The sequence below is a fragment of the Anguilla rostrata genome, chromosome 7, assembly GCF_018555375.3.
Source record: "Anguilla rostrata isolate EN2019 chromosome 7, ASM1855537v3, whole genome shotgun sequence".
In the NCBI taxonomy this organism is placed as follows: domain Eukaryota; kingdom Metazoa; phylum Chordata; class Actinopteri; order Anguilliformes; family Anguillidae; genus Anguilla; species Anguilla rostrata.
In genome coordinates, this window is record NC_057939.1 from 28,466,167 (window position 1) to 28,538,255 (window position 72,089).

The following is a 72,089-nucleotide window of genomic DNA, read 5'->3' on the forward strand; positions in this document are numbered from 1 at the left end:
CCTTAAGATAAACAGTGCAGAGTATGAAGCATGCAATATGCTGTACATGCAAATATAGTTACCGGTCTTAAGGAAACAAAAAAATATATTCCAGTGAACAGTAAATGGCATGTTGACATTGCATACATTCCATGTTGCCCACAACTGACTGTTTTTTTAATTATGTAAAAAATTTCTGTTTAATTTTTCTGTCTCTCTCTCGGGACTGCTTCCCTCCGGTACGGATGAGCATTTAGTCTTTCCCTGTATTTTTTCATCCCTGTCTCTGCACTCATTATTGTGTCTGTCCAAATTTTAAATGGACAAAACAAGAAATGTATTATCGTGTTCATCATTCTTATCAAAAATCATGTGATTAGTGGATAATTATCGTAAAATTTCCATGTCGATGCCTATAGCAAATATTGTCTATAAAAACAGTAAAACAATGTAATAACAAGAACAAAAGCTATACATCACAAAAAACTATTCAAATAATACTATTTTAGTGTGACTAATTCAGATAACCACTTAAATCAGTTTTTTAAGACTATATCCTCTGGAATGATAGCTTTGTCCTCTGGTGTGACATAAAAATCATGTCACACCAAAGGATATTGCTGTCACACCAGAGGAAGACTTAATGGTAATGATTTAGGCTTTAACTGCTAAACCTTTCCTCGGGCCTCATTTGGGAATATTCACTTGATTTTATGTAATATTGTATTTTATAAGATATAACTTTTTATATGTATACATTTTTGGGTGTCACCCCAAAGGATTTAGGACTAAGAATGAAAGGCAGCAGGAGTTAGCTAGCTAGCTAGCCGGGATAACAAGCATGCCGTGAGACCATTCTGACCTAAAACCAAGAATTTTAATATTGGCTAGATGACAAGTGACGGCGAACCTGTCATAAAGCTAGCTGGCATTCAAAACCCGTTTCAGACGGTCTTAGAAAGACGTTATGTCTACACTGCGCTACCACACCATTTAAAAAGCAAGACAGTGTTAGGGAGATTAATTTTCATGCAGTTTTATTAAATAATGTAATGACAAAAATGACCAAAATTGGTGCTAACTGTATGGTATAAAATGAGAAGGAACTATTTTTTCTTGATAGAATCATTGTTTTCATAGAATTGATGACCAGAGGTTTTTGCTTAACAACGGTGCAAATAGAACTACCAACCAGAGTTTTGTTGACAACGGTAAAATAATATGCCCAAACGCCTGCGGAAGAATATTTCACTTGATTAAATTAAAAAAAATCAATAAATATAAAAGTTACCATACCATTGTTGGTAACCCACTGTATAAGTGGAATAAACCCCTCCTGGCTGTCCCGTTATTGGAAAATAATGTAGCCTACTTCGGGGCTGGTTAAGCGACCCTACATTATTTTCCAATAACGAGACGGCCCGTCATGGTTTATTCCTTACATATCATATTACAACACAAAGGATGAATATAAAAAAGTGGCCAGGTGAACGAGAGGGAAAGACACATCTAATCACTGCGGCCTCTGGATGGGAATGAACCTTGTGTGTGCGTAATGTGTCACTAAAATTACCATTTTTGATCATGGTTATCTGTGGAGCTGGTCGTCCAGCAGTCTTGATCCTCACCTGCTGCGTAACCCAATCTGTGGAATGGCTGTGACAACAAGTAATCCACAAGATATTCTTCCCCATCCCACTCTCTGCGTCTGCGTCCATGACTCTCTGTGACCCCCTCACTCACGCTGCCATTAATCGCCTCGTTAGCAATAGCAGCACCACTCCCCTCAAAATTCATTCTCGCCGTTAGCTCAGTCCCTCAGGGCTGCTACAACAAGCTAACTGTTGCGTTGGCTAACGCAAGTAGCTAGCTACTGCTCGATATAAAAAGGAAACATAAATCTGAAAAAAGGAAATTTGGACAACCTTCTCTGCCTCTATGGACCAGCCTCCTCTGGTTGAAAAGGCTTAAATAAAATGTCATTTTTTAGTGATGTGTTTTAAAAGTAGTTCACAATTTGTACATTATAATAACATACAGTGGTAGAGAAGTGAAGATGAAATTTGGAAATTATCATTGGACCAACGCAATGTCAATATTGTATTCTGGTTGTTGATTGGTTAGGGAGGACGTCCTCCCTTCGAGCATCATTTTACGTGTTTTGGCCAATAACAGATTAGCATGAAAAAAAACTAAGTACATTAAATTGATATAAGATATGCTGCCCTAAGGAGGACAGCAGGAGCCCGTCCTCCTCTGCCCCCCACCACAACTTCACACAGACTGCCCTTTCCCCTCTTGCCTGCCCTGTAGGTGTCGCTGTTGAAGCATTTTAATCAGAATTTCAATAATGGATTTTTTCCAAAGAGAGAAAAAATATTTTATAAATGATACTGAGATTTGGTAATGGTTTATTTCAACTAATTACTCTTTTTTATATTTTGATCTCCCTCTTGCCTCTCAAAAATAGAGGCTCCCTCTCCCTCTTGCCTCTCAAAATCTGCCTCTATGGACCAGCCTCCTCTGGTGATGACTCATAACAAATAAATAAAAACTTAGTAGATAATAAAGCTAGGCACATGTGGCATGTGTGCTGATTCCACAATATTATTTAGACTACATTCTCATTTTGATATTTCTACTGATAGCCTAATATCATTAAAATGCTATTAGTAGTATTTTTGTCTTTGCATGATGATGGTAAATAATAAATAATTAGAATAGCAATATTTAATTTGCTCTTAAATTATCTTTCAAATGATGCTGGTTAAGATGAAGTGGTGATGAAGATGATAAACATGTTATTTACAATATTGTCGTTGCCCATATTGTACTTTTTCCTGTAAACAATAAAAATGAGCCAATATTGTAGTAGGTGACAAGCTCTTATTGTATTACTACACATTATTAATATACATATAAATATTAATATACATATAATATACACATTGCCTGTTTCCATTTGAATAAAAAATAAAACTTAATATTGAGTAAATCTTTTGCTTTCTCTCATGCGCCTAACAGGCATTCAAGTCAAAGCAACCAGATAAATCAAGTGAATTATATTAGCTAGCTGTTCCAGTCTGCAATCACTTTTCAAAACTGTGCATTATGCTTGAGATCAAGGTCATGCTGGCTAGGAATAGCTACAAACCGCAGGGAGGTCATTTACGGAATTAAAAAGCTAAGACTACAATCAAATCAACGATCTCCTTTAATTTAAACAACAGTAGCTAGGAAGTAGCTAGCTCCCATAACACAGAATGGCTGAGTGCACACTTTTTGACTGCAGAATTGAAACCAGTCAGAAGTTTTGGCTAGCCTGCTAGCTAGATATAATTACTTGTAACAGTCGACTGCCACTAAATGTTTGTGTCGTTTGGAAACATTAGCCATCTACAGCTTTTCTACTGTCTAGCTAACTGGCTGTGGCTAGTCAGTAAGACACCTCGACAGCTAGCTTGTGAAACCTAATATTTATTTAGCTAGCTAGTTAACCACTTCTCACTGCATTTCAGTCTTGCTAGCTCGGCATAGCTTTTTCATAAGTAGACAACGTATTGTAACGTGGCGAGGATCCATGATGAAGCTGACACGTAAAGTCATTCAAACTCAATCAAACTTTATTGAGTGACCAGAAATACGGTCAGACATTCGTTCAGTTCAACTCTCAATGGCAAACAGGGGAGAAGCCCCTCAAACTCGTCCTCTGTCTCGCTCACGGTGACACAAAACAAACACAACCAAAGACAGTAAAACACAAATCGTACAACACAGACACATTTATACAAGATAATAACTACGCTATTTACAAATCAGCAGTCCTGCAGGAACTCGATAAAATGTCCCGTGCGCGGTGCATGCTGGGAGTTGCCAGCCAATCCTTCTGGAACAGCCCCCGGACACTACATTGCCCCCACCTGAGGGGCCTGTCATCCCCGACGGCCCTTGAGTCCAAGACACAGTCCTCCAGGCACCGCGGCAACCACCGCCACCGTCTTAGGCGTACGGGAGAGCTGGTCATGGGGGTGAGTCAGGGGGTACCCCGGGGCCCGTGGCCAAGGGAGTGGGCGCCTCCGCCCCCATGGTCGCTGTCTCCACCAACGGCCGGTAGGGGGCCAGCCGGTCGCGATGAAGCACCATGGTCCAGCCACGATCCTTCGTCCGCACCTGGTAGACCACGTTGGATACCTTGTCCAGGACCTGGCACAGCCCCTCTCAGTGGCTGGTGAGCTTCGGTGACACTCCCTTCTTGAGTCCCGTCCCCGACAGCGGGTGTTGCTGTACTCCGGAGTTGGCCTGGGCCCGGCGGGTGTAGTCCTGGACCCCCTGTAGGCAATCCCTCAGCCTACAAAGTAGTCCAGTTCTTTTCCCCCGTCAATCTCAGGCTCGGGCAGGGCCCGGAACACCAAGTCCACCGCTATCCAGAGTTCCCGCCCAAACATGAGGGCAGCAGGCGTGCACTGGCTGGACTCCTGCACAGCACTCCGGTAGGACCACAGGACCAGGGGCAGGTGGCGTTCCCAGTCCCGCTGGTGTTAGCTGGTGAGGATGGCGAGCTGGGTGACCAGGGTGCGGTTGAACCAATCCACCAGCCCGTCGCTTTGAGGGTGGAGCGGTGTCGTCCTCGTCTTGTTTACCCCCAGCCACCGGCAGACCTCATTGAAGACCTGGGACTTGAAGTTCCTGCCCTAGTCACTGTGGAGCTCGGCGGGGACCCCGAAGCAGGCAAACATCACCTTCACCAGCCTCTCCGCTGTCGTGGTGGCGCTCTGATCCGGCACCGCGTACGCCTCAGGGCACTTTGTGACGTAGTCCATAGCCACGAGGACGTAGCGGTTGCCGGAGTCGGTGACGGGGAAAGGCCCAAGGATGTCCACCCCTACACGCTCCATTGGGGCCCCCACCAAGTACTGCTGCAGTGGTGTATGGGAACACTTCTCGTGTAGTGCAGGAGGCGCAGCAGTGCACATATAGCTCCGCGTCTCGTTGACAGCCAGGCCAGTAGAACCGCCCCCTGAGGCGGTGAAGGGTCTTGGTGTTCCCGTAGTGCCCCGCCCCAAACGAGCCGTGGACGATCTGGAGAACCTGGGGCCAGAGCACACGGGGCACCAATAGCTGCAGGAGGACCGGGAGCCTGCGACCTCCGGTAGGCAAACCCGTCGTGGAGCTCGAGGTTGCCCCATTGAGAGTGGTAGGCCTTTACCTCGGGCCCCAGTGCTGATACCTCTGTCCACTCGGGATGCCGCATCTTCTCCAGCCAGTCCCTCACCAGCACCAGGATCACGTCTGCCTCCTGCTGCTGCCTCATTTTCTGTGTGGTCAACGGGAGCCACCCCTCCTCATTGCTGGTGGTCTGGACGGCTGCCACCGTTGGTGTCACCTGGCCCCGTTCCTCTTGCCGCTGGCAGTAGCAATACTCCAGTGCCGCACAGGGGTGCCAGGAGAGCGCGCTGGCGTTGCCATGGTGTCGCCCCGCCTGATGCTGGATCTCAAAGTCATACCCTTGAAGGGCCTCCAGCCATCGGGCCACCTGGCCCTCAGGTTGCTTAAAGTTCAGGAGCCAGGTAAGTGAGGCGTATTCAGTGCGGATGAGGAAGTGGCTGCCGTGCAAATACGGCCGGAAGTGTCGTAATGCCAGGACCACTGCCAGCAGCTCGCGTTGGGTGACGCAGTAGTTCTTTTCCACCGACTCAGACTGAAGTAGGCCACGGCACGCTCCCCATCTCTGCCTCGCTGGGAGAGGACAGCCCCGATCCCCACGTTGCTGGCATCGGTGTCCACAATGAAGGGCTGTTGGGCATCGGGGTAGGCAAAGACTGGGGCTCCAGTGAGTGTCGACTTGAGTTGGGTGAAGGCTGTAGCACAGGTGTCGTCCCAGTCGAATGGTTCACCCTTGTCGATCAGGCGGTGGAGTGGGCTGGCAATGGTGGCGAAGTCCCTGACGAAGCGGCGGTAGTATGACGCCAGGCCCAGGAAACTTTGCAGCTCGCTGATGTTAGCAGGGGTGGGCCAGTCTCGGGTGGCAGCCGCCTTAGCTGGGTCGGTGGCTACGCCACGAGCACCTACCACGTGGCCCAGGAACTTTGTCTCCCTCATCAGCAGGCGACACTTTCAGGGTTCAGCCGCAGCCCGGCCCGACGGATGGCAGTTAGGATCTCACGCAGGTTGGACAGGGCTCTGTCAAAGTCATTGGCGTGTACCAGCAGGTCGTTGGGACCCTGCAGCTCATCCAGAATGCTGCAGCACGTCTGGTCTACAACCTCCCCAGACATTCCCATGTCACCCCCCTGCTCACTGACCTCCACTGGCTGCCTGTTATGGCTCGCATCAAATTTAAGACCTTGGTGCTTGCATACCAGGCAGCTAAGGGGTCAGCACCAGGGTACATCCAGAGGATCATCAGACCCTACACACCAGCCAGACCTCTCCGTTCTGCCACCTCTGGACGCTTGGCACCTCCCCCTCTTCGCGTCTGTACTTCCCGCTCCCGTCTGCTGTCTGTCCTGGCCCCTCGCTGGTGAAATGACCTCCCCGTGGCGGTCAGAACAGCAGAGAATCTTACCACCTTCAAGCGCAGACTGAAGACTCATCTCTTCAGGCTGCACCTCTCCCCACCCCTCCCTAGCCTATAGTTTAGCTCACTGTACCTAGTTAGGATAATATGATTACGTTAGTGTATTTGGCAGGATTGTTGTTTTTGTCTGATTAGGCAAAAGTGCTAGTTTGTACTTGGTAGGATTCTTGTTTGCTGAACAGCGTACTCTACAGGGTTGGAGTCCTGATCGATGTGGTCACTTCTGGCACTACGATCCTTACTTCACTCTAGTGTTTCTTTTGCACCTCTACATCGTGAACCAATGCACTTGTTGTACATCGCTCTGGATAAGAGCGTCTGCTAAATGCCTGTAATGTAATTCCCTCAAATGCCTGCACTATTGTTTTTGTCACTGGTGTTACTTGTACCCTACGCAACATTAAAGGCTTTTCAGAATTTAATTTCTCAGTTCAATCTGCAGACATGCAAAACAGTGTAGGTAGAATTCACTTAATTGCATAATGGAGATTTGGGTCTTTGCTTCGAACTGCCAAACCATTTCCCATTCATTCCATTATAAATATATTACATATTTGCATAAACCATTAGTGCATAGTTCAGATATTTTCATGGAATTATGTTGAATTCCTTCACATAATTATCTATATTTATGAGTTAAAAGTCAGTAGATGAGGCGTAAGTAAACTGACAATTGCCCTATAAAGATTTAAGAAGGTAGGTGGTTTCTGTTGAAAATCACATTGGTAGCAGAGGCCTGAGTGGCAAGTGTGGAATTTTTAAGAGTTCAATTTATTCCGCCGTACTTTTGTAAGTAGAAAAATAAATGCAGGCACGTCTTCGTTTCAAAATAGGTTGTTTAATGTAGCAAAGGAACTAGTGGGTCTGTTACCCAAGTACAGATAAACACAGAACCAACAAATGACGGAGACAGTGAATACTTATACCCTGTTCCTTCAAGGAAACAAAGGGCCAAATGGTTATCTTAAACACATCACGGGGAAAGGGGGGGGGGGAGGTAATCAGACATTGGGGGGGAAGAAACAAGGTGTGGGGGAGTTGGACTGAAGTAGGGGGTAGAGGATATCACACAATGGTACTGCATATCAAAGTGAGACAATTTGACTGGGCAAGGGGGTAGAGGATGTAGCACAAAGGGTGTGATTAAAAGGTTAATTTAACTGAGTATGGTGGTAAACAATCAATGTTATCTGTAACTGGCCCACTACAATGTGAGACACCTCAGAAGGGTAAACTGTGGCTCTCATGTTTTCCAACAGCAAGTGCGATCGAAGACAAGCTGTTTCATTCTTTTATGTAATTAAGCAGATTCTACTGTAGTTAATTTAGCGTGTCTAAGGTTGCATATAAACTTGAAAGCAGTCAAAACTTAAACAAGACCAGGTCCAAACCTAGTATATGGCTGGACCAAACACGCGTGATCCGGCCAACCAATGGTATAACTTCATAACTCGGCCGACCAATGGTGTAACTTCATCATCGTTTTTCATTGTTTTTGTTTTTGTGCGATTGGATTAGGCAGCTTGAAAAAACATTTAGGCGGCCCTCCTAAGACATTTTAATGCAGGAAAAACCCTGCACCCTCAGATTTTGCACACTTGTGGTCAAGGAGTTTATGATCCAGGAAATGTGTAGCTTTACCTGTTTTACATTTGTGACTCAGTATTTCATTGCAAACTAAAGGAGAACAACTTCATTTTTGCATTTTCACCTAGATTTCTTTGTGGCACTTCATTTGTACATAAATTATGAAAATAAACTAACCTAAGTTACTATTGTAAATTGTTCAAGTGTCTTGCTTCATTTAGCCATTTTTTTCCCACGGCGCGCAGGAACTGGCGCCGTGGGCTATGCGTGGCAAATTGTGGTCACTCACTCACTCACGGACAACCTTTAGCTAACCTTAGCGCGTACGGATTGCTTACTTTAGTTAACCTAGTTAGCGCGTACGGATGCTATCCTGCATGCATGAATAGGAGCTAAGGACACACAGCTACAACCACCTAAACAGATGTATGGACACACAGAGGTCAACAAATAACGTTACAGAGGTGAGGACGTGCCATAGCTAGTTAGCTATATAGTACAGAGGGCAAAACGGAGCTTTAGAATGACGAAATAAGTGTATGCGTGTGAGCTCGACAGCACATTTCTCATAAAAAAGGTAGTTTGTAGCCTTTTTTTAGTTCATTACAGTGGTGGTACAAGTGACAAGAAGTAAGTGGTACTGTGCTGTTAGCCTTTATTGATCGCAGTACAAGGTTCATGTAAATTAGCTAGGACAATCTGACAGCACTAGCCCATAAAAATGTACTGTGAATGGTACTTGCTCAATCGAATGGTAAACGTGAAAAACATTCGATTAGTCAGCGGCACCAAAATTTTCTGTCACACCCTCAATAAACGGCAAAACTCCCAGTAGAAGACTTTTAACGTTATATATTTTCTGAAACGTTATCGATTCCGCTTGGCCACAGTGAGTGAAACTACGCGTAATCTGAGCGTATAGTTTCCATGTAAATTACGTCAAAAGGATTCAGCCTTGTTGTTTTGCTACCTAAACTTCACAGCACAGTCATTGCCGTTATCATGATTGTAGCATGAAGTGTCTATTTTCAACCAACTGCCATATATGAGAGCGTAGAATCAACCAAAAAATATAGTTTGCCAAGTTGCAACGTGGGTCTGGATGGTTTCATGCTTGTTTACCAAGTCTCACTGTGTGACACTGTAGACATCTAGAGTTATAAAGCCATATATATTCCTGAGGCAGTTTTTAAAATAATGTTACTTGGGGGTGGGGCACTGTAGCCTCGTAATGGATGTGAACACACAAGTTTCTATAGTGTTGGTACAGTTCATATCATTGTGACTGAGTCTGCCTGCTAAAACAAAGCACACAGAAGTACATATTTGCTGAATACTGAAACAAAAGTTCACTGAAATATTCAGCTTTATTTTAATCTGGATGACTTGAAGTGAAATTAATATTATGAAAATTAAAATTAAAATGTAAATATTTTAAGGGTCATTGCAAAGACAACAAAAGCAAGACCAATCTTCTAGAATTATCCAACAGATGGTGTGTCTGTGTGTGTGTGTGTGTGTGTGTGTATGCATGTGTGAGTTGTGGGAGTGGGACATGGCAATGATGGTCCTCCCAGCTGACCTACTCAACGTCAGTGCCTCAAAAAAACCCTTTCTTTGGCTGTAGTGTCCAGCACCTCATGGAATTTGTAGTCCCGTGAAACAAGAAAACATGGTTGCAATCAAGATTAAGCAAATAACATGTACACAATTCTCTTTTTTCAAATACACGTTAAACACAAATTCTACAGCATAATGTACCATTTTCTACAAAACACTCCACAGAGCACATTTAAAAAGCCTGGTGGTTGAGGATTTAAACCAAGTCTCAGTTCTAGAGAAAGATGTGCGAACCATGAACAGAACAGCAACAGTTGTGTGCTATTGGCAAACATATTGGTTAGAATTTAGATGCTAAATTACTTTTGAAATATTAAACACAACCATTTGTAGTGGTTTCACATAATTTGAGTGAGCCACACTTTCCATGATCAGTGATGATTTGAATTATGAAAATGAAAATAAATTTAAAACTTGAATGTTTGAATTTAACTATTTCCACTTGCCTTATAGCACATTTAACATTTAACATCACAACAATTTGATTCTGTTTGGGAGGTAGTTCACGTTTAAATGTCACTTGCATAGTTCTACATTAATTTGCTTCCAGTTTAAGGACAACATGGCCCTAACACTTTAATTAATACAGGGTCACACTTTTACAGAAAGTATATACATATTCTCCCAGCCTTCATTAAGCGCATGTAACACATTCTTTAACATGACCCATCTATATGAATAATTCATAAGAAAATGTAATACTTTATGAGTCATACACAAACCCTTTTTGAATGATTAATAAAGGTGCAATGCAGTGTTAAGGTGTTATAAATCTGCTGGACTGTACCCCTGTGTAAAATGTGACCTACACATCAGGCATCATGATGTTAAGCATATGTTGGTGCTTTTTGGGGGGGGGGGGCTCCATGAACAATGAAGTTTGGCTGCTTTGTCCCTCCAGCTGAAGATTACATGCATTCCCATTTGGTAAAATGCTGATGATGTGTATGTTGCAACAACAAAAAAAACTCAACAAAGATAATGGCAGTCAATTGCAATGTGAGAACCATACAGTGCATCCAGTATTATTCAGCAAGGTCTTTTTTTTTTTGTTGCAGTGAACAAGTTTTTGACTTGGGAGTTTTACCACATAAAAAAGTATCAAGGATGGTGACCTCCTCTAGGTTGCACTATTGCAATTGAAGCAGTTTCAATGCTTTTATTTTGAAAGGCCACTGTTGTGTGATGGAGAACCATCCAGAAGAGGTAGTCAGAGAAGCAGTGGCTCCTCCCAATTGAATACACTGCTTTTCTCTCCAATACACATATATGACACAGCTGTGGACAAACTCAGGCATAATGCTATAGGTCTGTGTGTAAGCTTTGTGGTTGGGAATACCATCTCAATCTACGATAACTATACAGTTACAAATACAAACAAAATAAAAAATAATATAACATTATAGGATTGGCCGATTGGACGAATACATCAAGAATGGGCAATAGGCTGAATCCATAGCCAGTGGATTTTTGCTGGTTTTTTGCTGATTTAAAGACCTTTGCTTTTTAGCTGTGACCAGCAGCTAGTAAGCTATAAACCATTCTGTGGGTCTGTCAGTCTCTGTATTTCAGCCTGCTTGTCTAAAATGTTCACGTTGCACTGCACGTGTGCATACACCAGGTATTGACACTGCTGATTGGGTGAGGCACTACTATCTAATTACATACTATGCTGCCAACTGCCATTGTCTTTTAACCTCCTTGGTACCAGCGTGCCTTTGGAACAGGCACCAAAAAGAAAGCAAAGCCAACAACAGTTTGCCAGAGTGACAGTGACAGTAAGAAAGTGGTCTGGAATGAATCATTTCAGTATTTTATAAATGGAATGTTGTGACCCCGACATAAACTCATAGCTGGTTGCAGCTTATCATGATTAACTAGTACATGCTTTTTTTAAACCTTAAAAATGAACCAGGTGACTAATCAAAGGACTTATTTTCAAATTTTGTCAGAATCTGTTCAGCCTGACTCTGCTACACTCACTGAAACCCGCAAGCTGACAAAATCTCAGGATGATTTATTTTGTTTAATTGAAGAAGAGCAGGCATACTGAAAGAGAGATCAGTAAAGATAGATGGTGGATGTCAGAGGATAAGCTAAAGGCAGATTTATTTTGGATACTGCTTCTTCGGAGAACTGCGATCTGTCTACACCCGTTACTCAAATCTCGAAATAGGCCGTGATGTGGAGCCACACCACGTGGAGCCGCGCCCCCCTCAGTACAAATATATAGGTAATCGCCAATTGCAGGGGTGACAGTGGCCAATAGGAAAATTTTGACATATCGTCCAATCCTATAACATTAACCACACAGCCCAAAAACTACAAGTAATATTAACCATGCATTCAAAAAAATAGAACTAACATGAACCATGCAGGCCAAAAACTACAAATAATAGCAACAATCCTACACAACTTGCTGACGTGAGACACTGAATCAAGTCAAGTGTTTTGGACTTTGGTTTGAAATTAAATGGCTTGAGCTAGATGAACATCATATGACACCAACAACAACAATAATAACAAGAAGAAACAAAACTGTTGGAAACCTTTAAAAAATGTAACTATCATTGCTGCTGTAGTTCTTGTTAGAAAAATTAATTATTAATTATAAGAAGTCACAATTTTTGTGTAATTCTTAGATTTGTGTACATTGTCCTAAGCTTCCTGAGTGATCTGGCCGTTCCTATGGTGTTTGGTGTCGTTGCTGTTGAACTGATGGAGAGCCTCCCTTTCCAGTACTAGGTGACCTGTCGCCTCCTTCTCTGTCTCCTCCTTCTTCTGGACCAGGTTTCTACGAAGATACAGGAGGTATCCTGGCAACAGGAAGCCAGCCATTGAGAACATCAGCAAACCAAAGTTGATCTGTTGTTGGACAAAGAGAGAGAGAGAGATCAGTCACACAGCATTATGCTGACACCTAATTCTAAGTGTACCAGAACATCAGCGTTAGCGCCTTAGTTTTTTTGCATCATCTCACAGCATTTTAGAGCATTAGCATCTCAGTGTAACAGCATTTCAAAGCTCTAGCATTGTTAACAGTGTATCAGCATAGCGCAGCCTAACAGCATGTCAGTGCATTAGTGCAGTATAACAGTGTTTCAGAGTGTTAGCATTAAGAGCATGTCACAGTGTTAGCATCAGCAAAGTCTAAAGTTAGTATCCAGAAGTATAACAGTGTATTAGAGCGTTAGCAATAGATCAGGCTAATAGAATCTCAGAGCATTAGTGCCTCGGTGTCACACAGTCATTCTCTCACCCAGTATGGGTCCCCTTCGAGTGGCCCCACCATGGCGATGAAGAGAAGCTGCTGGAACAGGGCGAAGACGGCGCTGATCATCGACTGCAGGCCTGTCAGTGTCCCAAAGTGATTAGAGGGGTACCTGTAAGACAGAGAGAGAGGGGGAGAGGGAGGCGCGGTTGTGAATGTGTCATTTCAGAACACCACCCACTCTCAAAACCATGGAAATTGAAGTTTAGTGAATAACAGAGAGGCTGTTTAAGCAAGCTAAAAATGGTATAAAAGAAGATAAGGTACATGCTATCTGAAAGATGCTATAAAAGAAATAGATACTGTAAATGCTAGCTAAAAGATGCTACAAAGGAAAAAGATTCTGTACACGCTAAGCGAGATGTGAATGAAAGGGCTGTAGAGTGCTGTACTCACACAGCGGCATACAGCCCACCACAGCAGGAATGGATGAACCCTCTCACCATGGTATGGAGGATGAAAGTGAGGAGCTAAACCAGAGTGAAGCACAACAACAGCCCTACCATTAACAACCGTAACAACAGCAATACATACAGTTCATGCTTGTTGTTCTTGCAGGTGTCCAGAGCACTTTATGAACATTTTAATACAGAGTGTGATAGTAGTATGGTAGTTCCACCTGCATTCTCTTCACTCACCTGTAAAGGTAAGTTGTCGATAAGAGAGATGATTCCAAAGATAACCAGCAGCAGGTTGGTGAAGGTGAAGGCTCGCATGGCATTGGTGATTTTCTGAATTTTATTGTCTCTCTTTACTGGCACAGGAAATCTATATGTGAAGGGTGGGGAGCGGGCATACAAGGGAATTATTGTTTGTACAACAACAAAATGGAAACTCCCATCAATCGCTCCTCCATTCCCCCCCTTCTGTTTGCCTCCTACTCTCATCCTCACCTCTTTTCTCCCTCCATCTGGGCACTTGTGTGCTCCACACAGTCCTTCATTTTCCAATCCATGATGTAGCCAATCATAGGACAGGTCACCAAGCATAGCAGCTGCAGGGTTCCGAAGATGGAAGAGTAGAACCCCACTGTGACAGAACACACAATACAGAAATTACACACTCACTACTCATAGTCACAACACAAGAATTACACAGGCACTACTCACAGTCACAACATAGCAATTACACTCACTACTCACAGTCACAATTCTGTAATTACACACTCACTTCTCACAGTCATAGCACAGTAATTACACACTCACTACTCACAGTTACAACTCAGTAATTACACACTCACTACTCAGAGTCACAACACAGGACTTACACACTCACTGTTCACAGTCACAACACAGCAATTGCACACTCACTACTCACAGTCACAACACAGCAACTACACACTCAGTACTCAGTCACAGCACAGGAATTACACAGTCACTACTCACAGTCACAACACAGGACTTACACACTCACTGCTCACAGTCACAACACAGCAATTGCACACTCACTACTCACAGTCACAACACAGCAACTACACACTCAGTACTCAGTCACAACACAGCAATTACGCACTACTCTGTCACAACACAGGAATTGCACACTCAGTATTCATAGTCACAACACATCAATTACACACTCAGTCACAACACAGTTATTAAACACTCACTACTCAGTCACAACACAGCAATTACACACTCACTACTCAGTCACAACACAGCAATTACACACTCACTACTCAGTCACAGCACAGCAATCACACACTCATTACTCAGTCACAACTCAGTAATTACACTCACTACTCACAGTTACAACACAGTAATTACACACTCACTACTCTCTGTCATGACACAAAAAATACAATCACTACTCACAGTCACAACTTTGTTACTACACACTCACTACTCACAGTCACAACTCTGTAATTACACACTCACTACTCACAGTCCAAACTCAGTAATTACACACTCACTGCTCACAGTCACAACTCAGTAATTAAACACTCACTACCCACAGTCACAACTCAGTAATTACACACTCACTACTCACAGTCACAGCACAGGAATTATACACTCACTACTCAGTCACAACACAGCAATTACACACTCACTACTCGCAGTCACAGCACAGCAATCACACACTCACTACTCACAGTCACAACTCAGTAATTACACACACTACTCACAGTTACAACACAGTAATTACACACTACTCACTGTCATGACACAAAAAATACAATCACTACACACTCACTACTCACAGTCACAACACAGTAATTCCACACTCACTACTCAGTCACAGCACAGTAATTACACACTCACTACTCACAGTCACAACACAGGAAATATACACTCACTACTCACAGTCAAAACTCAGTAATTACACACTCACTACTCAGTCACAACAGAAATTACACACTTAATACTCACAGTCGAAGCACAGTAATTACACACTCACTACTCCCAGTCACAAAACAGCAATTACACACTCACTACTCACAGTCACACCTCAGTAATTACACACTCACTACTCACAATCACAACTCAGTAATTACAGTCACAACTCAAAGTTACAACAAGGTAATTTTACACTCACTACTCACTGTCATGACACAAAAAATACACAATCACTACTCACAGTCACAACACAGCAATTAGACACTCACTAGTGTGACGGAACAGTGTCACCGCAGCACTAGAGCACAGTCTATCATTAATACTTGCAAAGTAAATAAAAGAAGAAAAAAGTCTGCCACGTCGACACTGCCAATACACAATTGTGACAGTCAGTTAAACAGCATATGGCCAACGTTCAATTGTACACATTGCAGATATCAACTGACAACAAGAAAAAGAGACACCCTGATCAGAGGCCTCTTAGTGGAACAGGAACTGTGTGCCAGCAGGATGAAAGAGACCATAAACAAATAACTCACCTTTCTCTTCCACCTGCTTCTGCAATTCCTCTGAGGCTGAAATAGAAAGGACAGAGAGAGTGAGAGACAGCAGCAGGGCACTGCGACTCAGTACAGCTCAGTATTCAGTAAGGCACAGTGACTCAGTACGGCTCAGTGTTCAGTATAGCAGAACAACCTAGTACGGGTCAGTGTTCAGTACAGCACACCGACCTAGTACAGGTCTGTGTTCAGTACAGCGCTGTGACTCAGTACAGCTCAATGTTCAGTACAGCACTGTGACTCAGTACAACTCAATGTCATTCAGTAGGAAAGGGACCTCAAAGGAGTTTCCAGGGCTGGAATTTAATTCCAGGCATGGAGGGCCACATTGCTTGTAGGTTTAGATCCAGTCCCGAAGGGAGGCAGCTTCTGCAGGTTTAGATCCAGTCCTGGAGGGTTGCAGTGTCTACAGGTTTAACTTCCGTCATACAGGGCTGCAGTGTCTGCAGGTTTAACTCCAGTCCCGGAGGGCTGCAATGTCAGTAGATTTAACTCCAGTCATGGAGGACCGCAATGGCTACAGGCTTTTAAAGTTCCTTTTCGGTCAGCAGCCAGTTTAGGAGACCTTGGAAACACAGTTTGTGGATTCTTTAGCCAATCACTGACTCAAATTCTTCTGTGAGATACTGTGCCTCCAGGACTGTTTGACACTCCTATTCTAGACCATATACTGGATCTTTTACCCAGTTAAGTTTCTGCCAGTCAGGTGTTTGTCTTATCGGCAGACAGGGGCTCAGTGGGCAGGACTCACGATGGGCATCACCATGGGTTACCAGGAACTCCAGCATCTTATTCATGGCCCCCATGAAGAATATGAGTCGCAGCTGAGTCATCCCCATGGTGATAAGGCTCCAGAGGAAGATGGGAGAGCATACAGACCTCCGGAATGGCACCGAGTCTGTGGGGATAAGAGGCCGGGAGACAGAAGGGAGAGAGAAGGAGAGAGAGGGCGGGGGAGAGAAGGAGAAGGGGACATAGAGAAAATTACATTAAACAATGGCTGTGTCCCAATACGAAGTCAGCATTTTCACAATTTTTCACACTTGTCCTTTGTAGGCATTTCCCAAACCGAAGTCATCAAAAATGCTTTTAAGGTGCGTTATTTGGATTAAATTTGAAGGCAGAATCTGATGCATCCTTTAGCTGGAAGGCTATCCCATAGGTCTTTGCGATTTCCTCAGACTTCTCACTTCCCTTTAATTAATGGCGGCTCAAACCAGCGAAGTTGTTGAAATGTGAATATACAGTGAACACAATCATTTAAAAGTACATTGGAATAATGTATTTAATGTTTTCAAGCCTCAGTCAGTTAAACTGAACTAGCCAGCTAATTTGCTTGTAATCGCATTACTTCCAAATAGGACAACGTAGCTAGTGTTAACTTGGCTTACATACAGCAAACAACTGAAATCACGATAATCTGGTTAAAACTAAAAAAAGTAGCCAAACTAGTGGATAGTTATGTAGTTAGCTGAACATAAAACTAATTTTGTTTTCCCTTAAATAGAGAATCAGAACAATTGTGGCTACAATGACAGAATCCATATTTATTTGCATAGAGTCTGTCAGCTGTTAAGCTCAGCTGTAACTGCAAACACTGATCTCGTGTTGGTTTCGTGAACTCTGGTGTCATTCTGCCTTCAAAGTGCCTCCCAAATTTGTTGCCTTTTGTGGTTCCTTTACAATTAAGATGATGCCTGCAGAGGGAGCTGCCTTCTAAGGAAGCAGACAGTGAGGCAGCTGACTTTGTATTGGGAAACAGCCAAAATATTAATGATCAAATAAACAACTTATGTTTATCCATATACTTTTAATACACCATGATAGAAACATCTGAGTCATAATGGTAGCATATATACAATCCGTCTAGGCAAGTAGTTGGTTCAAAGCAAAACCGCTTGATTTTCACCACAGCTAGGTAGTGAGAAATAAACACCAAGTAGCGAAAACCATACAGGGACCTACAGAAGGAATGCAGGGACCTGGAGAAGGAATGCAGAAACCCGCAGAAGGAATGTAAGGATCCGAAGAGGGAATGCAGGACCCCGCAGAAGGAATGTAAGGATCCGAAGAGGGAATGCAGGAACCTGCAGAAGGAATGTAAGGATTCGAAGAGGGAATGTAGGGACCCGCAGAAGGAATTTAGAGACACGAAGAGGGAATGCAGGGGACCATAGAAAGAGTGTAGGGACCTGGAGAGGGAATGCAGGAACCTGCAGAAGGAATGTAAGGATCCGAAGAGGGAATGCAGGAACCCGCAGAAGGAATGTAAGGATCCGAAGAGGGAATGCAGGAACCTGCAGAAGGAATTTAGGGACCTGGAGAGGGAATGCAGAGGCCCCTAGAAACAATGTAGGGACTTGGAGGGGGAATGCAGGAACCCATAGAGGAATTTAAGGATCCGAAGGGGGAATCAGGGACCTGCAGAAGGAATGTAAGGATCTGAAGAGGGAATGCAGGGACCAGTAGAACTAATTTAGAGGGTACCGGAGATGGAATGGGGAGGGCCATAGAAAGGATGTAGGGACTTGGAGAGGGAATGCAAGAGCCCATAGAGGAATTTAAGGATCAGAAGAGAGAATGCAGGGACCCGCAGAAGGAATGTAAGGATCTGAAGAGGGAATGCAGAGACCCGCAGAACGAATTTAGGGACCTGGGGCCTCATTCACTAATATGTGTGTAGAAATGTTCTTACTTTGTACGCAGAAAAAGTTTTCAGCAAAATTACCGCCGGATTCAAAACACGTGCGGACCAGCCACTTTTGTTCTTACCCACGTGTGTATGTTGGTGAATCTGGATCATTCTTAATTGATAGGCACGTGCCGGCAATTTTCTATTTGCATAAAGCAACGCCCCATTTCTCCACATAAGGACGGTCCTGTTGCAAGCTCAGAGCATGGCTGAGAGATAGAGAAGTGAAAAATGTAAAAAAAGAAAAAATTTTATTTTTATTTTTTTTACAAATGCAGAGATAGAAGTGATTGTTTCAGAAGTTGAAGCCAGAAAAGGTGTTGTTTTTCATAGCGTTTCCACTGGAGTGACTGGTGCGAGGAAAAATGAGGCTTGGGCTGCAATAACCGAGGCAGCGAATGCTGTGTCTGCTGAGGGACGCAGTTTGGCTGAAGTAAAAAACAAGTCAGCTCATCTTGAATGTTTTTTTCCAGAATATTCAAAACAGCATATGCACGCTTTACCGACCATACGAACAAATCACAACTGTGGTAAAACGCTGCTTCTACAGATGAATACATGCAGGTTTCCGTGAATAAATAAACACAAATGCTTCGGGTAATTCCTCTGTAAATGCCAAATGAAATCTCAGCTGAGTAGAACAGATTTCGGAGTTACTTCAGCGGTTCTTCGTGTTATCATTCAGCCCGCTAAGATTTTGAACACTCACCTCTACTTTAGACAGACAAGAATAACTTCCATTTTTCCGGAATACTTCACGCGGTTGCGCAAGAGGGGCACTGCTGCATTTTCCATGTATTCTACAGTTTCCCCCGTGATGTATCACCCCTTATCAGGTGAGCCGTTCGTATTGAGTTGGGAAAAGTACCACGTCTGATTTGCAGTAGTGTAGGGTCTGTCTGTGCAGGGTCCAGAAATCGATGAAGAGCTTGCTGCAAGAGTTCCCAGTCCCACGCATTCTCTCATTACACTCGCGTCTGAATGCAGTGACAGGGGAAATCTTGGCTAGGGTGCTGTTCTTCAGCACCAGGAAGGAAAGTGCAGTAATTCAATGGAGTGTCCGATAATTCGGTCATTGCGCAATTTTGGGAATACTTGCATTCTACAAAGCTCAATACTGGAATGCTGCTGTAAAGCTAGTGAGTGCTAATGCCAGGGCTCCAGACTAACTTTTTACATTGGTTGCACTGGTGCGCCTAACTTTTTCATTTAGGTGCACCAAAGATTTTTCACCGCGCCTTTCGCTGCCACATTTTAAGCGTTACCTTTTTTGTCAGTTCCCATACACATTGGTAATTCCTTAACACATTATGTAAATGATTGTAAACAGGAATAAAGGTGCAGATAAATGTTTTTTCTTTTTTAAATCACAGCACAAACAAGAAATCGCAATAACCTCTATTGTTTAAAAAATAAACTTAAAAAGTGCTTGACAAACTCAAATAAATAAATCAAACTCAAATAACTCAAACAAAAGTGTGCGCTGCTCCCGGAGGAGTACAGGGCGCGGTTTCCCACGTAAACACTAGTGATACGCGGATCGGCTCTGACGTCATCCGAATCGCATCATCCATCTGCCACCCGCCCGAAATAATTGTTTTCTCCGATTTAGAGACCCGCACCCCTACGACGGAGTATTAGGGCCACATTGAGGTGAAAAAATCAGAGATTTTGAGAATAAGGTCGTAATATTACGAGAATAAATTCGTAATATTACGAGAATAAAGTCATAATTTCACGAGAAAAAAAAATCATAATATTACTTGAATAAAATTGTAAAATTTTGAGGAAAAATGTTTTTGGAAAATATATTACCAGCAACCAACAAAACGGACTAGAGGACAGTCTAATGGCAACCTGAGCCTGCAATTTCCTCCAAGTCCGTGTGGTTCTTTTTTCAGAATAGACACAGTTTCTTGCACAATTTTTTCAAAGTCCTGATCAGTGGCGTAGCCAGAAATGAAATTGCAGGTGGGCCTGAATAAAAGTGGGTGGGCCACACAATTCATTCCATAAATAGCTCAATAGCATTTACAGTACATTACAAGCGCGAAAGTGTTCTGCTATGCGATGGCTTGCTGTGTTAAACTGCTGTTGTTTATCTATTTAGTTTTGCCTACTTATGTGGATGTTTTTTCGCCAGGTTTATTTGCAGTAGGCTAATACTGATTTGTCATTACTATTAGACTTAAAGATCGTGTTAGACAACTAACATTACTGGTAACGTAAAATAATCGATGTCCTCAAAACATATCGGCTTGAGAAAGTCTCAGAAATCAGCTGCTGAAAATGAATGAAATTTTGAGTGGAAATATAAAAGCAGAGCTAGATAGTCGCTCTGGTCTTTCATTTAACACACGCCCCCTCCCTGCAGTCCCATCTACAACTACACCCCCCACCCATGGACGGACAACTGTGCTTGTAAGTCAAATTGCCTCCAGGGGGCGTCTGGTTTGTGACGTCACAGCCCAATGTTAAAATCCTATTGACTTTTTAAAAATCATTGATTGTTAAATATCTATAGCGATTAAAAATAACAGATTTCTCACGTTTTTTTGGGACCGTCATTATCTACCGTAGCATGTGCTTGGTTATATTTATTTCAATCTCTGGAGGGAAAAAAAACGGATTTATATCGATTTACGATGTGCTGGTGGTCCTGAACTACACTAAATCAAAGTCGCACGGATACACGTCACAACCACGTGTGCTTGTAAGTCTACCCGCCAAGCGCGATGCCTAGGCTGCCCCTAACTGCTGTTCTGGGATCAGATTTCCCTTCCCAGGTCCTAGATTTAACCATTAGTAGGAGAAGAAAATAACTGACTCTGGACCAGCAGCTAGGGCCAACTGCACCCAACACCGGTGGCTAGCTAGCTATACCCACGACAAATGCGGTGCCACTGGTTAGCTTAATGCATTTTTTCAATGGTCAGGACAATAATGTTAAGAAGGGAGAAAATCATTCCAAATCCAACCATGTAGAGCAGGTCATATACAGCCAGGGTAGATTAGCAGGTCTGTCAGCGCCAGCATGAAAGATATTGTTTATAAAGTTTCGGTTAGCTAACGTTAACGTTAGGAAGGGCTGGATCAGCAGGTAGCTAGCTAGCTGTCAAAGTCAGGTTTATTTGTCATTACAAACCATATGCTGTACAGTGCACGACGTAACGAAACTTCGTTTTGCAAGGCTTCGGTGTAACATAGACTTTCAATCTGCTCACAGCACTTAGAAAGGAATACACATATTGTGAGAATCAGAATCACAGTGCACTTAGACAAGACAGGTGCAGTAGGCAAGAGATAGACAATTTCTAATAAATAGTTTTATTAAAACATAGTAAGTAGTAAACATATTGTCGGTAATTTATCGAAAACCATGCTGGCTAGCTATATTGTTGTTGTGTTGTGATGAAAATATATATGGCTTATTAGTAACAAATCTGTTATTTCCAGTGAAATTGAAATACAATATCAAAGTGACACTAGAAGTAGAAGGGCGCAAGCATGTTCCATCTGAGTCGTGACGATATAAGCGTGCGTCGGGAGCGCAGTACCGGTTTGTGTAGTTCCTAAGCATATGAAACGTACACAACGTTGTACCTTATACTTATCATGGGTCAATCGTGCTGCTGATATTATATTTTATGAGTCATATATGTCATGAGTACCACATACCAATAGCTAACTGGTTCCCGACTTATTCTTATCGCTTATTCAAAATTTCCCCATTCATTTTCCCATTGACAAATTTGCGGGAAAACGAGGGGAGTGGCTTGGTGACGTTTTCACTTACAAGCTCTATATTGTCTATCTTGGCATTCATAAAAATATTCTTTCACCACTAAAATAGCACAGAAACAGAATAAACCCGACAATAGCCCTAAGATATGCCAACACAGCAGTGAAAACGATGCTCACATAATGAAATAAACGAGAATTATTTTTTAAATGATACCACATCATTCTACAGTCAATATCTGGGAATAAATATTTTAAAAATATACAACCTTTCCATTGGTTTTACAAGTAGAGATGTCCCTTTTGAGACTGAGTGGTCATATATTGTCTTGGACAATCCGTTTTTGATGCCTGGGTACCTTCCAAAATAGCTGTGCGTAATACCACACGTGTTGTTCACGGCCTTGTCGCCCTTTTCAGTAGTCTGGGTTGATTGACAATTCATTTATTCAGTAGGTGAGAGTATAAGCTTTCGAACGATGTATAGCATGGCGGACCGAGCAGGCAGCTCCTGCGGAACGGCAGACCGGGCAGGCAGCTTCTGCGGAACGGCGGGCTGGGGAGGAAGCTCCTGCGGGGCGGGCTGGGCAGGAAGCTCCTGCGGGACAGTGGACTCCGGCGCACTGGGCTTGGAGTACTTCTCGGCCAGAGGGGGCATATCCACGGCCCCCCGGAGATACTCCTCCCAGTGAAATGCCCTTCTTACTAGGGCTTTAAAGTCACAACACCCCTCAAGCCCAGAGTAAATTAGCCCACCGTGGAGGGAGTCCCTCATGCCGTCCAGAAAAATCTGGCACACGATTGACTGGGGTAAGTCAGCCTGTGCGGCTACAGTGCTGAATTCAGTCGCGTAATCCAATACATTACGCGACCCCTGGCTGATATCAAAGAGTCTGTCGGCCATCTTGCTCCAGACCGGTGGCATGTCTAATGCAAAAATGAAAACCCCAGGAAGGAAGAAGGCAAAAGAGAGAGGAAAAAAAAAATATATATATCTGCTGGGTCCAGAACTGGCTGGATCCTTCTGCCAGGTAAGGCGAGGGAATGGACCCAAACGCAGAGTCAAAAATACTCGAAATCCAAAAGGGTAAATCAAAACCGAGAACTTCACTTTTAATCAGAACAAAAACCAAGGAGACACAAAAACAAAGCCACGTAGGGCAATTCTCAAATTGTCAAAGCAAAGTTCTTAAAACGCAAAAACAAAGAAAATCCAGAAAATCCAAAACAATTCAAAACCAGAACACGGGCAGGGTAGAAAACACTCAGAAGTACACGTGGGGACACATACCGAAACATAATCAGAAAACACACACACAAGAGAAACACACACAAAAGACAGACCTAGTCAGGGAAACGGTAAATAGTAGACAAACATTGACGAACAAGCAGGGCACAATGCACAATCAGGCCACAGAGAGGGAAGGGAAAACGAGACAACCAAAAAACAATAATAGAATAATTGAAAACAATAATACAATTAAACAGGGTAACTGAACAGAACTAAAAACTGAAGTGCCCCATCTGGCGGCCCAAAAAGGAAAACGCAGACAACCACAGAACCATGACAATATGGCTTAGCTATGCACAGAAGTCCTCAGTAATAATTGTATTTTCCAAGAAATTACAAAATATCGTTGACAACGTTTTCGTCAGGTTCAGCCTCTGCTACCAAAGAGTGAATGTGTAAGTGAATGCGATGATGAGAAAACTTTTGGTTATGCTGACCTATAAAACGCTATTCCAAAAGCAAAATTAGACATGTTATACCTTGTTAGAAAGCTTATACTCTCACCTACTGAATAAATGAAGTGTCAATCAAGAGAGATTGTACTAACAAGGGAAACAACGCCATAAACAACATGTGTGGTATTACGCACAGCTATTTTGCAAGGTACCCAGGCGTCACAAATGCACGTAACATTTCACAAACAGATTGTCCAAGACAATATATGGCCACTCAGTCTCAAAAGGGACATTTCTACTTGTAAAATAAATGGTAAGGTTGTATATTTATTCAATATTTATTCCCAGATATTGACTGTAGAATGACATGGTATCCATTCTTCTTATTGTAAAACTTTACTGCGCTCCCTTTCGTTACGTCACTTCCGGGTTTGCCGTTTTTTGTTGTTGTTTTTTTTAGTTTTTTTTAAGATGCGGAAGTAAAATTCTCTCACAAAAACGACTCCAGAAGTCAAGGTAGTGTATATATAAGTATATTTTTTATGAAAATCTAGTTCCTACATAATTTTCCTACACATTGATTCACTGGGCTCTCCAACCTGCAATATACTCTTTATATGACGTTCTTGGAGACTCAATGGGGGAAAATTGCCCAACATGGCAACCCTGGTCTCTACTGGAGCGCTGATTGGATAGTTTAAAATGCCTTGAACGATTGGCTCTCCACACTGGATGCGCAAAGAGTGCCAAAAGTCTGTCTGTAACTTTCTTCTTGTAAACTGGGCGTTGCATGTAGAAGGAATGTCGCACGTAAAAACTGTTCTGCATTCATACTTTTTCTGTTCACAAATGTTAATAAACCACTGCAGATCACAAAACACATGCAGATTTTAATTTACAGACATGACCCTCCACAAACACAATGTTTTTTTACAGGTTCAACTTGCAGAGTACAAACACGAACCATAAGTTGCAAGAACAAGTCATTGCTTACAAGTACAAAATACTTTGTTTCAGTTTCAACTCGCAATGTACAAACACAAACCATAAGTTGCAAGCACAAGTTATTGCTTACAAATACAACAAATATTGTCTCTGTGTGTGTATGTGTAGTTTTTTTCCCCACCCGCATTCAACAAAGAAGAATATCACGGTCAGAGCCAATCAGAGGCAGAGTAGGGGCGGGTCTTCGCAGAATGCGGGTGGGAAAAAAACTACACATACACACACAGAGACAGACCTGCTAAATGTCAGGCGACCGGTGCAACCAATTAACATTTTTAGTCGCACTTGACAAAATGGTTGCACTCTGGAGCCTTGAATGTTTTTGTTTTTTTTAGGGGGGGGGGGGGGGGGGAATTAAGGAGTACCTTATTGTTGGCTATAAGTGGGAGCAAGACAAATTTTTACTATTAAATATGATGTAATTATTATTATTCTTAAGCAAGTAAATTATTATTATTATTACAAGTAATATTTATGATAAGATTATTAATTAATTTTCTTATTAAGTACATTGTTAGGTATTATTAGTAAATATTATTTACAATTTCAAATATTGAATATTTACCAATTTATACTATTTGTCTAAGATGAATTTACAATTAATTATTTTTGAAGACTTGGTGCCTTCATGATTTTTGCGTACCCATGGTCTGAGCCAGCTCTAAATTTGTTTGCACAATAAGAACAAGTTCAAGTAAGAACATATTGATGAATCCCACAATTGCCTAAAATGTGTTTAAGCACGTTTTAAGCACAGATTTAGTGAATGAGGCTCCTGGTGAGGGAATGCAGGGACCCGCATAAGGAATGTAAGGATCTGAAGAGGGAATGCAGGGACCCACAGAAGGAATTTAGGGACCCAGAGAGGGAAGGTAGTGGCCCATAGAAAGAATGTAGGGACCTAGAGAGGGAATTCAGGAGCCCACAGAGGGAATTAAAGCGCCTGACGGTTGGCACCACTGGAGCTTTGGGCTCAGCTGTTGCACCTGCTAGCCCTATGCCCCTGTGTAAGATGCATTCTGCTGTGCACACTGGATACACAGTGGCTTTGTAAATGAACACAGAAAAGGGTAAAGGCCAAAATAGTGTGGGAAGCTGAGACCCTCAAACCGGGACTTACTGGGTGGGGTGGGAGGTTCGATGAACTGCTCATGTGATTGGTCTGACTCCTCCCCCTTCTGGCTCAGCTGTTTGACCTCATTGGTCACATGACTTTGGTGATCCAGGGCTGATTCATTCAACTCAAGCTTCTCCCTGATGGACAGAAAATCATATGATACTGACCGGTACTTGGTATGTAACATGAAGGTATGTTACCAGTAAGTGGCTTGTGATACTGACATGTAGTTGGTGTGTAGCATAGTTATTGTGCGATACTGATGTGTATTTGGTACGTACGATAGTTAGTGTGGGATACTGACGTGTAGTTGGTATGTAGTAGGGTTGTGCTGATCTATAATACATCGAGGAATCGGTGAACCAATAGTCGATATTTTGACGATTTAAAAAATATATACGTATCGTCAATCGATGTAGGCTTCATATCTATATTTATACAGACAGGTGACAAATTAACCCCTTTGTGCAAGCCCCCTAGTAGTGGACACACCAGCATGCCTAGATTACTCCACTCAGACATTCATTGCTCCTACAACCAAACTATACGTGGAAATAACAGACTGTATGTTTTAGCTTTATTAGTACACAGTACACGACAACGATGATAAATACGGAATTTCTAAGAGCCACAATTGTCAAGCATGTTGTCCATTTAATGAGCACCCTCTATCTGCAACCCCAAGCATGCCACACTGGACAATAGCATACATCTGGTAGTTCAATAGAATATTCTTTCACCACCAAAAATGTGCATTCAGTCATAGCAACAAAATAAAGCCAACAATGGCAAAAGGTCTGCCAGTACAGTGGTATAAAATGCTGCTTATTGAGTGGTGAAATAAACAGCAGGAATTTTTGTGGAATTACACCATGTCATTCTACTATCAATGCTACTAAATATGGAATAAGTATACAATCTTACCATTGTTTATACATGTAAAGATGTCCCTTTCAAGATTCAGTTGTCATTTATTGTCTTGGACAATCTGTTTGAGAAGTAAACACACAAATAGAAAGCAATGGCCATGCGCAAAGCCCTCCTTCCATTTTAAGCCGCTGTAACTCCTAACAATAAACTGCATTCATTTTAACCTGGAATTCCTTGTTGACTCTTAACACCGCACACCTAGCAGTTTTACGGTCCTAACTTACACATAAACTCAGGACATCTGCATTCTGTAGTTACTTGCCTATACAGTAGTGTCATAGCAGGATACATAATTCTATTTATGCAGGCAGCACATGCCAGTGACCTGTCTGCATCTACTAGCTAAGATAGATAGCGATGTAGAGCCACACTGCTGGCGGACAGCAGTCTTCTCCGTCTGTGCAACTGTTAGCACAGAGGAAAAGTTAAAACACTATTTTGGAGTCAGATAATTCAGATAACATTAAATTAATCCCATTCCAGTAGCACCGGATAAGCCTACATGCATTCCTTCGCCACTCAAATACTTCTGCTGTTTGGTTTTGCGGGGGGGTTTCTTACAGTTGGTGACCTTGACGCACCGTTTGGTGTATTGAAGGGGTTTCTTACAATATAATTTCTGTTTGTACAGTCTTATGAGTAACTGATAATAATAATGCATATAAATGTATGAGAGAGACATGCATACACATATACACATTCCAACACGCACATTCTAGCACAAAGAAACACATATGTGAATGGGTTCAGTCATATTTCCTTTACCATAAATGACAAATAATTTAAAGTGTTTGTCATATTTTTAAATGGAGTGTTGGGGTGTTATATGCATGATAGACCAACTAATTGTTTGTATATCAGCACCGGATCTATAGGCCTAGCTAACATTAATTTAGAAATGTGGTGTTTACAAGGAAGCTGCAGTAGCCTATTTAAAATGTAGTTAACAGTAGAAATGCCGCTACGGTCAATTTGACCATTGTCACTTTGAGAAAATGGATAAAACTGCCATCATGAAATACATATCCAATGAATCCTCCTTTGTGATTTTTCCTAAATATATATGCATTGAACATTCTGATATAATTTGAATGTCAATATTGCATAAGGATAAAAAGTTACACTTACTTGAATGGTCAAATTTACCATCATTTATCTTGCCTGTATGCTTTTGACCATTTAGATTACCGCATGTATACCGTTGCTGCAGCCCCGTAAAAAACAAGCCTCTGGCTGGGTGAAGCCTGCAATTGTAGTCTGAGGTTTTAGAGCCTACCTTGTAGACAGCTTTCTGGGTCATGAACAGGGTTTGGTACTAAAAACCAGTAGCAGGCTCCGCTTCCCATACAACCAATAACGTTACCCAAAAGACCAAATTGCAATGCAGTTTCTGTGCCATCTGTACTAACATAACACTCGCTCTATTGACTCGTTAAGAAGCTAGCTAACATTGGTCAAAATGCCTGAAGTGAAACTGTCTAAAGTGTGGCTGTGTTTTACCCAAAACGAATCAAACAATGGGACGTGCCCTTACAATAAAAACATTATTTAATGTTATCATTTGCTCATTTTTAAAGAAGGTAGACTACAATCTGAGGTTTGAAAAGTTATACTAATTGCAGGGGTATCATCAAAATGTGAACAATATCCATCCCCAATCATAAAACAATATGATGGTTTGTATGTGAAATGATGAAGAATCCATTTCAGGAATATAGATGAGTTTCTAACAATTATTATTCAGCTGTAAAAGCAATAGTTATAATTTTCTGGCTATTAATAGTTAGCAAGCATGCTAGCTGCCACACAAACCAAACATGGCGACCGCAGTTTTTCAAAACATGTGTACTTGCTTATACATCCATTTGTGTGTGTATCTGGGTATCTTGCAACTAATTGGCTTCAAAATCCAAAGTTGTTAATAGCTGATGTAGATAAATGTCCAATGGGAAGATTATTGAATATGGTACTGGAGCATTTATTATGATATATTCAGCAGGAAAAAGAAGAAAGGAGAAAAAAATGCTAAATCACCCAAGTTTGGGGCTTTATTGTGTGGACTTGTGAAGTTGTTTGTGAATTGTGTCTGTTTACTTGAGGTCAGAAGGCATAGAAGTTACTGTTCTTAAGGGCTGAGAGTCTATGGTCATTGTGGCTATTTCTGTAGAAAATCCTAAAACGTGCCAAACTCTCGGTGCTGTATAGGTATGGGGCATGTGCTGCCAAAGTGTAACATGGCGGATGGTATACCTACCATCCCTATCATCGTTGCTACATCGGGTAGCCTACATAGCCAGAGTGTGAGGTGCGCAAGATGGAATTTAATAGATAAGAATCCCAAGGTCCCCCCACCCAACCCCTACAACAATTCCCGATCAGCAATCCCTGAGGGTCCCATTTAGCCGGTCTGAACAGATGATTGCCCAACCCTAGTATGTAGTATAGTTAGCACGAGATGGGAGATTGAGAGTGATGTGTTGTTGGTATGTAGCATAGTTAGCGCGGGATACTGACGTGTAGTTGATCTCATCAGGAGTGGGGAAGGACTCCACAGGCCAGTTGAGGAAGCAGTTGAGGAACACAAGGCAGGCCATCCCAGACCACACCCACATGATGACATGGAAGGACACTCCCACATCGTATATCAACTACAGTGGGAAAGGAAGAGAGGCATGTTGCTATCACGTAACACATGCATGCATCTATCTATCATTCTTGGGGCTTTATTTTACCAGGAAATCTCATTCAGAGTAAAATCTTCTCCTAGAGAGACCCAGCAAAGCAGTTTGCAGGCATTATAATCTCAACAGTTTTAAATTAAGTGGTTTTATATAAAGTTTACAAGTATGGAGTTTGCTGACTGAAAGCTCTTCATCTATTTAGGTCAAACAGAGCCTTATGGATACAGCATATCCATACTTTTAAAATTCTGCAGAGTATTAAATCAGCAATCAGTTGTGTATTTGTCTGTAAATTGTGAATTGACTTTAAATTTGCTCCATGTTCTGTAAAATTTGTAGATACAATACCACACTTCCCAAGTATATTAAAAGCACACATTGGTCATTTTAAACCCTGTTGCTTATTGTCTATTTCCACCCCATTCCATAATCAGTCCCACCAGTTTTCATTTTATGTTAACGCTACTTTACCCCAAGACATCCCTCCTGTCATAACAAATATGGATTATTGATTTCATTCAAAATTGAAAACCAGAGGTGGAAAGTCCAGGGGTCAGAAAGTAAAATTCCTGCCATGTGTTTCTTCCACCCATGAAATCGTTAGGTGACTTATTAGTTCTACCTCCTGGCTCAAGAATTGTGGTAATTAGCAAATCCAGGTGACTGGACCAAAAAACTGGGGAAAACTTACTTTCCAAACCTGGATTTTCCACCCCCGAGGAACATAATAAAATGAAGTAAATAAAAAATACTTTGCTCGTAATCTCGGCGATGTCGTGCAGTAGGCTTACCTTCACGCCAGGGAAAGTGACGGCGGAAGAGGCATAGGATCCGATCATGAGGGACATGACAGTAGAACTGAGACTGCCGAACATGTTGGGCAGCTAAAAAAAAAATAACAAAGCCAACCATTTAACTCTGGGTACCCACAACATTTTTACATGACACATACAGTTGAGACCAAAAGTTTACATACACCTAGGCTAAAGACATTCAAACTAAATTTTTCACAACTCCACACATTTAATGTTTCTGTACATTTCATGTGTTAAGTCAATTAGGGTATCTACTTTATTTCCATAAGAGGTAATTTAAAAATAATAGCTAAGAGACAGATTTATTTGAGCTTTTATGTACTATATCATATTTTCAGTGGGTCAGAATTTTACATACACTTTGTTAGTATTTGGTGGCATTGCCTTTTAATTGCTTAACTTTAATCAAATGCTTGGGGTAGCCTTCCACAAGCTTCTCACAATATGCTGCCAGAATTTTTGCCCATTCCTCCTGACAGAACTGGTGTAACTCAGTCAGGTTTGTGGGCCTCCTTGGACACATTTTTTCAGTGCAGTCCACAAATTTTATACGGGATTCAGATCAGGGCTTTGTGATGGCCACTCCAATACTTTCACTTTGTTGTGTTTAAGCCATTTTGTTGCAACTTTGGAGGTATGCTTAGGATCATGTCCTGCAGGAAGACCCAGTTGCAACCAAGTTTTAACTTTCTTGTTGATGTCTTGAGGTGTTGCTTCAGTATTTCTAGATAATCCTCCTTCCTCATGAATACAAAACACCCCCACAACATGATGCTGCCAGCCCCGTCCTTCACAGTTGGGATGGTATTCTTCGGATTACAAGCCTCACCCTTTTTCCTCCATACATAGCTCTGATCATTATGGCCAAACAGTTCAATTTTTCTTGGCGTAGGGGCTTCTTCCTTGCGTGACAGCCTTGGTGATTTTGGATTCTCTTAATGGTGGATGGAGATACTTTGGTACCTAATGCCTCAAACTCCTTCACCAGTTCCATTGTTGTTCTCTTGGGGTTCAGTTGAAACTTTCGGACCAAAGTTTGTTCAGCCCTGGGAGTTAATTTGTGCCTCCTTCCTGAATGATGCAGTGTCTGTATGGTCCCAAGATTTTTATATTTGCATACAATTGTTTGTACAGATGCTTGTGGTACCTTCAGTTGTTTGGAAATTTCTCCTAAGGAGGAACCAGACTTGTGGAGGTCCACAATTGTTTTTCTGAGGTCTTGGCTGAGTTGCTTGGATTTTCCCATGGTATCAAAGGCAAAAAGGCAGTGGCTCTAAAGGTAGGCCCTCAAATACAGCCACAGGTGCCAATTAACTCCAAATTAACTCCTAATTATGACAATTGGCCAATAAGAAGCTTCTAAAAAGTCGTTACAACAATTTCTGGAATCTTCCAGGCTGTTTAAAGAGACTGTAAACTTTTTACCCACTGGAATTGTGATATAGAGAATTAAAGCTGAATAAATCTGTCTCTAATCGGTTGTTTTAAAATTACTTCTGATGTGAACAAAGTAGATGCCCTAATTGACTCTCCCGAAGAAATGTATGGTAACATGAAATGTGCGGAGTTGTGAAAAACTTCTCTGTGAGTTTAAATGTCTTCAGCCTATGTGTATGTAAACTTTTGGCCTCAAGTGTACATCCCATGACAAATTCAAAATGTTACATTTGACAATTGTGGTGCATGGACTGATAACATCGCGTGGGAGAAATTTGTCCAGGTCCAAAATTAATTCCAGGGTCGAATGCAGACTGTGATGGACTTTGCCTGTTTCGCACTTGAATGTTAGGATTCTAGCCCACATCTTCTCTGGTCGGACAAAAGATGTCCCCTGATAAGCATGCCATACTGCTGCACAGTATTTGTGCCTAACTGTCAGGTCGACTGGAATACGAAGTTAATCTGGGCAGGAAAAGGATGAAAGCAATTTGATGTGAAGCACATAAATCCTGCGTGAACAGATGAGCACATACAATTGATATACAAAAATCAATTTTGAGTGCAAACCTATGTATGCCACACAGCTCCCAAGACGGCAACTAAGGAATAAACAAACAAATGGCGATGGCAAACTGTCCCTGAACAGCAGAAAACTGTATACAGCTGTTATTCACCCAGGGTGGTGATGGGGCAGCACAGGAGTGACGCACTGTGGCCAGCAGGGGGTGCAATGGACCTGTGCATGGGAGCAACATGTGGGAAGGCTTCCATCACTGCCATGCTGCATTTTGTTAGTCCTTGACTGCTCGTGAACTGGGCCCAGCCAATCAACACCCTCTCCTCCCATTTGTACTGGATGCACCTAATGTCAGGCCCCTCCGACCAGGATACAGGAACCTGAAACACTGCTCTCTCTGTGAGGTTAACACCGCTATTAGCAACTGCTTAGAGAAAGCTAGTCCGTGCCAGTGACCAGTAGGCCATTTCTGGAATGGCGAGGCAGGGTCATAAATAGCAATGCGGGAATTCCAAGCCAGTGCGCCAACAGCATTGAATTACAAACAACCAATTCATTGTAATGTTGGAAGCAAAATTAAAACAGACACATTCTATAAAGCAAGGTTGCCAGACTCTAGTCCTAGGGGGTGCAGTGCATGCAGGTTTAACTTCCGTACTGGTGGGGTAGTGCAGTGTCTACTGATTTCTGTTGTGCTTCACTACTGTACATCACTTTGGATAAGAGTATCTGCCAAGTGTAATGGAATGTATGTTATGTTTCAGCACTCAAGTAATGAAATGCACTCACCATTTCCAAGGCAAACAATTGCTGCTGAAACCACAAAAATCTGTAGATACTGCAGCCACCCAAGGCTGGAGTTAAACCTGCAGACACTGCGACTCTTCAGGGCTGAACTTAAACCTGAAGACACTGCGGCCCTCCAGGAGTGAAGCTAAACTTGCAGACACTGCAGCCTTCCAGGACTGAAGTTAAACTCGCAGACACTGTGGCCCTGCAGGATAGGAGTTAAATCTGCAGACACTGCATCTCTCCAGGGCTGTTTACACTCCTGCTTTAGTGTAGCTGATCAGGAAGCACAAAATCATGTCTACTAATTTCACAGACTCCCTCTCTCTCTCCCCTCTCTCTTGCCCTCTGTCTCTCTCTCTCAACATACTCTGTTTTTATTCACATTTGATGTATTGTCTTCTCACAATAAAATGTTTTCTGGATTATGTAAGAGAGAGAGAATGTGAACAAAACAAGAGCACGACACCATCATGTGCCCTTTGGGTCGAGGTGAGAGGGCGGAGTAGAGGGAAAGCGTGTGGCCAGCGGAGGGCTGTGATTGGCCACATTGAGGGCCCACCTGATTTTCCACTCTACTTGTGGAAAGTCACGTGCAGGTTTGTGAATTCAAGCCTAAATGTTCTGACATTCAGGCCCCAATGTAAATAAACAAGCACACACCTGTTCTGGGTCTGCAGTCCACACATGCACACATATACATAGCATGTGTCCTTAACCTTTCATTGACAAATAAAACCATGAATATTTTTTATTCTTCTGAAACATCGCTAAATTTAACTCACCAAACTTAGTCTGAAAAGGTTTAGGGCTAACATCTCCATGTCAATTTTAAGGACAATTCTTCATTTAATACCCAAATACACATGTAACCCGCAAGTACAAACACATATGTTTCACCACCTTCACCCCTTATCTGAATGTAGAAATACATGGAATATTTTCCAAGATATTGTGAACCTTTGCAATGTCTTTTCTGATTTTGATAGCATATATTTTTTAGTATATTGCAGTGTATTTCATTTTTGTTAGGGAAGATAAGGCAAGGTTTTGATAGCAGTGTTTTAAAGTGCAGTGCAGTGTTTGATAGTGCAGCAGTGTTTGAAAGTGCAGTGCAGTGTTTGATAGTGCAGCATAGTGTTTGAAAGTGCAGTGTAGTGTTTGATAGCCCAGCAGTGTTTGATAGTCCAGCAGTGTTTGAAAGTGCAGCATAGTGTTTAAAAGTGCAGTGCAGTGTTTGGTAGTGCAGCAGTGTTTGAAAGTGCAGTGCAGTGTTTGATAGTGCAGCATAGTGTTTGAAAGTGCAGTGTAGTGTTTGATAGTGCAGCAGTGTTTGAAAGTGCAGTGCAGTGTTTGATAGTGCAGCATAGTGTTTGAAAGTGCAGTGCAGTGTTTGGTAGTGCAGCAGTGTTTGAAAGTGCAGTGCAGTGTTTGATAGTGCAGCATAGTGTTTGAAAGTGCAGTGTAGTGTTTGATAGTGCAGCATAGTGTTTGAAAGTGCAGCATAGTGTTTAAAAGTGCAGTGCAGTGTTTGGTAGCGCAGCATAGTGTTTGAAAGTGGAGTGCAGTGTTTGATAGTGCAGCAAAGTGTTTGGCAGTGCAGTCTCTGATAGTGCAGCATAGTGTTTGGTAGTGCAGCAGTGTTTGAAAGTGCAGTGCAGTGTTTGATAGTGCATCATAGTGTTTGATAGTGCAGCAGTGTTTGAAAGTGCAGTGAAGTGTTTGATAGTGCAGCATAGTGTTTGAAAGATCAGCGTTTGATAGTTTAGCAGTGTTTGATAGTGCAGCGTAGTGTTTGAAAGATCAGTGTTTGATAGTGCAGCATAGTGTTTGATAGTGCAGCATAGTGTTTGAAAGATCAGTGTTTGATAGTGCAGCATAGTGTTTGAAAGATCAGTGTTTGATAGTGCAGCATAGTGTTTGAAAGATCAGTGTTTGAAAGTGCAGTGCAGTGTATGATAGTGCAGCAGTGTTTGAAAGTGCAGTGCAGTGTTTGATAGTGCAGCAGTGTTTGAAAGTGCAGTGCAGTGTTTGATAGTGCAGCAGTGTTTGAAAGTGCAGTGCAGTGTTTGATAGTGCAGCAGTGATTGAAAGTGCAGTGCAGTGTTTGATAGTGCATCATAGTGTTTGAAAGTGCAGTGCAGTGTTTGAAAGTGCAGTGCAGTGTTTGATAGTGCAGCATAGTGTTTGATAGTGCAGTGCAATATTTGATAGTGCAGTATGGCAGTGTTTGACAGTGCAGTGACAGATAGCGAAGTGCTTGATAGTGCAAAGATTTATAGCACAGTCCTTGATAGCGCAGTGTTTGATAGTGCAGCATAGTGGAGTGTTTGATCATGCAGTGATTGCAGGTTTTTTATAGTGCAATGTTTGATAGTGGTGTGACAGTGGTGTGATGGATGGTGTGGTGGTTGATAGTGCAGTGATTGATAATGGGGTCACAGCTAGTGTGGTGTTTGACAGCGCAGTGTTGGATAGTGCAGGAATTTATAGTGTAATGTTTGGTTGTTCAGTGATTGATAACGCAATGCAAATTCCACAGCACAGTGATTGATAGTGCAGTATAGTACAGGTGATTCTGGTCTCTCTTCTCACCGTGAGGGATGTGAAGGTCAGACAGATCCCTCCAAAGCCATTGCAGGAGAGAGCAAGGAAGATAATAGTAGAGAGGACTGCAGAGAGAGAGAGAGATGCAGAGAGGCCAGATCAGTGCACAGCATCAGGAGCTCCCAAACTGCGGGTCATGCGAGGCATGAGAAGGACCACATTTAAAACACAAGGGGGTCCTTTTCCTGATTTACACAATATCAAAAAACGAATTCTTGTTTTTAAATTTCTCTCCAATCAGGAAGACCAGGTGTATTTAGTGACTGGAGTCACTGCTGTCATTCTGTGTATACAGAGAGGCGAGAGTGTTCCTCTGAATCACACGCTGCCGGTCTGTGTGTACAGAGAGGCGAGAGTGTTCCTCTGAAGCACACGCTGCCGGTCTGTGTGTACAGAGAGGCGAGAGTGTTCCTCTGAATCACACGCTGCCGGTCTGTGTGTACAGAGAGGCGAGAGTGTTCCTCTGAAGCACACGCTGCCAGCCGCTGCTTCTCTTCACTGTGCCATCCTGCAGCTGAGCTGTGCAGTCACTGCACAGGAGGAGCATAGTTCATAAGCAGCTGGCTGACCGCGAATGTGCCCCATCGAGACAGGGTCAGCCCCACCCACGAAATCCCTCCCCCCACACACAGAGTCTCAGCAAGGTGACGCACCCCAAATAACCACTACCCTATTAATCACCCCTAAAACAAATTCCAAATATCTGTAGCAGGTACAGGTAAACATACAGGTACCATACCCAAAATTCACGCCCTTGGAGAATTGACAATGCTCAGACCGTAAAGACTGGCCTGTATCTGGTTACTTGGTTACAGACTCACCTGCAGGGTCATATGCAGACACAGCCATCATGGCACAGGAAAGAGCGAAACATGCACTGCAGGAAAGAGAGAGAGAGGGAAGGAGCGCCAGAGAAAACCAGCATTATTGTCAGAACTGAGGAGAATAAGTATGTCATCCAAAGTACACAAAGCACCCAGGTATGCGCAGACACACTCTCCTCATTCAGTCACACTGTGACACATTCTTTGTTTACATAGTGTCACACATTCTCCACTTATGTATAAAATTATTTCATTCACAGGGTGTGATCATTTCATTCCCAACTAGCCTTAGGTTACAAGAGTAAAATATGTAAATATTTTCTTTCTTTAAGGCACCATCATAGTAAAACTATTTAATAAAGATGAACTACATCTTTGGAGAATGTAATTCTCATTGATATAAAAGTCTGTTGGGTGACATGCCACAACCATAATCTATTGCTACTACTGGCCATAATAATTTGCTTTTGTGTCATCCAGTAGAGAGCACAAGGATAAAACTATTTACGAGAGTGCTCAAGACCACTCACATCTGCAGGATACACACACACACAAACACGCACACGCACGCATCCTTGGACACAGCCAACATTTGCATCATCACCTACAGCAACTCCACCTGCTCTCTCTGTAATTGATCTGTAAAGTACACAAAGGAAAAAAAACCCTGCACTCCATCTACAGGAATGCAGTCACTCCAGTCTGTCCCCATCATCCACACTCTCTCTCTCTTAGACACAAAGCCAGTCCACCCCTCTCCCCCCATCTATCCATCTATAGTTTCCCTAAGATTTGATGAGGTTTCTAGATATCCGCTGCAGCTCATCCTGATACAGTTGACCTCAACTTTTATTTTATTTAACCTTTATTAAACCAGTAAAACCCCACTGAGATTGAAATCTCTTTTGCAAGGGGGACCTGGCATAAAACACAAAGTTATACAAGACAGTTGAGAAAAACACGAAAAATCTGAAACAAAAAAAATTATAATAAACTCTGCCCCACCCCCTCTCCTTCCCAATCCTGGGAAATGCCCTCCCCACACACACCCACACGACACCCCGAAATCATGCATGGACATTCCCTTTCTCCACCACCCCCAGATTTCTACCACCCCCATATTTCCACCCGCCCTCCCCCCTGCCACCAGCAACAAATAAATCACCCTTAGTTTAGTCTCTTCCTTTTTTGTAATTGTTGTCTTTTCTGTGATCATTCTTTAACTTTAAGTCAAGTTAGGTTATGTGAGATAGTTTTTAAATGAAGGCAAACTAAATTAATAACCCTGCACAGCTCAGACTTTAATGATGAGACATAAAATTATTTGCACAATGGTCAATGGAATCCTCTCAGTGAAATAAAAACACAAGAATTTTTCTCACCAAGAGTGAATAGTCACAATAATGGCCATTGGAATGGAATGCTATTGAATGTAATGGATAATGAAATAGAATGGCTAATGGAATGCAGTGGAATAAATTGAATAGAATGGGTAATAGAATATAATGGAATGGCTAATGAAATATCTATTTGAGCAAATGTCAATTAATAATTTACCAGATTGTTCCCAAATTAGTTTTTTTTTTTTTTGCCTGACCATGCTCTGAACAGACCTTTGTGCAGGGCACTTGTAGCAAGGCTGCATAAAATCCAAATGGTAGGCCCAATGAGAAGGTTCATTTTCTTAACCAAAGCACATGGCACTAGGGGGGAATCTACTATTCACCAGCTGTGCACTACTCGGTGGAGAATGAATGGATTCCATTTCAAAGGCAAATCTAAAGCATTTCTGGCCTCAAACGTCTGTGACTCACCTTCCCACCAGCCGCAGTGGGCGGGGCCCATACTTGTCCATCAGGATGCCGAGGGGGAGGGTGGCAGCACTGAGCAGGAAGGAACCAATGGTGAAGCCCAGATTCAGCATCTCCTCCTGCTCCACGCAGCTCAGCCAATCACCACTCTCCAACACAGTGATGTTCCTGCCCGCTGTCCCATTCTCTACAGGGAGGCAGAAGAGAGGAAGAGAGGGGAGAGGATGAGGAGGGAGGGGGTGGGTCAGAAAAGGGGGGAGAGAGAGAGAGAGAGATAGAGGGGAAGAGAGATATATATTTATGCAAGACCCAGAACACTTGGGTTTTTATCAGATATTGGGTCTTTAGATGGTCCCAGCTTTGCAGTGTTGGGGATGGCATACCTGTGCACAAGTGAGAGTAGAACCCCTCATGCTTCAGCATGATGAGCAGCGAACCCCAACCCAACAGCACTGCTGAGAACAGTAGGTTCTCTAGCACCGCCGAGCCTGCCATCCACCAGCGCCTCCTATAGGCCTGGGATAGGGAGGGTGCCATCACTTTCATACTGCCAACAGGAGGGAAGGAGAGGGAAAGATAGAACACTTTCACATTTACAGTATGGAGAAATACTGTCAGGACTGGGCCCTGACAGTAAAAATAGGTACATTTATGAAATGATCTGTAGGGCAGTTCACAGCAACACGTTCTCATTCCCAACTCGTCAAATATTGCAGCTTGGGCAAGGGCCCTTCTCGTCACTATTCAACGCGTTGGAAAGACTTGAGCGTCTTGGGTTGAGTGAGGTAGCCCATTGAATTGAATTACCACTTTGGCGGATTTTGACGCAATGGACAGACAGTAGCCTGAACCTCAGCGCAAATTTGGAGCTCGTATTTGTAGACAATCAATACTATTGTGACCTATTCCAATTTAATTACTTAAAATCACATACACATATACCAAAATATACCAGAAATTATTTCATTTTAACACTATAGGCTACACGGAAAATTTATTTTAAAAACATCAACATAAACCTAGGCTAATGCATGCTGGGTGACGTAGTTTATTCAGTAGCCTAGTAGTCAATGGGCTACCTCACTTGTCAACCCAAGACGCCCAAATCTATCCAAAGCGTTGAATAGTGACGAGAAGGGCCCTTGCTCAAGCTGCAATATTTGACGAGTTGGGAATGAGAACGTGTTTTTCACAGAAGTCTGCTTCTTATCAGACCCTCAAAGAAAAACAGACTGTTTACTGTGCTGACAGGGAGTCAGCAATTGTGATGATGAAACAGTGCTCATTTGCAAAACATCCAATTGGATCAGCATTATGTGAACTTAAGACACTCCATAATAAAATGTAACTAGACAATTCCTGCAGAAATTGTGAAGTGTGGTTGCCGCCAATGCAAAGTCGACTTTGTGCTGAACAGAGTGAACAGTGTCTGTAGTATGAGCAGAGACAGAGTATTGTGTATGAGCTATAACATCACGGCAACAAGTTGATTTGCGACACATATATACAGAGCTAAATTAACTCTTCATCAAAACTTGATATCTCAGCGTTTTACTCATGGTATGTGGTTGGTAGGGTGTTGCTAGGTGGTTTCAATGGAGTTCTAGGCAGTTGCTAGGGTGTTGCTAGGTGGTTGCTATGGAGTCCTAGGCAGTTGCTAGGGTGTTAATAGGTGGTTGCTATGGTGTTCTATGAGGTTGCTAGGGCGTTGCTACAATGTTCTAGGCAGTTGCTAGGTCTTTACTGAGTCCATAATTCTCGATGACAAACGGTTCAAAAGTTATGAAATATCAAACATCGGCCAATCAGGAAAGGGGGCGAGGCTAACCTACATCAATGGACAAAGGACTCTACCAAGTCCAATGAGGTGTCCTGCAACGCTCTACGACAAGCGGTTCAAAAGTTATGAAATATTACAGATCAGCCAATCAGGAAAGGGGGTGGGGCTAATCTTCACCAATGAACAAAGTACTCTCTACCAAGTCCATTGAGGCATCCCACAATTTGTGGGCAATTTTGCCCCATAGAGATGAATCCACAGAGAGACCAGAGTGCAGCTGCTAGAAGACAGAGCATTTTGACATCACAAGGGTGAACATTCCGCCATTCATACTCTATGGGGAAAAACTGCCCACGAAAAGTCGAATTTTTCAAAAACAGTGGACCGAAACTTTCCACAAAGTAATAGCACACCATTCCCGATGAAGCCGCTTGATTTGACATATTGTACGTGTATGTGGTGCGAAAACTGGGAGGAGCAGCGGTCCAAAAAAAGGGTGGAAAGAATAAAGAAATAAGTAAATAAATATGTGCAATAATAGTGTTTTGTATTGTTGGAAAACTGATGCCATGGGGAACATGGGGGTGGGGGGGGGCTGAGTACCCAAACACAGACACTAACTCATCTGTCATGCTAATTCATGAAAGTCACGGTTTAATAATGCTTACAAGTAACATTGTGAATCGTTCGCATAAAAAAATTATATTTTCAATCGGAGTTGATGTTGAAATATATGTTTCAAAATGGACTCACTTTTCATTTGCATTGTTCTAAGAGTGGCCAAAACCCTTACTTACAGTTGAGGCCAAAAGTTTACATACACATACACCTAAAGATATTCAAACTCAGTTTTACCATACATTTTTTTGGCAAGTCAATTAGGGCATCTACTTTGTTCACATTAGAGGTAATTTTGAAACAATCGATTAGAGACAGAATTATTTCAGCTTCAATTCACTATATCAGAATTCCAGTGGGTCAAACGTTACAGACTGTCTCTTAAAACAGTCTGGAAGATTCCAGAAATTGATGTAATGACTTTTTAGAAATTTCTGATTGGCCAATTTTCATAATTAGGAGTTAATTGGCACCTGTGGTTGTATTTAAGGGCCTACCTTTAGACCTTTAGGCCTACCTGTCTTTTTGCCCTTGATGCCATGGGAAATTCCAAGAAACTCAGCCAAGACCTCAGAAAAACAATTGTGGACCTCCACAACTCTGGTTCCTCCTTAGGAGCAGTTTCTAAACAAATGAAGGTACCACGAGCATCTGTACAAACAATTGTATGCAAATATAAACCTTGGGACCACAGAGACAGGTTCATCGTTCAGGAAGGAGGCACAAATTAACTCCGAGGGCTGGAAAAACTTTGGTCTGAAAGGTTCAACTGAACCACAAGACAACAAAAAAAGAACTGGTGAAGGATTTGGAGGCATCAGGTACCAAATATCTACATCCACCGTTAAGAAAATCCTACATCGCCATGGCTTGAAAGGCTGTCACGCAAGGAAGAAGCCCCTACTCAAAGACCAGCATAAAAAAGCCAGAATGAAGTTTGCAGGTGATCACTAGGATAAAGACCTAGCCTTTTGGAGGAGTGTTCTCTGTTTAGATGAAACAAAAATGTAACTGTTTGGCCATAATGATTAGCGCTATGTACAGAGGGAAAAGGGTGAGGCTTTTAATCCGAAGTTCACCATCTCAACTGTGAAGCATGGGGCTGGCAGCATCATGTTGTGGGGGTGTTTTGCTGGAAAAGGGACTGATGCACTACAGAAAATAGATGGCATCATGAGGACGGAGGATTATCTAGAAATACTGAAGCAACACCTGAAGACATCATCTAGAAAGTTAAAACTTGGTCACAACTGGGTCTTCCAGCAGGACAATGATCCTAAGCATACCTACAAAGTTGTAACAAAATGGCTTAAAGACAATAAAGTGAAAGCACTGGAGTGGCCATCACAAAGCCCTGACTTGAATCCCATAGAAATTTGTTGACTGAACTGAAAAAGTGTGTCCGAGCAAGGAGGCCCACAAACCTGACAGAGTTACACCAGCTCTGTCAGGAGGAATGGGCAAAACATTCCGGCAAAGTATTGTGAGAAGCATGTATAAGGCTACCCCAAGCATTTGATTCACGTTAAGCAATTAAAAGGCGAAGCCACCAAATACTAACAAAGTATATGCAAGTGCATGTACTTTTCACCCACTGAAAATCCGATATAGTACATAAAAGCTGAAATAAATCTGTCTCTAAGATATTATTTTGAAATGACCTCTTAGGGAAATAAAGAAGATACCCTAATTGACTTAACACAGGAAATGTATGGTAACATAAAATGTGTGGAGTTGTGCAAAATTGAGTTTGAATGTCTTTAGCCTAGGTGTATGTAAACTTTTGGCCTCAACTGTATTCCTGAGTTCCAGCATACACTGAAATGCAATTAAAATTGTGTGATGAAAAAAGTGATGAGCCAGACCAGCCACTTACCAGCCTAATACTGATGCAATGTGTTCATGGTTTATTCTGTAATACGTTAAAAAATCATTTCCCCATTATTTCAATGAATTATTTTCATCCTTCGTCGTCATGTGTTATTAGCAGTATATGTCCAGTTACTGGTCAGCCCACAGTTTCTTGAAGAACATTCATCAACTGATTAACACTATTGTCGCTGTACTGTAGTAATATAAATGGGAGTTAGTTACCTGCTGGTGGCCTGTAGGGTGTAAAATAGTCACTGGTTCTCCTGTAGTACTGTGTGTGACCTGTAGGGTATAAAATACACGGTTTGGAGGTAAGTGCTTTGGGAAATTCCATAAATTGAAATTAAATAGCAAAAAAGTTGCTAAAAAAGAAACAAAAAAAAAGTGACAGAACTGTGCGACATTGCTTGACATGGCAACCCAGATAGGACAGTCTGACCTCCACATGTGATGGCAGGGCACTGAGGTCAGCAGGATATTTCAATATACATGTGGAAAAAAGGCAGTTTCCAAAAAAAAATAGGACCCCATTTTCTCTGAATTTTTTTTTACATATCTTTATCTTGTTACCTTATTTGATTTATCTTTAAAGCATTATTTGTTTATAATTATTTAGAATGAATGTTTTCGCCTTGTTTTGCTGTGGTAGTTCAAGTTTTTGCTTCAAATGATTCTTGCCATTTTGTATTTGTGAGGAGGTGTGTGGCGTAAGGTTCACCATCTTTGTTTTGTTTGCATGTCCCGTCACATTAAAATGTGTTGTGAAGTGCAAGTAAAAAAGATCCATTGAGAACTCATCTTGCCAAAGAAGGATAGATTTCCCATTCTCTTGAAAGTGGGGCACAGCTGTGTGGTTACAACAGGGACAGACAAAGTGACACAAACACCAAGTGCGGAGTTGGGTTCAAAACCCAAGCTTCATATTTACACATACACGTTACGAGAATAATGGACAGTTCCTTCCTTGCGTGCCCAGAGCTGACTCTTCTGTCTGTGGCAGTAGCATTCGTTTGTTACTATTTCTAACCCATGAAGAAGCGGCTGAGCAATCACTTCTCACAGGAGGGCAGGTTAAGACACTGATACACTGTTCAGACTCAACATTATACCCAATGGATATTTTAGCAGGAACAGCTCCAATGGCACAGTTCAACAATGATTAGCCTACTTTAGCAAAATGGGTTAGAGCTAATGCGTAACACCACACCTGAATAACAGCACCTGCGGAGAACCTTCTGCAAAACAGTTATTCCTAGGCTGGTCTGATTGTTTTATTTTTTTTTTGCATGAAGCAAAAATGCATTTGGGCAGTGAAACTATTTTGGTGGTTTTTGCTGTGTACTCCACCACATTGGATTTGAAATTATTCACACCTACAATCACTTTTGTTCGTTTTCTAGTGCAAGAACTAATCATGCAACACACAGCTGGCCAAGAAACACCTGAACATTCCATTTTCCAATTACTTTTGATCCCCTACAATGGAGCAACTATGTATAAAAAGTGCTGTAATTTCTACACGGATCACCCGATCTGGTGGTAAATACCCTCAAATTAAAGCAGCCTGTCAGCATATTCACTCATTTCAAATCCGATGCGCTGGAGTACAGAGCCAAAACCACAAAAATGTCACAAAATGTGTTTGATTAATTTAATCAGACCCTTGTGAGCTTTAAGAAGACCATAAATACTTACTAGTCATTCAGTTTGTGTTTTCATATGGTGACTTTACAAGCAGGATGGCCTACAGTACGTGACTTCTCAGTCAGTCTAGAGGCTACAGTAATTTTCAGACCAGAGTTTAAGAGCAACACCACTTAAGTAGAATTATTTGGGACGTGTGTTGAAGAGAGAAGTTAAAAGGTAAACTTCTGCATCTTTATTTACAGATAAAAAGAGTTTGTGCTTCTTGTACTATCTGGAGAAGGTCCTTCCTGAAGCTGAGAGAGTTCCTGCGTGGTATTGTGTGGGTTAGCAGGTGCCTCAGTGTTCTGGTTCCTCTCCCGCCGATAGCCTCTGGCACTCACAGCTGAGACCCCCTCCCCCACCACCCCCTGCTGTGTATTTGTCGAGGGACATGTTTGAACAGGTGAACGTATCACCTGGGGGTCATACATCTGGAGGCTGCCACGCCAGCCTGGAACAGAACAATCTGGGTCACCCAGCCCAATTAATGCCTTCAAACATTCACCCCCGCCCCCAACTGCTACCTTTGATCTCTCACACTTGTACAGAATGAAACAAACTTTGGGGGGGGGGGGGGGGGACATGGTTTAGCAGGGTTCCAGACTGGCTTCTTTGCCTGGGAGGGTTGGGGGTTTTACCAACGAGCACACAGTACTTAATTTTACAGGCTTAGCAGTTTGAGGTGTCCTGCTTTTCAGGGGGTAGAGGAGGGGGACTACTTTTGATTGGATTTGTTTTATAGTGAAAAATACATATAAAGCTGCTCAGCTAAATGTAGATATAACAATACTACAGACACTGAAAACCATTTAAAAAATCCAAAGGTACATTTCCAGCCTTCAGGCTCCAGTGTGCAGAAACTAACAGACAGACAGTCAGGTCATACAGACAGATCACCAGGTGTAGCTTCCAAAGAACAGCATGTTTCTCTGACAAATAAAATGAATGTGCCAGCAGGCCCTTTCCTAGTGCTAGCTTCCAAATTCTAACCAGATCACTATTATCACATGTGCTGGGTTTGTCTACCATCAGATACCAGATGGGTACATTAAACCTGCTTTCTAGGACACATTTTGTATGTGACATTTGTGTCACATACAAAAGCCTCAGGAAAGAGTCTCCCCTCTGAAACGTGAGCTTGATTGTTGATAAAACATTTTTCCAAATGAGTCGCTGTCCTCAACTCTTTCATTTTCAAAGTGTTATTTTGCTCCTTGGACAAAGTGCCACTCATGTGAAGTTGAATTCCTTGGTCCCTGGAAGTACCGTGCTCCCTCCTTTTTTCATTTATTAAACAAAAATCTTCCAATGCCCTTCCCCCTGGGGCCAGTTCCAATCTTTTACCTCCACATCACTGAATTTTTCCACATCACTTTTTGATTTACAAGGGAATAATATTCAGGTTTGCTTTATCGTGAAAATTAATTTGCTCATTTCTGAATTTTTAAAATTATTGTTATAATTTTACACCTCTGCTGTTTTGGGCTAACAGAAGAAACTTTTTTCATAACAAAAGCAGCAGGGTTCTGTGGCTTCAGTGACTGCAGGTTTGATTCCAGTGTGGGGCTTACGTTGGGTCCTTGAACAAGGCACATAACCTGAACTGCCATAATTTGTAGGTTTTATGTGAGCTTTCTTTCTCTCTGGTCACAAAAATACATTTCCACCAATTGAATAATTAAGCTCTAAACGTCGCCCACCTGGGGAGCAAAAGTGAATCAAAGTAAAGTGAATCACTCACAAAGTGAATTATGAAAATTGCCTCTCACTTGTCAGCATAGACTGAGGAGGCCAGCGGCAGGAAATTCATTAAAGGCTTAAACTGTAACACAAGTGTGTGCGTAATTCCATTAGACACAGTTCAGCAGAGCCTTTTCTGAGCTCAATGGTGTGCTTTAAGTGGATTAATTTTGTACCATACCCCCCACTGAGACACTGAATGCTTTTGCAATTACAATCTAAATAGCCTTCATTCTTACTAAGGTACCACATACTGCATGGCTCACTTTAAGATATTTACATTTGTGTTTGAGTGCAGTGGTAATCTTACATCCGTGAAAGCCGCCATGATTTACATAGTTGTAATGTGAGGAAATATTCAAAATGGCATTGACAAAGTATTACATTTCACGTGAGATGCATACAATGCAGGAAAAACCCAGAGCACCTCAAAAGACTCTCTCAATCACAGAAACTGCCCTCCAAAATGCTGTGCAGCATCTACTTTTCTTTAATTCACGCATGACCCAGACACTTCACCGAAGACCCTGCACTCAATAAAACGTCACTCCCCTGATGTTGTATGTAGAAGATAGCTGCAATTCCTTCAAGAATTCCTTGGAGTTATGGCTCATTTTGTGGTCTGAAACAGAACCCAACCAAGCAATCACCTGCACCGACACATGCTGTGTGTTTTACCACAAACACGCATGTTTGTCTATAGTCCTCCTGCTCTTTCTCTCACACATTTCCTGCCAGTTTTCCACAACTACTTCCTGTGTTTTGGGTGGGTGTGTGTGTGTGTGTGTGAGAGAGAGAGAGGGACTGCCTTTTACATCCACTTCAATTATATTTTGTGATCAGTTTTTTCTTAACATAACTGACTAAAACCGGCATGAAAAAAACTAGGGGTTGAGGAAAATTGATAACTGCAGGGTGAGTGTGTGAGTGGTGCCAAAGGTTCCCCCCAACCCCCCAGGACAAACCCACAGCCACACTGACCTCCTTTGAGATGCTGGAGGATTCCGATGTACTACAACTCATCACCTCTCATCGTGCAACCACCTGTCCACTTGACCCCATCCCATCTACAGTTCTCCAATCCATTTCCAGCGAGTTCCTTCCCTATCTGTCCTCCATTGTTAATTCCTCTCTTTCCTCTGGTCATGTTCCCTCTGATTTTAAGATGGCTCATGTTACCCCACTTCCCAAAAAACCCACCTCAGACCCCTCCGATGTAATGAAATCTCGACCCGTATCGCTTCTACCCTTTCTGTCCAAAACCCTTGAACGAGCAGTTCTTAAACAACTAACCTCTTTTCTCCATCAGAACAACCTGCTAGACCCTCACCAGTCTGGCTTCCGATCCGGGCACTCAACAGAGACTGCGCTCCTAGCTGTGACGGAGGCACTTGCCACTGCAAGAGCCTCACGCCTCTCCTCTGTCCTGATCCTTCTTGACCTGTCTGCAGCTTTCGACACGGTCAACCATAAAATACTCCTCTCCACCTTGGCTGGGATGGGTATCGCCGGGACTGCCCTGTCTTGGTTCGCTTCCTATCTTGCAGATAGATCCTACCAGGTCACCTGGAAGGGGTTTGCCTCTGCTTCTCATCCCCTTGTTACGGGAGTGCCGCAGGGATCTGTACTGGGTCCTCTGCTGTTCTCCTTATACACCAGATCTCTTGGTTCATTTATTAATTCAAATGGCTTCTCCTATCATTGTCATGCAGATGACACACAACTCTTCTTTTCTTTCCCCCCCTCGGCCACACAGGTCAATGATAAGATATCTTCCTGCCTGGCTGACATCTCCACCTGGATGGCCAGCCACCATCTGAAGCTCAACCTCAACAAAACTGAGCTGCTCTTCTTCCCGTGCAAGACCTCCTTACTTCGTGAGCTCTCTATCACGGTTGATGGCACCACAGTGACTGCCTCTCACTCTGCCAAGAGCTTGGGGGTGGTCCTGGATGACCAACTGGACCTCAAGGAGCACATCAAGGCAACATTACGGTCCTGCAGATTCCTTCCCTGACGATGCACTCCACCCAGTTGCTCGTCCAGGCTACGGTGACCTCTCGCCTTGATTACTGCAACGCTCTCCTTGCAAGCCTGCCAGCTTGTGCCATACAGCCACTACAGATGATTCAGAATGCCGCTGCCCGACTCATCTACAACCTTCCCAAATTCTCCCACGTCACTCCTCTGCTGCGATCACTCCACTGGCTACCGGTCGCTGCCAGGATCCGGTTCAAAGCCCTGACACTTGCCTACACTGCTGCCAACAGTGGTGGAACGAACTCCCCGTCCCTCTCCGAACCTCCCCCTCACTACCCATCTTCCGCCGTGGCCTGAAGACTCATCTCTTCAGACTATACCTAGACTAACCACCACCACGCTGTATATTTCACTCTAAATCTCCCCCCCCCCCCCTTTTTTTCATGACACTTGTTACATGTTGCCCCATCCCAGCACTTTTTGGTCATTTGTATTTGTCCTAATACTGTAGCTTATTCTTCTGCCTAGTTGGCTTTGCAGAGGTTAGGTCTGAATAGTGTTCACTGTGTGAACTAAACTGTGTTCTTGGCTAGAAATAGCTGTACAAAATAAGTATTGTACCTTACTGAAACTGTGTTTAGCAGTTGTCTATGACCATGAAATGCACTTTTTGTACGTCGCTTTGGATAAAAGCGTCTGCCAAATAAATGTAATGTAATGGAGGAATGTATAAGACATGTGGTGTAATGTACTGAGATGAACCCTCTAGAACCCCTCTTGCAAATGATGCATTATTGAACAGCTGTACATTGACACAAATGCCATTCCGCTCAACCTTAAACGTTTTAAACATCTGTTCACCCACTGATTACAAATTACTGATCATCTTTGGGGGACTTGCATGTCCCGTTCTATCATCTGCAGTCATCTTTCAAAAAAAACAGCATAGGAATATTTCTACAATCAGTGGATTTGTTAATATAAAATGGACAGTACAAATAGTACTAATAAATATTAAAAGTAGTGAACAAGATGGCGATTACTATTAATGACATGTTTTATCCTGTAAGAGCTAGTATGAACATTTAAGCAATGCATTTGCATACCCAGCAAAATGTTCCGTCTTAAACGAACTCTTGAAATGCTTGGAACCGCCAAAGAAAAAACTGAATACGCAATTTATTGAAACATTTCATGGAAAAAGACACAGCTGCTACAACTCGTCAGCATGCTACATGAAACCAACGCAATTCACCACGTGGTTTGTTTAAAAACAATAGCCAACTGTGTAGCCACTTAATGTAACGAAGTCACAAAGAGAACACACAATATGCATTCGTGAGTCTAGTAAATTGACTAGATTGTCACTAAATTGTCATCAGAGAAACAGAAAAAAATAAAATCATAATTATGCAAAACAAAAATTTGTGACACGGCGCGACCGAGAGCTGAAGGCTCGTGTGCCACGTGTGACGTCTCATTTCAGCGATTATTTTTTTGTCAGAACTTTTCCGTCAGCGATTGAACTTGCTTTCACATGTCGGTATGCATAGAGACGATAAAAGACAGAAAAACTTACTTCAGTCGGTATCTCACTGTCTGTTATTTTCCGTAGCCTAACTCCGTTCTCTGCGCTTAAAAAATCGTACTCCTTTAAGTAAATATATATAGCCTATGTGTTTATCTACCGGAGGGATTGTGTCTGTCTTCTTGTAAAAAAAATCTCCCTTTGGTTCTTGAAACTTCTACGTTTTATTTCGACTAATCACAGAGGCGTTGTGACATAAACAAGTAGCCAGATTATGCAGCCTACTGTAAACTACGTTCAAACATTTTCTCTCCTTTTCCCTCCACCCCCCCCCCCCTCTCTCTCTCTCTTCTCTCTCTCTCTCTCTCTCTCTCTCTCTCTCTCTCTTCTAAATTTGAACAGACACCCCACCCCCAAGCACACCTCTCCTTCTCCATCTCTCACAGAGCACTGCCAGTCAATCAGATCAGAGGGACACAGTCACAAGAACAGGGGTCTTCATTATTAGCACAACAGCTCTCCCTACTGCTAGCTTCCAGTACTAACATTGGGATGGCAGGTATGCCATTCGCCAAGTTACGGCTTGCCCCATACCTATCAGACCTGTGTCAAATGCAAATACGTATTTGTATTTGTATTTGTATTTGAAAATGTAGTTAACTACATATTTGAAGTATTTTCAAATACATTCACAAATTATATTTATTTAATTTCATGGAAAACCAAATACATTCCCAAATAGCATTTAAAAAATACATTCCTTTAAATCAATACTTTCCTGGGAAACCAAATACTTTAGTATTTAAAGCCTTTTAAAAATACATTAAAATACAAATACAATTTTAAAATATTTTGAAATATTTCTGTGATAACAGAAATGACTGAGCCAGCAACAATGTAGGCTTCTTACTGAAGGGGGTATCCCAGAGTTTGTTGTACAATCTTTGTGAGTGGCCCTCGATGTGATGTCAGCAAATTATAATACTGAGGGCACTCCAGGGGAACTACTTGGGCCTAGGGGTTGAATTTGGATTATGGGCAAGGGTAGCCTATGCTGGCAATTTTAAACAACCCATGCATTGCCTCTAACAGACAGTAGCCTAAACGGTCGTACATGTCTTTGCATGGAGGGGATGACAAACCCAAACATCTTGATAAGCTACTTGCCAGTTTATTTGCACCCATGCAGTCTATTTAAAGTTAGTGGCCTTTTACTGTATTTACTCTTTTTTCTGTTGTCAGAGTTGAACAGCCAAATGTACAGTTCCATCTTCTACATTTTGTAAGGTAAGACACAGATAAAATAGAATTCAGTCATGCGTATTCACTACCAAATTAACCCCTATGCGCACATGCAAAATCTGGCCAATCCTTGCCCATTTAGGGGGTACCATATTTAAAGCTTTAAAACTCAAGATGTGAACATCACAGAGACCTGAAAAATGGCTTAAATGAAGCAAGACAGTTGTACCATTTACAAAACTAACTAGATTAGTTTATATTCATAATTTAGAGAGAAATTAAGTGCCATAGATGCAATTTTCTTGGCAAAAAAAATGAATTTGCTCTTTTTTCATTTGCAATGAAATATTGAGAGATATATAAAACAGGTTAAACTATGTCCTGGATCAAAAATTCCTTGACCACAAGTGCGTAAAATCTAATGGTGGATATGTAGAACTACTAAGTTCTATGAAACAAAATGTAAGCTGTGTACCCAGTGTCTTCAAATCTATCCAAAATGTCTAAATTATGCATTTCTGTAAATCACAAAATAATGTATTTTACTACAGATCAGCTGTTTTGACTCAAGAAACTCAGGGTCGCATAATTTTCAAGTGGGAATTTCAAGCTTTCCGTCAGTACAGTGCTATAAAATATCTAGGGGTCCAGAAACATATCCAAAATCTCTCCAAAAATGAATAAAATGCTTTTTGTCCATTAAAAAAATAAAGCATATAAATGGGCCCCTTATGAAGGCTTAACACGAAACATTGATATCAGATTAAAAAATAATAATGCAAAAACATTGTCTCACAATGTGGTACAGTGCCTAAATGTGTTATCATTAACTCTTGCATGTTTTTCTGTAGGCTACTCTACAGTATGTTTTCTTGTATGGGGATGGGATGACATTAAAACAATATTGAACCATCCAGCACATTTTGGCAATGTTCCAGCTTTCACATCATAACCAGTGAATAAAACACAAACACTACTGCGCTACCAACGAACGTTTACGTTGCAGTGTGAAACATCCTAATTATAAAATACCACTAACTTATTTAAAAACACTCAATTTCAAAACTGACGTACATAACCGAAATATTGTGTGCAGTAATACTTAGCGATGAGGAAATGTTATCTGTGTTCAGTAGATAGAGACAGGGACAAAGAATCAATGCTATTCTGACTTAATCCAGAAAACTATATCAGCTAGGTCTGTCAGCAAAAATATGGCTTAGCTATGCTCAAAGGTCCTCAGTAATAATATTTTCCAAGAAATGACAAAAATCATCGATAATGTTTCGTTGGATGCAGTGTCTTTAACTGCTACCACAGAGTAAATGTGTAAGGCAGCGATGGTGAGAGAAAAACGTTTGGTTTTTTAATTTATTTTATTTATTTCAATGACGCTACGTGCAACATGAAATAAGGCTTGAAATTAAAACCGTCACTTTCACCCATCAAAGTTGGGAGGGCAGGCTCTAGCGAGTACACAAAACACAGGACGCTTAGTGATAGGTTGAGTATTTCTGAGAGACCCACCTCTAGTGGCTACAGTCTACAGCAATCCAGCGATGAGCGATAGGATTCCCAAGGCAAGCAAAGCGCAGTAGCACACTTATCGTGCATTCGGACGGTCCTCGTCAACTCATAAAGTCAGAAATTTATCACGTGACCAAGTCGTATTTACGAGGTGTTTGCGTTTGGGCAGTCACGCCAACCATAGACATATATACAACGTCTGCGTCTGGATGGCAGTCTGCACTGCAAAATAACGATAACAAGAAGCTTCTTTCGGTTTGCGTTTGTGTCCATTTTTAAAATAAATTAATTTTTTTGAGTTCGTGGATAGGAAATGGAGGGGGGGTTAAAGTTCACAACACGTCACACTAATGGGCCATATAGTGACACGCCCCCACCGCCGCACAACCCTGCGGCAAGGTGCCGCATTGCCTGACTTGGTGTGAATGCAGCCTTAGGCCCATTTGTGTGACGTCACAAACTTTAACCCTCCCTCCTGTCCGCTAACTCAAAAAAAAAAAATGGACACAAACACAAACCGAAGGAAGCTTCTTGCTATCCTTATTTTGCAGCGTTGACTGCCAGCCAGACGCACACGTCGAAGCTGGGTACACAAAATAAACCAAGCGAGGACACAACTGGGAGAGTATCATCGTTTGGTCCATGAACTCCATAGTGCTAGGTACAATAAACTAACATGCAAGAACTGCTAAATAGCAAATCTTTTATATAGCTTAATTCCGACGTTCGGAATTGATATTTAGCTAGTAATTACCCATTACCTGGTACTGTCAAATCACAATGACGATTATAAAATCAAATCTTAGGAAATGAATCGTGCCAGTAATTCAGCTTACATTACATTACATTACATTTATTTGGCAGATGCTTTTATCCAAAGCGACGTACAAAAGTGCATTTCACGGTCATAGACAACTACTAAACACAGGGTTCAGTAAGATACAATACTTATTTTGTACAGCTATTTCTAGCCAAAAACACAGTTTAGTTCACACAGTGAACACTATTCAGACCTAACCTCTGCAAAGCCAACTAGGCAGAAGAATAAGCTACAGTATTAGGACAAATACAAATTACCAGCTGACAGTTGCTCGGTAAACAGCGGAATGCTACATGGTAATTTAAACAATTTCCGGGATTGGCCAATGCAGCGTGACGTCGGGTTGCGTTCCGGGAAAAGTTGATTCTGGTTCAACTTTCTTGCTGCAGGCCGCTGCATTTTTTTTCAGCACCACACGCACTTCCCCCATTGCCTGATCTGGTGTGAATGCAGCCTTTAAGGCTGGATTCACACCAAATCAGCTTGCGGCAGGGTTGTGCGGCAAAAACGGCAGTGTTCCCATTCATTTGAATAGGGGTAGTGCATTTAGGCTGCAGCAGTGGTTGACCCCATGGGGTGCCGAAAAAAAACGCAGCGGCAAAACAATGTTTTGTGTTCTGCACGTTCCCCTGTGGGGAATTGTATTATTGTTTTCTATCATTCAATCATTGTTTTGGGTTCATGTCTCGTCGTTTTCGCTTCCCTCCCTGGTTTGATTGTGAATTGAGTTCTCCTGTGTCTTGTTATAGTTCGGTCTATTTAAGTCCTTTATTTCCCTGACTCGGGTGCTGGTTCCTTGTGTTTCTGATTGTGTTTCTGGCTGTGTGTTTCTGCCTGTGTGTTCCTGCCTGCGTTCCTGCCCATTTATCTGTCCGTGCGTACCTGCCTGTTTTCTGCCTTCCTGAGTTCTGTCCTGTCCAAATTCTGTTCTGTGTTTTTTGGGATTTTTGGATTTTTATTCTGTTTTCTGTTTTTGAAGAATTCCTTTGTGTTTTTGAAAGTTGCCCTGCGTGGTCTCTTTTGTTCCCTGCTTTTGTTACCCTTTTGTGACTAAAGTCTTTGTTTGATTTGCCTTTGAGTTTTTGAGTTTTCCTCACTCTGCGTTTGGGTCCTGGTCCTCTGTTTCCTGATAGAATTTCAGATAATTTCTAAATAATTATTTAAAAGTAATACTTTAAATATGTATTTGACCCAGGTACCTATACAGCACCAAGAGTTTTCCAAGTCCTGAAGAATATTAACTTCTGACCTCATGTAATCACACAGCATTCACATACAACTTCACACCTTCACACAATGAAATCCTAAATAACCCACAATAACTTGGATTATTTAGCATTTCTCTCCTTATTCTTCTTTTTCCTGCTGATTACATCATCACAATTGCTCCAGTCTCACAAAGAATAAGTCTCACCATGGCACCAAGCACATCATCTGAAGCTGGTTCCACGAACATGACAGTGACTTAAATTTACTTCAATGGCCTGCTCAGTCCCCAGATTTCAATCAAATGGAGCATCATTGATGTAGATGAGGTGGAACAGGAAGTTCACAGCACAAATGCGATGTGATGACAGATCTGAAGGAACTGTGTTATGCAATCAAGTCAGCATGAACTAAAATCCCTGAGGACTGTTTCCAGCACCTTGTTGAATCCATGCTACGTACTAGATCGGTGTATCTAATAAAGTGGCCAGTGAGTGTGTATATAAGCATATATATGTTAGTACTATAAAACTGGATTAAAGTTGGAGAGCCAAGCAGTAATGGCCTCAGCTGTTCTTAAATTGTATCGAACTGGAACGTCTGGGAAATGGCTTTCTTAGTGCATACTAACCAAGGCTTAATAAAAATACTTATTTGCTTAATGATGCTTAAAGAGTTATACGTTTGAACCCCCATGTTTTTCTCTCAAGGAAATTTCTATTATTTTGCTCATATTTAGACAACAAGCTTAACAAGGAAAAAATCTTTCTTGGAATGATATTGTAATTTTTAGCCAGGAGTTAATACTCATGGAATGTCTCAGCTGTACAAACTATAGGCTTCAGTTCTTGTGTAGGTTCATTAAGACCTGTCAATCAACATTTGTCCTTAACTTTAATTTGCAGGGAAACCTAAGTATAATTCTTTTACTTCACAAACTTAGTTTGGCAATCTAGTTTTGTTGGTTACTGAGCTCACAAATCGGTGTTGTAAAGTGAAAAAATAAATCTTGTTTTTAATAGCCTACTTTAAGGCCTAATGTAGATGCAGTCCCAGCCTAAGTCTCATTATGCAGACTCCTGTTGTATGAAATGAAAATAATAATGCATAACAAGCATAAAATATATTTTCCTATACAGTATATCTGAATACTATTACCCATAGCTAATTCTCAAACAAAGCTTCAACTGTGTACAATTAGGGATTCTAGCTCTTTATTTTGCCAGTAATCCTTGTAAACAGGTTTCTTATTGAGCATTTTAATACTGTACCTTTCAACTTGGGGCTTAGGCAGTCTGAAAATACATTCTGTAAGGCAAAAAGGCTTTATGAATTATAACCAAATGTTATCTGGTACTGTACACTTCTCCCGATTAAAAGATTGGCTTTTGAACAAGCTGACATTTAGTTAAAAAATTGGGCATAACAAGAATTTTTACACATTCAAGCCAGATATCATTAATGATTACTAAGGGATCCATTATGTTAGAGGTTACTTTAGGGCAATTTCTGAATCATAAAGGGTTAATTAATGGAAGTCGTGGAACATTGTGGTGATATACAGTGAACTCCATAATGTTGGGGACAAAAACATATTTTTCTTGACTTGGCTCTGTACTCCACAATTTTAGATTTATAATGGAACAATTTACATGTGGTTAAAGAGCACATCCTCAGTTTTTATTTAAGATTATTTTTTATACATTTTGGTTTTACTGTGTAGAAACATTACTGCACTTTTTATACACACTCCCCCCATTTCAGAGCCTCATAATGTTTAGGACAAATGGCATCACAGGTGATTCTGATTACTTGTGTGTTCAATTACCCCCTAGGTTCTAGCAAGTAACAGTAAAAGAGAGCGGTCAGTATTTAGTTTTGATTATAGCCTTTTGATTGCCTTTAGAGTCTGTTATTGGAATTTGTCAACATTAGGGCTGGATTTATGCCAATGAAAATCAAGGAACTCATTATGAGGCTGAGACATACCGTCAGAAACATAGGCCAAACCTTAGGCTTACCAAAACCAATTGTTTGGAACATCATTAATTGGAAAGAGAGCTCAGAAATTACAGGGGCCTGGTAGCAAAGAGTTCTCACCATAATGATGAAAAACTCCCGAATATGTCCGACAGATCAGAAACAGTCTTCGGGAGGCAGGCCTGGATGTGTCAGTGCCTACTGTCTGCAGAAAACTGTGGAAACAGAACTACAGCTACACTGCAAGATGCAAACCACTAGTTAGCTATAAAAACAGGATGGCCAGGTTACTGTTTGCTAAGAAGCACCTAGAAGAGCCCACAAAGTTCTGGAAAAAGGTTTTGTGGACAAGGGAGACCAACATTCAATCAGAGTGATTGCAAGAGCAAAAAGCCAAAGGGAACTGCCTAAGATAAAAAGCACCCCCCCCCCTCCATCCTGCTGCCACAGATACTGGCTCACTTGTCTTCATTGATGATGTAACTGCAGATAGCAGCAGAAGAATGAATTCTGAGGTGTACGGCATCTTATATGCTCAAGGTCAGCTAAATGCCTCCAAATCCATTGGACAGTGCTTTATCCTACAGCACGACAATGTTCCCAAACACACTGCTAAAGCAAAAAAGGAGTTTTTCAAAACTGAAACATGAAAAATTATTGACTGGCCAAGTCAATCACCCGATCTAAATCCAAATTAACATGTTTTCCATATCCTTAAGCAACTAGCCACCAAAACAAGCAGTAGCTAATGATGGCTGCAGTACAGCCCAGGCAGAGCATTACCAAGATACTCAACACATGGTGATGTCTATGAGTCACAAAGGATATGTGACAAAGTACTAAACATGACTACTTTCATTTACATGAGATCAATGTCCCAAACATGATTATTCCCTAAAATGGGGGGACTGTGCAAAAAAAAATTTTTTTTTTAATGCTGCAATTTCCACATGGTGAAACCAAAGTGCATAAAAATACCTGAGTGTGCACTTAAACCACATATTGCTTGATTACAAATCTAAAAGTGTGGAGTACAGAGCCAAATCAAGAAAAAAAAACTTTTTTTTTGTCTCAAACATTACCAAGCTCACTGTGTGTACTGAAAAGGGAGGTTACCGTAATAGTCTCAAAAATTGGGATGGCAGGTATGCCCCATACCTATATAGTACGGAGAGTTTGGCACTTTTCAGGGTTCCCCACAGAAATAACCACAACAGCCACAGACACTCAGCCCTTAAAAACATTAAATTCTGTACATTCTGACCCCATTTCAACAGACAGATTTCATAAACAACAACTTCACATGTCCACACAATAAAGCCCCAAACTAAGGGGATTTTGCGTTTTCTCCTTCTTCTTCTTCTCATTCTTATTTTTCCTGCCACCTATCCCACTAACAACATGTCTCCCCATTGGACATTTTACCGACACCAGCCAAATCTTCACCTACACGACCCAATCAAAAACGTGCATACACACGCAAAATACCCATACCTTTTTACCCTGAAACATTTCCAGTTTCAACAGCTAGCCTGCCTCTGGCCTAGTGGGCAAGGTTACAGTCTTGGGAACATGGGGTGGCACGTTCAAGCCCAGCTAGGAACACGTTTCTTTAACCTGCTTTTACCCTCACTAATAATTGTCTACTACTTCCCAATTATTGCTTTTGCACCATATCTACCCACCGTTCACCGAACATATACACTGCATTATGACGTACCGTCTGCACGTTCAGTTATTAACCGGCTACAATATTGCAAAGCCATATGGATTCAACGGGAGGGGAGCTCTTCTGTGCTTACTGGCCTGTGTTCTTCTTTAAAACCACGGACAGGTTTGCTAATTATATTTCACGCATTGCATAGCTATGTCACGGTGCTGCACAGCAAAGTCACAGACTGGTAAACCTCCGGTTGAAGGATTGAATCCCGCCTCGTCCTCAGGCAGATAGTTTCCTCTTTTACACTAATGTTTTCTTACGCTTATATTTGCTTTACCAAAACTCACTCACGGCCACCCATATGCATTTCTTGGCGGCAAATGTATTCCTTTTATTAAAAAGTTACACCAGTTCACCACTGTGCCATTTCTACTAACTATATTTCTTCACTTGGCTACTGTACAAAACCTTCTTATCAGCAAACGCCACGTTTCTACATTCATGTTACCTCGCCCTGTTCTCTATCTAGCCACATTCAAACAATTACTACGTATGTACGTTCTGCAACTCCGCATTAAAACATTACATTTAAAATCATGATTCACTCATAATTATAACTACTAGTACTGAACATGACAAAAGCACATCAGTGCAATAGATTTCACACCTTACTTAACCCTCCACTTTAACGATTAGTGCTTTATACCGACTGTTATATATACCGTTTGATAACGAAACTTAGCTCGCTCATGGTCACTTCATTTACTTCGAACTATAGTCTGTGATCATATCAACCTTCACCTACATGCCCATTCTGCTAAAAACATATTATTTCAACTATATATGAAAGAACTGAGGAAATATTGGGTAGCATTGCTTTGGAATACATCTTATTTAATTTCGGTGAGGCAAGATAGCCTATATTGTTTGTAGTAGCGTAACTTGGCGTCATTTTGATATCAATACTTTTAATGGCAGGCCTGGATTTTGGCAGTCTGAATGAATGAGTTATAGATGGTGTATGTCTTGTATGTGTGAGTAACTTGGCATTTTTGTACGTTGAAACGTGTTTTTTATGAGATTATATTATTACACATACAAACATTACTGTAGATTACAAAAAATAATAGTGACAGTGCTATACTAATCTGGCTAGTATAGGGATATAATGTTGAATGAATGTTATATGTATGTGGCTATATTGCAAAGCAGAATGAAGACAGCTAGATGTACTTACATAATTAATGTAAGTGGTTATGTTACAGTAGAGAAACAGACAGAGTAAATAGCTACGTGATTCAATATGACTGGCTATACAAACACACTTAGTTACCAGAATATGTATAAGATATACTGTAACTAAATTAATAAACAAAATACTAGCAATAAATAGCTAGCTAACTACCTAGCTGCTTATCCTATGCAGCTGTGAGTGATATGTAATGGCTTTTAAAAAAAATATTTCATACTACCATGTAAACTGGCAAGGCACTGGGCAGGCAAGCTAAAAAGAATACATAGCTAACAATGTTAACTGACTTAGCCAGCCAGTTACGTTAGCTAGCTAACATTGTTAGCTAACATTAGCCGTACTAACGTTACTAAGCTGGCATCACAAATAATTATTTTGCAGACATTACACTTCTAAATCAGATTTTAGCTCGCTAATAGCCTAATTTTAGTTCATCACAATTAGCTGCATGTATAGCCAGTATCATCAACCCTGTGCTCATCATTATTCTCCTGAATCTCCTCCTCAATAACCTGCCTCAATATTTTCTTTACAAATCTGCGGATATCCATCGTTTCAGACAGTTCACTGACACTAACGTTACTGAGCAAGAAATATTCGGACTCGTCTACAAAACTTTGCGTAGTGCGTAGTTTGCGTACGTTTGTCAGACAAGCGGAACTGTCAGTCTGAACTCTGTGACTGAACTTTACTATACCAGTGCTAGCCATCGAAACGTCTGATTGCAACCTACTGCGCCTACTAGTCGGTTAGGTTACTTATTGCTCGATTTGAAGGGGGCGATTTGTTTACTTTAGGGCTCCATTAAACGGAATGATATTTGGGGCTGTATCTCTTTTTTTTTGGATGTCAAAATTTTTTATTTATTTATTTGGTGTCAAAAGGTCCGGGGCTAGACAAAAAACATCCTGGGCTTCAGCCCTGGAAGCCCACCCCTAGTGACGCCACTGCTCTTCTGACCACGTTGCCTCTTACTGAACCCACATACTCTCTCCTGACCGCACCACCTCTTATTGAACCCAGACTCTCCTGACCATGTCACCTCTTACTGAACCCACAGACTCTACTGACCACGCCGCCTCTTATTGAACCCACAGACTCTACTGACCACACCGCCTCTTGCTGAACCTACAGACTCTACTGACCATGCCGCCTCTTACTGAACCCACAGACTCTACTGACCACGCCGCCTCTTACCGAACCCACAGACTCTACTGACCACACCGCCTCTTACCGAACCTACAGACTCTACTGACCATGCCGCCTCTTACTGAACCCGCAGACTCTACTGACCATGTTGCCTCTTACTGAACCCTCTGACTCTCGACTGACTACGTTGCCTCTTACTGAACCCAGACTCTCTCTTGACCATGTCGCCTCTTGCTGAACCCACAGACTGTACTGACCACGCCGCCTCTTACTGAACCCGCAGACTCTCTCCTGAACATGCCACCTCTTACTGAACCCGCAGACTCTTTCCTGACCTTTCCGCCTCTTACTGAACCCGCAGACTCTACTGACCATGTTGCCTCTTACTGAACCCACAGACTCTACTGACCATGCCGCCTCTTACTGAACCCACAGACTCTCTACTGACCACGCCGCCTCTTACCGAACCCACAGACTCTACTGACCATGCCACCTCTTACCGAACCCACAGACTCTACTGACCACGCCGCCTCTTACTGAACCCGCAGACTCTCTCCTGAACATGTCGCCTCTTATTGACCTCGCAGGCTTCATATCTGGTTCATAGATCTCTGGATCAGTACTGTGAAATGCTGTAAACTGATCCCAGCATGAGCCCCCAAAATGATGTTACACACCCCAGGATTTGAGGTGGCAATCAGAAGATGTGTTTGATTCCTGGCGTTTTAGATGGAAAGTAAGAAAGAGATTTTGAGATGTTTGCTGTTGTTAAAACTCTTCATCAGGAATTTAATTTATTATAATAATAAATGATTTAAAAGTAAACATATACGGCATTCTTATAGATCTCACCTATTGGAATTATAAAAATATACCTCATGGCATTACATGAATACAGGCCTATGGATATTACATAGAAAACAAATACAATAACCATATGAAGTTCAAATATTAAAACTACACAACTCAATACACTTTTACAATACTGCCCTACAAAGCATAACTGCAGTAACTACGCAAAGGGTAAAACTGAGAAAAATGGCTTTAAAGTGTTTTAACTGGCCAGCCAAATGGGTTATAGGTATATCAGTGATATTGCACTAATTGTACATGTATTCATGAGGTAATTTTTATGCCCAAAAACCATGACGCTGTTTTGACCTTTGACCCCAAAAATGTAGTTTCTGCACTCTGCCTTTGCATTGCCTTAAATGGTTCTAAGAGCAATGCAAAAGCAAAGTGCAGTAACTACAATGTTGTTGTTTTCTTTCAGCTTTTACATTTTGTTTTTCTTTTGTTATAATTGTATTTAACAGTATTTAACAACTCTACTTATGGATTTGTGCATGTTTAATTAAGTCTGGACAAATTGAGAATTTTAGATGTCATATTTTAGTCTTAATATCATTTCATTTCACTTTTTTACTTATTCACCTATCTAGATAATAATTTTCCTATAAATTAAACTTCGCATCATCATCTTCATTTTCATCATCGTTGTCACCGCCACCACTGTTGTTGCCTTGATGACAATCACATTAATAATTTCCATTATTCTTGTCTTTACTATTTAACACAATGAATAAATACAAGGCTACACTGAATCACAGTAAAATTTGTTTATTATATTACATGTTTTAAACAGCGGCGACTGGTGAGCTGAAAATTGGTGGGGCGCAAAACTTTCCTTTAAACTAATCATTGATCTGAAACTTAATTAATTTTCAGTGATTAACAAGCATGCAAACGATCTGACTAATCAATTGAAAAGTGACACACAGCTTCTTCGCATTGTGTTAGGGAGCTTAAATGATAAATGCGATTTAGAAAAATCAGTTTTAAACACTAAGCAGTGGCAGAAACTTCCCCTGATTTTCCCCTGAGTAGCAATATAATTAATCCACAAAATAGGCTACTCAATACTATCATATATAGCCAGCTCTCCCCAAATAGGCAGTTTTAGTGAGTAGCCTAGGCCTTATAGTCTACATTTATTTTCATTTGCAGTATGAAATTGTGCACATTTTAATCAACATTATTTGCGGATACATGCACTTCTTTCTCCGCGCTCGTATTCATGGCAAATATCCGCAATTCGTAGGCTAGATTGTAAACAATCTTGAAGTGCATGACATGGCATCGGCGATGATGTGAATTTACAGATGACGTTACAGCTTTCAGGGAGCAGGTAAGCTAACGCTAGCTAACTAAACATCGCCTGTCACTCAGCATATATAGCGAGGCTGACAGGTATTTTATAATGTGATTGCTAGTTTCTCAACGCTTAATGTCATCGTTACTTAGCCTACCTGGGTATTTTCTTTTTAAGGCCAGATCCACCATCCTCTTTCCCCTGGATAGTGCCATCTCAAATAGAGTTGTTGTGTGAGGTTAGATGGGTGAAATCGGCTGGTGGTAGAATCCCAAAGCAGCTGCGTGAGGTAGGCTAACTTAGATGGGTAAAGCATGAAATCGGCCGGTAGGATCCCAAAGCAGACCGCAGTTACTGCGGTCTGCCATGGTTTTGAGTCGGATTTTGTAGTTACTGCAATTTTTATACAGTTTTTTCTCTAAAACAAAGCAAAATTGAACTCTGAAACTTTGTCACAAGATAAAACAGATATCAAGAAGTTCATTTTTAGTTATAACTCAATTTCGACCAAAAATGTAGTTACTGCGGTTAGCCTTTGGACGGCAGAATACATCAGAATGATTACTCTTCAATACTGAATTCATATTGCATGCGCTCTCTCTTGTGTAGCTAGGTTATTACCCATACTGTATTAGATGTGCAGCTACCTTGTCATATGGTTAATGTCAAAATATGGAATACTGACATACCAGCATGTAAAATAGTGTAGCTATAAATTCTACAATAGTCAAGAAATAACATGACTTCTACAAATGTGGAGACTCAAAAATAAGTTAACAACATTAAGTGACGTCAATAACACATATCTGGAGAAATCAAATGTGATGTAACATAGGGGAGTCGGAACCAAGCGACCAAAACCAGGCTTCGTTTTTGAAGCTGACTTCCTGGTCTTGTTTTGAGACGGTGCTCACTAGCGCCATTGTGGTTGGCTCCAGTCTAGGTGTTTCCATATCCGGTCTCCATGTAAGTCTACAGTCAAAATACAGAAAAGTCAATTTTTTCTCACAAGAACATATAGTCACAATATGTGTATTTTCTTCGTCTTATGTCTGTCCATAGGTCGATTTCATGATTTATTGTCATTTGCACACTGTTAGAATATTTCTGTGGACCAATGAGGTACAGTTTGCGTCACTTCCTGATCACTGTGGAGGACTGAGCTACAGTAGGGGCTACAGTCTGTGGTCACTGGGGTGGGAGGTGGCGCCTCATGGCCTTGACATTGCGACTTCGACTCCATCCACTTATTATCTGTGCGAAGTCAGAAAATGCAGACATCCCATTTCGTATAGTGATTTCATTATGGTGTGTGCTATTTACAGCTACACTGATCGACCATAAAATAATACTTCTCTGAAGTTTTTTGGTAGCTAAGTCATTTTTACTATTTCCTTTAGCCTACTTAACCAAATAGGCTAAGACGGCAAATGCTTATTTGCTATATTAAGTAGTCCAGTATGCTAAAACAGTTAGCAACTTTGGCTACCAAGCCATTTGGCTAGAAAGCTAGCTAACTAACCCTATCCAGCAAATATTTAATCTGTCAAAAGTGTCTGACGGCTTGTCAGTCGTGTACATTCCGTAAATGTCTACCTGGGCCATGCTTCATGGATGTGACAAAGCTAATTATAATCCCGATTTTTGGAATAAACTGCATAATTTTCAGCTTCACGAAGCAAATTCAGAGCTTTAAGGTCTATGCTTTAATTTGTTGGATAACATGAACACACGGTGAAATCACAAACAGACAGAAGTTAATGAAATTAACCATCATTGTAAGACAGGCATTTAGAAAGGAACATGTTTTTAGCATTTAAGAGACCAACAAGATCCTTTAAGCTAATGGTTCTCAGACTCGGTCCTGGGGGCTCCCTGCGTATGTTGACTTTGGTTCCAACCACAATTGACTATTCGTTCATTTTAACAAGTGTTGTTTATTCTTATTATGTGATTTTCGTTTTAGAGGGATTGTTTACCCTCTGCAGCACATTATGCCAGAAACAACTAGGCATGCCATGAATAATAAAGTTCCCATGTTCATATTGTGCTATCAAAAATGCAAACAATTACATTAAACATGTAAAAATTTTTATCGCAGTGTAGGAAAAACAAACGCACCATTGAAACACAGGAGTGATGGTTGCTGAAAATGGGCCTCTGTACGCCTATATACAGTATACAACAGAAGTGAGTACACCCCTGTGCAATATCACTTAAATGTCAAATGATTCAAAATTGTATCACCTTACAGTAATTACATTACTTCTAAGTTGAACAGTAGGGTATTTGCTCTTATGTAAAATTAAAAACTAACAGTTCAGATTTACTATATTAAAAATACAGGCCCCACAGTAGGAACACAATGCAACAAAAGTCAGTACACCTTTCATTACTGAGATTCAAATCTTTTATTGTTTCAATACTTCGTATGCATACCTTTATTTTTGATGACAGACTCAATCCTCCTCAGCATAGAGGATACCAGTGTTGCACAAATTTCTGGAGAGATGTTCTGCCATTCTTTAGAGACAATATTTTTCAGCTGCTCTTTGCTGGATGGGGTTGTGTTTCTCTACCTTTCTCTTTAAAATACCCCAAAGGTGTTCTATTGGATTCAAGTCAGGCGACATACTTGGCCAGGTCATAGTTTTCACTTTTTTCTTCTTTAGAAACTCTTTCGTGATTTTGGCAGTGTGCTTTGGATCATTATCATGCTGGAATATTCCTCTTCTGCCAAGCTTCTGGAGACTGGGAGTCATCTTGTCAGCCAGTATTTTGGTATATCCACAGGCATTCATGGTACCATCTATAAATGTCATCTCCCCAACACCTTTTGCACTCATGCAGCCCCATATCATCACACTCCCACCTCTGTGCTTCACTGTCGGAACTATGCATTCACTGTGGTAGTCTTGGCCAGGTTCACGCCAAACATGCTGGACCCCATCTGATCCGAACAAATTTGTCTTGGTCTCATCTGACCAAAGAATGTGCTCCCAATATTTATCAGGCTTCTTTTCATGTTCTTTAGCAAAGTTTAATCTTGCAGTTTTGTGCCGAAGAGCAAGCAAGGGTTTTTTTCTTGGACGCCGTCCATAGAGGTTGATGTTATGCAATGTCCTTCACACTGTCTGAGCTGTCACAGAAACTCCTATTTCCATTGATAACCCCTGTGCCAAGTCTGAAGCACTTGCCCGTCTGTTTTTCAGAGCTAGATTGTGCAAGTAGCGCACTGTCCGTGGCGTCATTTTAGGAGGACAGCCACTGCGGCTCTGATTAGTGGTACTATGGCTCATTCTATACCTCCTGATTACTGCTGCAACTGTGTTTCGACTAATTTTTAGTTGGTCACCGATCTTCCTGTATTCTTTTCCATCTTTGTGAAGTCTCACAATCAGATTTTTCAATTCCTCTGGAAATTCTTTTCCATGTGGAGCCATGATGCAGGCATGCAGATAGACACAGCCCATAGGTCAAAATTGAGAAAGTTCTGGTGTTTATAGGTCATTTTATAACCATGTTCATGCAATTAGGCTAATTGTAAATCACAGGTGTACTCAATTTAGTTTCAATGATCACAGGTTTTCTAACTTGTGTGATAGTGATCACAGGTGTATTCACTTTTGTTGCATTGAGTTTCTACTTTGAGGCCTGTATTTTCAATATAGTCTTTCTAAAGTATTTGTTTTTTGTTGTTCATAAGAGGAAATACTCTACTTGGCAACTTAGAAATAAAGCAATTATTGAGAGGTGATACAATTTTGAATCATTTGACATTTAAGTGATATTGCACAGGGGTGTACTCACTTCTGTTGTATACTGTAGATACTGTATTCCATTAAAATCAGCCGTTTCCAGATATAATAGTCATTTACCACATTAACAATGTCTAGACTGTATTTCAGATCAATTTAATGTTATTTTAATTGAATTGTGCTTTTCTTTCAAAAATAAGGACATTTCTAAGTGACCCCAAACTTTTGAACGGTAGTGTATATGAAAAAGGTTTTGTAGTAGTGTGTACTTTATGTTGCTTTGTGAAAAAGGAACAATATTTTTCACTTCTTTCATTTTTTTAGCACAAGCTGGTCGTCCTTAGTCTTTCTCAGTGAGATTATAGGATGATGTCTCTTCAGTTATTTATTTCTGGGGGTTTGCCTTACTCATTTACTCATTGTTTTAACCAAGTGTGAGTGACTGTTTGAAATTATTTTAAAAGACAAAAGCACCTCATTTGTATAAAAGGACTGAGAGACATTTAAATAATTTAAGACAAAAGCACCTAATTTGTGTAAAAGGACTGATTCTCTACTATAGATCAAGTACTATTTCAGAACTTCAGTTGCTTTACAACATGTAAAAATGTAGAGGGTACTTGCCGTGCCAGTTGGCCATATTCATGATTCATCATTTTGAATGGTTTGCTTTGGATCATTTAGTCAATCAACCAATCAAATTTTATTTGTATAGCATATTTTACAGCAGTTGTCACAATACACTTTACAGACAACCCTGGCCTAGACCCCCACAGGAGCAAGCACAAGGCAACAGTGGCAAGGAAAAACTCACTGTGGCAGATGGGAAGAAACCTTGGAAGGAACCAGGCTCAAGGGGAAAACCCATCCTCCTCTGGTCGGCTCAGGGTGTTGATTGGTGGTCAACATGTTTCTAATCTAAAAAAAAAAAAGAAGAAGGTAGAAACTGTGATTAGGGAATTTGCAATAAAACAGACAGTGGGTAAAGTGGCAGTAGTATGAATTGGGGGGGCCCCGCCAGGAATAATATATGGCTGCATAGCTACTAGGACAGGGATGGAGAGCCCATGCTGTCATGGGGGGACAACAACCATACCCGCCTATCAAGAGCCAGCCTATGTAAAGTCAGGTCAGAGCTGATTGACAGGTGACAGTAAAGAAAGGATTGCCACCCCACAATGCTCTATGACTACAGGCTTCTCCCAGCCTGTCTCCAGACTATAACTGATTATAAGCCTGAGCATAGAGGTGCGTTTTTAATCTAGATTTAAATATTGAGACTGTGTCTGACTCCTTTGTAAATTTTGGAGGCCTGTTCCACAGTAGTGGGGCTCTGTAAGAGAAAGCTCTACCACCTTTTAGGGTTTTGGAAATTCTTGGGACTACCAAGTAGCCTGCGTCTTAAGAACGGAGTGACCTTGTGGGCTTATAAGGTAGGAGCAGGTTGGTTTTGTACACTGGTGCACATCCATGCAGAGCTTTAAAGGTCAGGAGCAAAACCTGGAAATCTATCCTATGCTTAATGGGTACCTAGTGAAGCGATGCTAGCACTGGAGTAATGTGCTCACACTTCTTAGTTCTGGTCAAGATACGAGCAGCTGCATTCTGCACAAGCTGGAGAATCCTTAACAAGTTATTAGGGCAGCCAGATAGCATGGCATTACAGTAATCTAGCCTAGACGTAAGAAAAGCATGGATCAATTTTTCTGCGTCCCCAACTGACAGGAAATGCCTGATTTTAGCTATGTTGCATAACTGAAAGAAGGCAATTCCGGATGTTTTTTGTATGCGTGTCAAACAGAGGAGGCTGGTCCATAGAGGCAGAGGAGGTTACTCCTCCTCTATTTTTGAGAGGCAAGAGGGAGATCAAAATATAAAAAGGGTAATTGGTTGAAATAAACCATTACCAAATCTCAGTATCATTTCTAAAATATTTTTTCTCTCTTTGTTGAAATTCTGATTAAAATGCTTCAACAGCGACACCTGCAGTTCAGGCAAGACGGGAAAGGGCAGTCTGTGTGAAATGGTGGTGGGGGGCAGAGGAGGACGGGCTCCTGCTGTCCTCCTTAGGGCGGGATCTCTTATATCAATTTAATGTACTTCATTTTTTTTATGCTAATCTGTTATTGGCCAAAACATGTAAAATGATGCACCAAAGGAGGACGTCCTTCCTAACCAATCAACAACCAGACTACAATATTGACGCATTGGTCCAATGATAATTTCCAAATTTCATCTTCAATTCTCTACCACTGTATGTTATTATCTCATAAAAAAACACGTTTTCAACGTACAAAAATGCCAAGTTACTTGCACATACAAGACATACACTGACTATAACTCATTCATTCAGACTGCCAAAATCCAGGCCTGTCATTAAAAGTATTGATATCCAAATGACGCCAAGTTACGGTACTACAAACAATATAGGCTATCTTGCCTCACCAAAATTAAATAAGATGTATTCCAAAGCAATGCTACCCAATATTTCCTCAATTCTTTCAAGTCACTTTGATAGGCTTATCTGCAGGTAGGAATCCTCTTCGCTGTTTTGCTAAGCTAGAACCGGAAAACTTGATAGTGGAGAATAGGAGCAGATGCATATGTCCCAGCAGGCTTTGCATATGAGAAAATAACAACAGTGTGAGATAAATTAGGAGAAATTATGAAATTGCGTCGTTGAAACAATATGTTTTTAGCAGAATGGGCATGTAGGTGAAGGTTGACATGATCACAGACTATAGTGCGAAGTAAATGAAGTGACCATGTACGAGCTTAGTTTCCTTATCGAACGATATATATAACAGTCTGTATATAACATTAGTCGTTGAAGTGGAGGGTTAAGTAACATATGTAATCTATTGCACTGATGAGTGAATCATGATTTTAAATGTAATGTTTTAATGCGGAGTTGCAGGACGTACATACGTAGTAATTGTTTGTATGTGGCTAGATAGAGAACAGGGCGAGGTAACATGAATGTAGAAACGTGGCGTTTGCTGATAAGAAGGTTTTGTATGGTAGCCAAGTGAAGAAATATAGTTAGTAGAAATGGCACAGTGGTGAACTGGTGTAACTTTTTAATAAAAGGAATACATTTGCCGCCATGAAATGCATATGGGTGGCCGTGAGTGAGTTTTGGTAAAGCAAATATAAGCGTAAGAAAACATTAGTGTAAAAGAGGAAACTATCTGCCTGAGGACGAGGCGGGATTCAATCCTTCAACCGGAGGTTTACCAGTCTGTGACTTTGCTGTGCAGCACTGTGACATAGCTATGCAATGCGTGAAATATAATTAGCAAACCTGTCCGTGGTTTTAAAGAAGAACACAGGCCAGTAAGCACAGAAGAGCTCCCCTCCCGTTGAATCCATATGGCTTTGCAATATTGTAGCCGGTTAATAACTGAACGTGCAGACGGTACGTCATAATGCAGTGTATATGTTCGGTGAACGGTGGGTAGATATGGTGCAAAAGCAATAATTGAGAAGTAGTAGACAATTATTAGTGAGGGTAAAAGCAGGTTAAAGAAACGTGTTCCTAGCTGGGCTTGAACGTGCCACCCCATGTTCCCAAGACTGTAACCTTGCCCACTAGGCCAGAGGCAGGCTAGCTGTTGAAACTGGAAATGTTTCAGGGTAAAAAGGTATGGGTATTTTGCGTGTGTATGCACGTTTTTGATTGGGTCGTGTAGGTGAAGATTTGGCTGGTGTCGGTAAAATGTCCAATGGGGAGACATGTTGTTAGTGGGATAGGTGGCAGGAAAAATAAGAATGAGAAGAAGAAGAAGGAGAAAACGCAAAATCCCCTTAGTTTGGGGCTTTATTGTGTGGACATGTGAAGTTGTTGTTTATGAAATCTGTCTGTTGAAATGGGGTCAGAATGTACAGAATTTAATGTTTTTAAGGGCTGAGTGTCTGTGGCTGTTGTGGTTATTTCTGTGGGGAACCCTGAAAAGTGCCAAACTCTCGGTGCTGTATAGGTATGGGGCATGCACCTGCCAAGGTGTAACTTGGCGGGATGGCATACCTGCCATCCCAATAACGTGCAAATTGCGAACTACTTTTAAAACACATCACTAAAAAATTACATTTTATTTAAGCCTTTTCAACCAGAGGAGGCTGGTCCATAGAGGCAGAGGAGGTTGTCCAAATTTCCTTTTTTCAGATTTACGTTTCCCTTTTTTATCGAGCAGTAGCTAGCTACTTGCGTTAGCCAACGTAACAGTTAGCTTATTGTAGCAGCCCTGAGGGACTGAGCTAATGGCGAGAATGGATTTTGAGGAGAATGGTGCTGCTATTGCTAACGAGGTGATTAACGGCAGCGTGAGTGAGGGGGTCACAGAGAGTCATGGACGCAGACGCAGAGAGTGGGATGGGGAAGAATATCTTGTGGATTACTTGTTGTCACAGCCATTCTACAGTTTGGATTACGCAGCAGGTGAGGATCAAGACTGCTGGACGACCAGCTCCACAGATAACCATGATCAAAAATGCTAATTCTAGTGACACATTATGCACACACAAGGTTCATTCCCATCCAGAGCCTGCAGTGATTAGGTGTGTCTTTCCCTCTCGTTCACCTGGCCTCTTTTTTATATTCATCCGTTGTGTTGTAATATGATATGTAAGGAATAAACCACGACGTGCTGGAAAATAATGTAGGGTCGCTTAACCAGCCCCGAAGTAGGCTACATTATTTTCCAATAACGGGACACCCCGGAGGGGTTTATTCCACTTATACAGCTGGTTACCAACAATGCCTATATATGGTTACTTTTATATTTGTTGATTTTTTTCGATTTAATCAGCTGAAAGTGAAATATTCTTCCGCAGGCGTTTGGGCATATTATTTTACCGTTGTCAAGCAAAACTCTGGTTGGTAGTTCCATTTGCACCGTTGTTAAGCAAAAACCTCTGGTCGTTAATTCTATGAAAACAATGATTCTATCAAGAAAAAATACTTCCTTCTCGTTTTATACCATACAGTTATTACCAATTTTGGTCATTTTTGTCATTACATTATTTAATAAAACTGCATGAAACCATAAGTCAATCAAATTAATCTCCCTAACACCGTCTTGCTTTTTAAATGGTGTGGTCACGCAGTGTAGACATAATGTCTTTCTAAGACCCGTCACTTGTTACCTAGCCAATATTAAAATTCTTGGTTTTAGGTCAGAATGGTCTCATGGCATGCTTGTTATCCCGGCTAGCTAGCTAGCTAACTATTGAATTGTATTTAAAACAGCGGTTACTATAAACGGAATCGTTCACAAACATATGGATGAAAATGCATCCCATAGCCATGAGTTAAATGCGGAACGCCTATTCTACTGTCCAGATAAGGGACGATTCTAATTTGCGCGATGGCTGGCAACCGTAAATAAAGCTAGCAACAGTAACTAGAAATGTGATTCAACGTTGCCATTAATTGTGAAATTGGACATTGAAAAGGGAAGGGGGTGTAACGACAATTCAAAAACGAAATAATGTTGCTGTTTAAACTGCTTTAGAATGCTGGATTTTGTAGCGCATTGATTTTAGAACTGTTTAAAGG

At 41.5% G+C, this 72,089-nt stretch overlaps 1 protein-coding gene across 2 annotated transcripts; it reads right to left on the reverse strand.

The window, feature by feature from the left end:
• Window positions 1-10,608: 10,608 nt before the first annotated feature.
• On the reverse strand, window positions 10,609-49,976 carry slc43a1a (solute carrier family 43 member 1a). 2 transcript variants are annotated; one of them, XM_064344019.1, is made up of 16 exons: window positions 49,838-49,976; window positions 43,075-43,134; window positions 38,966-39,129; window positions 38,586-38,769; window positions 36,769-36,824; window positions 35,936-36,012; window positions 30,571-30,663; window positions 29,613-29,746; window positions 26,172-26,305; window positions 16,679-16,825; window positions 15,907-15,942; window positions 13,928-14,063; window positions 13,673-13,802; window positions 13,431-13,504; window positions 13,023-13,146; window positions 10,609-12,628 (listed from the first exon to the last, which is right to left on the reverse strand). In XM_064344019.1, the coding sequence occupies exons 3-16, from the start codon at window positions 39,126-39,128 to the stop codon at window positions 12,422-12,424; spliced, it is 1,695 nt and encodes a 564-aa protein (XP_064200089.1). In that variant the 5' UTR covers window position 39,129; window positions 43,075-43,134; window positions 49,838-49,976; the 3' UTR covers window positions 10,609-12,421. The 2 variants fall into 2 exon arrangements, 1 of the variants encoding a protein (XP_064200089.1); XR_010331297.1 differs by lacking the exon at window positions 13,431-13,504 and having other exon boundaries at window positions 12,488-12,628.
• Between the last annotated feature and the right edge of the window lie 22,113 nt (window positions 49,977-72,089).

Excerpts from the sequence above, each read along its gene's own strand:
- slc43a1a (XM_064344019.1), bottom strand. The coding sequence starts at position 39,128 with ATGAAAGTGATGGCACCCTCCCTATCCCAGGCCTATAGGAGGCGCTGG. Across the intron at positions 36,013-36,768 it reads GTCTGCATATGACCCTGCAG|TCCTCTCTACTATTATCTTC; the intron begins GTGAGTCTGTAA and ends CTCTCTCTGCAG. Across the intron at positions 14,064-15,906 it reads GAAGCAGGTGGAAGAGAAAG|TGGGGTTCTACTCTTCCATC; the intron begins GTGAGTTATTTG and ends GTTCTGTCACAG.